The 70,712-nt window shown below is 33.8% G+C and overlaps 8 protein-coding genes and 2 pseudogenes across 23 annotated transcripts in view; 8 read left to right on the top strand and 2 right to left on the bottom strand.

Moving 5' to 3' along the window:
- LOC146931580 (geraniol 8-hydroxylase-like) overlaps positions 1-1,576 on the top strand; it is a 4,609-nt gene extending 3,033 nt beyond the window's left edge. The window contains exon 2 of the mRNA XM_085703084.1: positions 751-1,576. Coding sequence (XP_085559210.1) covers positions 751-1,362 — 612 coding nt within the window. The 3' untranslated portion in view covers positions 1,363-1,576. The remainder of the gene's footprint in view (positions 1-750) is intronic.
- A 24,827-nt stretch (positions 1,577-26,403) lies between these two features.
- Positions 26,404-29,765, top strand: LOC146931579 (geraniol 8-hydroxylase-like). The gene is made up of 2 exons (XM_085703083.1): positions 26,404-27,353; positions 28,750-29,765. Exons 1-2 carry the CDS (start codon positions 26,460-26,462, stop codon positions 29,353-29,355), a joined length of 1,500 nt encoding a protein of 499 aa, XP_085559209.1. The 5' UTR covers positions 26,404-26,459; the 3' UTR covers positions 29,356-29,765.
- A 3,178-nt stretch (positions 29,766-32,943) lies between these two features.
- LOC146931578 (heat stress transcription factor A-1e-like) lies at positions 32,944-36,018 on the top strand. Of its 2 annotated transcripts, XM_085703082.1 has the most exons (4): positions 32,944-33,295; positions 33,442-33,730; positions 33,996-35,298; positions 35,768-36,018. In XM_085703082.1, exons 2-3 carry the CDS (start codon positions 33,674-33,676, stop codon positions 35,262-35,264), a joined length of 1,326 nt encoding a protein of 441 aa, XP_085559208.1. In that variant the 5' UTR covers positions 32,944-33,295; positions 33,442-33,673; the 3' UTR covers positions 35,265-35,298; positions 35,768-36,018. The 2 variants fall into 2 exon arrangements, with proteins under 2 accessions (XP_085559208.1, XP_085559207.1); XM_085703081.1 differs by lacking the exon at positions 33,442-33,730.
- Positions 36,019-37,713: 1,695 nt separating this feature from the next.
- LOC146931577 (soyasaponin III rhamnosyltransferase pseudogene) lies at positions 37,714-39,369 on the bottom strand (annotated as a pseudogene).
- A 1,670-nt stretch (positions 39,370-41,039) lies between these two features.
- LOC146931576 (Mitochondrial import inner membrane translocase subunit Tim17/Tim22/Tim23 family protein) lies at positions 41,040-47,249 on the bottom strand. 3 transcript variants are annotated; one of them, XM_085703078.1, is made up of 6 exons: positions 46,965-47,200; positions 46,389-46,428; positions 45,157-45,376; positions 43,441-43,631; positions 43,282-43,354; positions 41,040-41,479 (listed from the first exon to the last, which is right to left on the bottom strand). In XM_085703078.1, the coding sequence occupies exons 3-6, from the start codon at positions 45,317-45,319 to the stop codon at positions 41,394-41,396; spliced, it is 513 nt and encodes a 170-aa protein (XP_085559204.1). In that variant the 5' UTR covers positions 45,320-45,376; positions 46,389-46,428; positions 46,965-47,200; the 3' UTR covers positions 41,040-41,393. The 3 variants fall into 3 exon arrangements, with proteins under 3 accessions (XP_085559204.1, XP_085559205.1, XP_085559206.1); XM_085703079.1 differs by lacking the exon at positions 46,389-46,428 and having other exon boundaries at positions 46,965-47,249; XM_085703080.1 differs by lacking the exon at positions 46,389-46,428 and having other exon boundaries at positions 46,986-47,132.
- Positions 47,250-48,583: 1,334 nt separating this feature from the next.
- On the top strand, positions 48,584-52,039 carry LOC146931575 (TOM1-like protein 1; annotated as a pseudogene). Its single transcript, XR_015006765.1, has 4 exons — positions 48,584-48,721; positions 49,147-49,718; positions 50,944-51,231; positions 51,478-52,039. The product of XR_015006765.1 is annotated as a TOM1-like protein 1 (transcript).
- Positions 52,040-52,512: 473 nt separating this feature from the next.
- Positions 52,513-58,616, top strand: LOC146931574 (ABC transporter B family member 11-like). Of its 9 annotated transcripts, none has more exons than XM_085703075.1 (14): positions 52,513-52,559; positions 52,682-52,853; positions 52,924-53,033; positions 53,289-53,343; positions 53,438-53,613; positions 53,726-53,947; positions 54,034-54,272; positions 54,418-54,943; positions 55,010-55,283; positions 55,401-56,278; positions 56,532-56,798; positions 57,290-57,553; positions 57,647-57,940; positions 58,080-58,616. In XM_085703075.1, exons 3-14 carry the CDS (start codon positions 52,956-52,958, stop codon positions 58,434-58,436), a joined length of 3,630 nt encoding a protein of 1,209 aa, XP_085559201.1. In that variant the 5' UTR covers positions 52,513-52,559; positions 52,682-52,853; positions 52,924-52,955; the 3' UTR covers positions 58,437-58,616. The 9 variants fall into 9 exon arrangements, with proteins under 9 accessions (XP_085559201.1, XP_085559200.1, XP_085559198.1 ...); XM_085703074.1 differs by having other exon boundaries at positions 52,513-52,582; XM_085703072.1 differs by having other exon boundaries at positions 52,682-53,033.
- Positions 58,617-58,848: 232 nt separating this feature from the next.
- LOC146931573 (Exostosin family protein) lies at positions 58,849-64,411 on the top strand. Its single transcript, XM_085703077.1, has 9 exons — positions 58,849-59,319; positions 59,411-59,584; positions 59,860-60,017; positions 60,113-60,260; positions 60,765-60,880; positions 60,962-61,100; positions 62,020-62,130; positions 62,380-62,448; positions 64,065-64,411. The coding sequence occupies exons 1-9, from the start codon at positions 58,861-58,863 to the stop codon at positions 64,194-64,196; spliced, it is 1,506 nt and encodes a 501-aa protein (XP_085559203.1). The 5' UTR covers positions 58,849-58,860; the 3' UTR covers positions 64,197-64,411.
- A 3,171-nt stretch (positions 64,412-67,582) lies between these two features.
- LOC146931572 (uncharacterized) lies at positions 67,583-68,170 on the top strand. Its single transcript, XM_085707670.1, has one exon. It carries the CDS (start codon positions 67,583-67,585, stop codon positions 68,168-68,170), a length of 588 nt encoding a protein of 195 aa, XP_085563796.1.
- A 593-nt stretch (positions 68,171-68,763) lies between these two features.
- LOC146931571 (cellulose synthase-like protein D3) overlaps positions 68,764-70,712 on the top strand; it is a 5,834-nt gene continuing 3,885 nt past the window's right edge. The window contains exons 1-2 of one of the 4 annotated variants that reach the window (XM_085703066.1): positions 68,764-68,821; positions 70,005-70,712. The exon at positions 70,005-70,712 is cut by the window's right edge and continues 192 nt beyond it. In XM_085703066.1, the coding sequence (XP_085559192.1) occupies positions 70,039-70,712 (674 nt within the window). In that variant the 5' untranslated portion in view covers positions 68,764-68,821; positions 70,005-70,038. Of the gene's footprint in view, positions 68,822-68,891; positions 69,520-70,004 lie in introns of those variants that run through there. The other 3 variants (XM_085703063.1, XM_085703065.1, XM_085703064.1) reach the window with 3 other exon arrangements.

Raw genomic sequence — 70,712 nt, 5'->3', positions numbered from 1 at the left:
CAACAACCAACGTGTCGCTTTTGTCACGTAGGTAGATTTTCTTTTGTTTGTATTTGTAATGGTTCAACTTTGCGGTTGGTGTTTTACTTTTCTTTGTTGGTTTGAAAAATCCCATTTTGATTTCTTGAGAAAAATAAAAATACAAAGGTGTTGTGTTGATATAAGAACGCATGGTCAATGTTAAATAGTTGTATATATATACCTCTAATTTTCTAAAAAAAATATATATATATTGCATTGTTTATATATTTTTTAATTTGCACTTCCTCCGATCACATTTATAATCAAATATTTCGTTTTTAGATTCATTTAATTACTGATGTATATTATAATATAATTCAGATACATTAGTTATTTAATAAATATGAAAAAAGTTGTTTGTAAATGAGACCAAAAGAGTATTCACTAGCTATAAAAATTGTTCACTCGTGCTTGGGGCCATTTGCTAAAGTTATATTCATAAAATGATGTGAAAACACATCATCGAATTTGTTGTATTATTTATGGAAATGATATTTGTTGTGTGACAATTTTTGAACAACTATATCTTTTATACTTATTTTATATTTTTATTCTTTCTCTTTATATTTATCTTTTTTTTGTTTTTGACTAATAAGAAGAGAAAGAAAGAAGATTGTCGCAAAAGTTATCGGTTGTACAAATACCATCACTCTTGTATTTGTATACTTGCAATGCATGTAAATGTCTATTTTGATAATGTAAAATGATTGAATGTTTTTTATTTATCAGACTCTCTTTGTTGCGGGTACCGATACAATTTCATCTACGCTAGAATGGGGAATGGCGGAATTGCTCAAAAATGAAAAGATTATGTCAAAAGCAAAACAAGAGCTGGAACAAATAATTGGCAAAGGAAAAACTTTAGATGAATCAAATATTTCTAAGCTTCCTTATTTACAAGCAATAATAAAAGAGACATTTCGATTGCACCCTCCAGTTCCATTCTTAGTCCCTCGAAAAGCAAATACAAATGTGGAAATTTGTGGATACACAATCCCAAAAGATGCACATGTGTGGGTCAATGTGTGGGCTATTGGTAGAAATTCTAGTGTTTGGGAAAATGCAAATTTGTTTTCACCGGAAAGATTCTTAAGATCGGAAATTGATGTTAAAGGTCACAATTTCGAGCTTACACCATTTGGTGCTGGGAGGCGAATTTGTCCTGGTTTAACGTTAGCAAAGAGGATGTTGCATTTGATGTTGGGTTCATTAATCAATTGTTTTAACTGGAAATTGGAGGATGGAAAGAAAATAGAAGATATGAACATGGAGGACAAATTTGGGATAACATTGGCAAAGGCTCAGCCAATAAGAGTCATTGCAGAAAAAATACACAACTAGGGGTATTTGAAACATGTTTAGATTTATCTCATAACTCAAGTATTTATAGTAGTGTTTGAATATATTTATAGAAATAAATATTTTATATTAATTTCTAAAAAATAATAATGGGTTAATATATGTTTACTTCCTGCCATTTGGGCGAGTTTTGGTTTACACTTATGTAAAATACTCCTATAAAATAAAAAGGTTGAGATCCCCCTTGTCATACCAAGATTCTTTGATTTTGGACTCTAATGGTTTGTGACTATGCAAAATGGATGATGTGGCATGTTGATTGGATAATTTATTTATTTTTATTTTTTTCAATATTACGTAGCTTTTCTTTTAACTAAAAAAAACTAGTTTTAAATCATAAAAAATTATTAAAAATTCAGATTATAAAAATAAAAACATTATTAACTATTTTTAGATAAATTAAATCATAAGTAAAAATGAAAAGAAGCTCAGTTGGTATGGACAATGCATAAAATATGCAAGGTCCGGGGTTCGAACCCCGACCACCACCAAAAAAAAGATAAATTAAATCATAAGTAAAATTCTAAAAATTTTCTTCATCTTCATTCATCATCTTCATCAAAATTTCTCATCCCAAAATTTCTAAAATTCTTTACATCATCATCAAGTAACACAAAATCTCTTAATATTCCTTCACGTTCTCTAAAATTCTTTACATCATCATCAAGTAACACAAAATCTCTTAATATTCCTTCACGTTCAAAATCACTTTCTCCAAAATTGAAGAATCATATCAGTTTCAAAATCCCGTTAACTTTTTTGTTCTTTGATATCAAAATCACATCTAAACTTAAATCCATAATTTTTTTTGAGAAAAATCAAAACTTGCAGATTTGAAAAGTTCATCCTTTTGATATGTTCATTGAGAGAAAGATGAGGATCAAGAACAAAGATAGAGTGACGGTTCACCAGAGAATATGAATATGTTGTTTTTCACTTTTGTAATCAAATCTCATAACATAAATGGTAGTAATCTCAATTAAATATGTTGAATTTCAAACAGAAAGAGAGAAGATTGAAGAAGATGAAGCCATGTAAAAGAAACAAGTTTCTTATTCTCTTTTTAATTTTATTTTTTATTTTCTTATTGGCATTTTGATGAGTCACTTTATTTAATAATGTCATATCCTCATAAAAAAATCAAGTCAGCGTGTCACCTCATTAATTAATGCACAATCAGCGCACGACATAAGTTTAAGATGTCATTAGTGTCTAAAATCAAAGAATTTTTAAACACCAGGGAGAAATTTCAAACTTTTTATTTTACAGGGGTGTAAACCAAAACCCGCCAAAATTGTTGGGGTTAAATATATAGGGTTATGATAGAAGACACCTTTTTATGAAGGTGTCTTTTATCAAGTTACTCTATGAGCATTTGCGAAAAGACACCAACTTACTTTTATAAAGGTGTCTTTTAGCAAAGTTATAACTAAAAAGTGAAAATCACACCTTAAGGTGTGACTTGTTAAAAGACACCACCAAAGGGTGGCTTGTAACAAAACCCAAATATATATTAACCCAAAAATAATTGTTATGTTCATCTTATGTCAATAATTAGGATTCGAAAGGATTTAAAAAAGTTTTGTGGTATTCGATCAATATATTTTGTCACTTAAAAAAAAGTCTTGTCGTATTCAATGAATACTCTTTGTCACTTAAAACAAATATTGTGATATTCAATCAAGACTCTTTGTCACTTAGAAAAAGTCTTGTGGTAATAAATAACATTCTAATTTCGAATGATTGTTTAATAAATTGGTTTTATGGGATTGTTTAGTAAATTTTTAGCATGAAAAAGTCTTTTATAAAAACTTGAGATTTTTTGAAATTGTTATTTATTTTAAGATTTTACTACACGTCTCTTTATCCATCTTTATTATCCCCTCTTTCTTCTCTCCCCAGCCTCTCTCGCTATATCTCTCTCTATTCTTCTCTCTCATCACTCTCCCCCCTCCCCCGTAAAAGAGAAATAAATAAAAAAGTCTATATTATTGTGAAAGAAAATGTGCTGTAATTATTTCTCTTCAATTATTCTTTAAAATTAATAAAATATTTTCAAATCTTATACTTCTCCCGTCTCAAATTATATGTTGCTTTGAAAAAAAAATTGTCCCCAATTATATCCTTAACTATTATTACTTAAAATTGTTATTTTTCCTTAAAACAGGAAAAAAAATGTTACTTTTCCAATTATATCCTTAACCATTATTATTACTTTCTTCTTTCATTTCTTTCATTATTGTTCTCATACCATTTATTAAGGACAATTTTGTAAAAGAACTCATAATATCTTTTTCTCATACAAAATTAATTGCATTTTTTAATACGTGTGAAATGACCAAAATGTCATATAATTTGGGACGGAGAGAGTAAATCTAGTATGTGTTTGTTTCAGCTTTAGAAAAAAATAGATTTTAAGTTAAAAGAATCTAGAGATTTAAAAAAAATCTAAAGCTATTTCTGTTTGTTTGCTATCATAAAAATCATTTTTTTAAAGATTTGAAGCTTTAGGGATGACAATTGTACCCATATCCGATGGGCACCCGTAAATAATACCTGTTATGGGTTGGGTAAAACCCCTCTTTAATGAGTCAGGGCTTGGGTGTGGGTAATTACCCGCAAATGTGAATGGGTATGGGCATTGTACTACCCTGCCCGCAACCCGCATATATGTATTTATATAATATGATAAATAATTTATTTATTTTTGGTGTACAATTAATTAATTTATTTAACTATTTAAGCCTAATCCTAAATCTAAAATAACTTAATACAATAACCCTACCCCTCCTGCTGCGTTGAAACTCTGCTGCTGCCTGTCTTTCATTGCTTTTTGGCTAAATACTATGATTCGTACTATTTTGAGTTGATTTGAAATTTTTTGGATCATAATTTTATTTCAATTGTGATATTTTTTATTGTCTTTTCATAGTTAAAGTGTGGGTAATAGATGTGGATATGGGCACTTAGGTACCCATAGGGTATGGGGAAGAGCACCAAAGTTGTTGCCCAAGAGAGTATGGGCTCGGTTACAAACATTTTTTTTATAAATACGGGTATGGGGATGAGTACTATAGTACGTACCCTGCCCATTGGGTACCCATTGCCTTTTACACTTGAGTTTCCTGTATTTAGAAAAAAAAAAAAATTTTGGAAAAGGGGTCCCTTAGAAAAAAAAATAAATTTTGGAAAAGGGGTCCCTATTAAGTCATCTCAAATCATTTAAAATCTTATGATATAATAATAAATCTTTTGAAATCTTAATTGTAAATTTTGATAATCTTTTCTTTTAAAATCTCTAAACTCATTTAAATCTTGCAAAATCTTTTAAAATCTATACGACTTTTTTTAACAAAAATTATCCTTTAAAATCCTAATTTAATACACCACGTAAATTCTCTAAAATATGAAGGAACGGAGCATATATATATAGTGGCTTACGTAAAAGGAAGAATTAGAAGGGTCTTGACAATTCGAGAAATAAATGGAGAGACTAACGTAAAAGAAAAGCAAAAACGAAAGTACTAAGTTGACCTTGAATTCGTTGTTCCTAACAGATATTGCATTGCCAAATGCCTCTGAAGTGAATTCAACTTAATTAAGCAAGCACAATGAAATTTAGTATTTGATGTTGATGCTAATGTAATTTGTGGGTCACAGGTTGAATGCGTACATTTTTAATTGAAGAAAAGAAACTCATTTACCATTATTCAAACTCATTTACTACCATTTTTAACAAGTTTTCTCTCAGGCTGACGTAAGATTCGTGTTGTTTCGACGGTGGGTAACCAAAACTGTTCCAAAGAAATGAATTGTTATATCATCAGTATTATACTCTCTTATTATTATTTTTTATTTTTTGGTACAATTATACTCTGTTATTTTTTTTGTTACATTATACTCTTTTATTTTAATGATGTAACATTATTTTCCTTTTGAAATGATGTAAACATTATTATTTTTTTTTGACGATAATTGCTTATATTTTATTATTTGTTTCACTTTAACAAATATTTATACCAAAAGTCTATATAAAAAAATATTTATACTAAAAGTTAAAAAAAAAATCATGTTATGTAAATATAAAACTTCTCCACATAATAGATATTGTGACTTAATTTCTTCTTCTTCTTTTCTTACAAAAATTCTAACCTAATTTCTTAATTTTTGTTTATTGTTTAATTAATGATTTTGTTGTCATAATGAGAATGCAATCTATTAATATGTTTATGTGCATATACTCTTTTGTGTTGTCAAAAGAAGACATTATTTTACATAATTACACAATGTTTCTTTAAAAGAAAAAATACACTTGTGGATGATTAGTGATATGGGGAGGACACATATTATTTTTATCCAACGGAGCGAGTAGCGGATGACTACTATATGTGTCAATGGATAATCATTTCCATTTGTTGTAGCCCATTGATATTCTTTTGAGCAAACTTGTATTTTAATTTTTTTTTGAAAAATATTGCATTGAAATTTAGATCATACAACCTTGATCGAACGATCGACCTCGTGGTTGACCATGTGCAATCAATGGATGCATTCTTACCTGTTTCATTTCCATAAACAAGGAGCACACATTTGTGCGTTCATATAGTTTTTTTTAACAAATATAAATGATATTCATTCATTCAAATTGATAGAGTACATCGATACAATACAAATTTAAAATTGCTAAAAACAAAAATGATATATGCGAACAAACTCATAACATCCATGTTAATAGCATCAAACTGCAGAGTACATATGCCTACAAATATGACTATATTCAAGCCACCAAAATACTCATGTTTCCAAATCTACAACGTTAACGACGCAAAAGTCATTGATTGGAGTTGTACTTAATCAAAGCTAATCTTTCAACCTAAATGAAATATTCTCCGCACTAAGACGGAAAATAAAAAACACACGGCACAAAGACGAGAAATCAATATAAACAAAGTCGTGTTAGACAATGAAATCACACAACCAACAAAAGAAAGCTGAAAACATGTGAATAATCACTTATTTAACTAAAGAGAAAGAAAAACGATTCAAAAGGATGATTTCGAGTCAAAATTGACACTAAATCACCTCTCTTTAATAGATCACTTATTTTGTCATTCTTTATCAAACTAAATAAAAAACTATATACTTATATATAAAGGGATACTTATATATACTCGATCAAAAAGAGAAAGAATACCAGTGTATTAGATAATGCACACTTCTTAACAAAATGATTAATTATATTGAAATTAATAGTAAAATAGTGTGTACTATAATTTAAAATACTCTTTTTTTTTACGCTAAAAGACAATTTCATTAATGAAAGTCCGGCAATAAATCAAATGCCAAGACTGCAAAAATACAAGGCGGAGTTTCTTCAATCCATATGCAATCTAAATTTTTAAGAGCATATTTAGCTAAATAATGAGCAGCTTGGTTAGCTTCACGCCTAACATGCAAAAAATTTAAACTACGAAAACTACCCTTAAAACTAATACAATCTCGAATAATATAGCCAACATAGTTGGGAGATTGTTGGTGAGCATTCAACGCTAAAATCACATTAGAAACATCTGATTCTGCTATAAGATTCAGAAAAGACATGTCTTTTGCAAATTCCAAACCCTTCCGCATAGCTAAAGCTTCTGCAACCTCTGAATCTGGTAATGAAAAGACTTGTCAGGAACTAGAACCAACGACAACACCTTCATTATCTCTCACCACAACACCAATACCCCACTTATCACCCTCTATCGGACCTGCTGCATCAACATTAAGCTTATAGAAACCATTAAAAGGAGGTGTCCAATGAACATCAGATATTGGCAAAATTGGACCTCCACTTAGTGTCTCCACCAACACTGTACTAGCACTCTTGAAATTTACAATAGATCTTTGTGCCTTTTGAACAGTGGCAATCACATCAACATCTGTCCCCTCAAAACATTTCTTATTTCTAGCACACCATATCTCATAACACAAGGCCAAAACATGAACTATAATATCCTCATCGACATCAATAATAATTTTCTCCAACCACTTATGAAAAGGAACGTACCTGGAATCATGCGAATTAAATACCACACCCAAAGAGGAAGCAAACCATATTTGCTTTGACCGCTGACATTCCATAAAGAGGTGTGAAATTGTCTCATTATGTTCCCCACAAAGAACACACAATGGATCACTGCTTATTCCTTTTTTAAACAGATCATTTTTTACTGGTAGTTTTTCATGTAGAATCCTCCAAGAAAAGTGGATGTGTCTTGGAATACTTTTTATTTTCCATAATTTTTTCCACACTTGGTGATTATTGTCCTGCATTGAGCTATGTGAGTCATTTGCTTCACGCCTTGCCTTTAACAATTTGTATTAACTCTTCACAGAAAAATTAGCTGACCGTGAAGCACCCCACACAAATTCATCTTGCAATTGAGAGAAAGAAATTGGCAACTGAAGAATTTGTTGAGCCTCAAAAGAGAGAAAAATTTCATTAATTAAAGGAGCATTCCAACATCGAATATCATGGTGAATGAGATCTGAGGCAAACATAATATCACAATTAGGGGGTTTAGGGGACCAAATCTTGTATCCATTTTGATAAGGAAGCCAATTATCCTCCCATACATTAATTAGACGACCGTCTCCTACTCTCCAAATACCAGCTTTCTCAATACTCTTATTAACAAAACATGTGCGCATATAGTGATTGAGTTGTTTGTTGTTAACCAAAAAGAAGAATAAAAATAATAATTTGGTCGATTTAATAAGTTTTCTCTCAAGCTCCCGTCAGATTCGTATTGTCTCATCACCCACACCCTGTATAATCAGTATTTAAATATACTGTTTTTTGTTGTAATGAAGTAATTTGGAGTATTTTTTAGACTTGCTGAATTGGTCTTTAAAGAAAAAAAGACTTGTTGAATTGGTGGCTTATATTTTTCTCATTTCGATGAAATGGTGGCTTGTATTTTATTATTTGTTTCACTAAAAAAATATTTATACTAAAAGTCTTTATATAAAATATTCATACTAAAAGTATAAATAAATATAATGCTAACATTTTGATTATACGGGAGATATATCAATATGAACACGGTTCATCAAACAAAAAAGTATAAACATGAATAATGAATACTTTAAACAAAAAAGTATAAACATGAATAATGAATACTTTAAAATATATGAATATTGAAGCATTAAGAAACATAATGATGATGGAGGTGAATTTTCCAGTTTATAAGACAACCATACTATCCTCGTGAGCTTAGTTCAGTTGATAGAAATATTACATATCTTACTTCTCCACATTTAAAATGTATGAGTTCTAGACAAAAAAAAAAGACAACCATACTTCAACAAAAAAAGACAACCTAAATCAATATTTTTGGGTTGTTTCATGTTTATAAATTAATTGGTGCTTATCAACAAAGTAACCGTAAATTAACAAGGTAAGTTGATGTAAGATTTTTACATGTCATATAACTATTTACACGTGAGTATAATAGGATGGTTTCCGCAGGGACTAGCGTATCTCATAAGTATTTTAACGACATTTATCATTTTAAGTGTTTGGGTTTAAAATGTTTGTTTGTGTAAACCTATGTTAGCCAATATATTTTACTAGCTGTAATAAATGTGGTCAAAGTATAGTTGACCTAGATTTAAAGAAGATTCGAACAGAGTGTTGTATTGAAAGCAAATTTAGGTTCGAAGATGGTAGAAGACTTCGACAGAGCAGTTTTCGAAGGTGGTTATCAACAGTTATTCTTTAAGTCAGTTTGTATTTTAAGTTTGTTTTCAAATAAGCAAAACTGTCGACTTGTGGCAGTTGTAGTTTGAATTTCAAAGAAGTGTAGTTATTTCTAGACTTAGTATAAATAGTAGTTTTTCATAGGAAAAACGGGTCACAATTCCATCATACAAACTTACACTCAAAGTATCCGTATGGAAGCGAGAAACGAGTCACAAGTTGCAATGTATGAATCTGTGTACCAACTTTTGTTTAATCAATACAATTTACCTTTTTTTCTTTAAGTGTTCTTGCACTTTACTTTATTAAGTTCGATTGAGTTCAAGTGGATTGAATTCGATTGTTTTTATCATATTTCTTATATTTTCGACACCAGAGACACAGAATTTCTAACAACAAGAACAAACACAATATGTCCTAAGATTTACTGGTTGATCTTGCAAGTTACCATTTGTAAACCAGCGGTTGTTTACGAAAATCCAACGTAAACAAATTGGCACGCCCAGTGGGACTGTTTGTGCTTTTTGTTTATAGTTTTTGTTAGAGTTTCTTTTAATTCTGGTTTGTTTTGTTGTGTATGCAATTAAGAAACAAGAAATTGCTTTTTAATATGACACGCGCTAACAACCAAAAGAAAACAAATCCAACATCTTCAAATGAAGATGTGGATCAAGTGACGGTTGAAGATGATGTTCCATCCCCAGAGAATGTTAGAACATCACAGGCTGTTCCAACTAGTAATACAGCCACTCAAATATCGTCTCAGGCCATGCCTTCGATGGCCACAGTAATTTCTCAAGCCATGCCTTCGATGGTTACCCAAACTTCCCATGATTATCCAAATAATACTTCTATTCAAGGAGTTTGGGATCATAGATCAATGCCATATGGTATGCCATCATCATTGATGCAAGGCTTACAAACTAGTGGTAATATATTTTCAGAAAATTTAAATGTTTCATTACCACAACTTTTTGGTCCTGGGGTATCTACCACATATAGAAGTCCCCAACAAAATTTAACCAATGCTTCTATGGCTGCCATTAGGCAAACTATGGAAGAAACTAATCATGATATGGTTAATATGATGACCCAACAAATTGGTACTGTCATAAATCCTTTAATTCGAGACACCAGCACTAGTTATCAAAGGTTGTCTGATCAAATGGAAAGAATTGCTAATTTCTTTGGCGCTCCACCAATCCAAAATACCCAATTGCCTCAAAATCGAAATTTGAGGGCAATTGAAATAATTGCTGATGAACCAGTGGTTCGAAATCATGAAAATATTGTCCAACCACAAGTAGTACAACCACAAGTTCAGGCAAAACCTGAAAGACAACCCATTTTGGTTAATAGAAACCAAGATGCCGATCAAGTGGTTTTACAAGCCCGTCGAAACAATTTCGATGGTCAGAATAATATAGCGGGTATTGTCGAGGCTTTGTTAGCCCAAAATGGTTTTAATATGGGTTTACATAGACCAAATTTTGTGTCTCCTTTGTCTGAGTATGTTTTAGACGCTGAATTGCCTAGAAATTGGAAAATTCCAAAGTTTACCAAATTTGCTGGAGAAACTAATGAATCTACTGTCGAACACATTGCTAGGTTTCTCATGGAAGCAGGAAATATTGCAGAAAATGAAAATTTGAGAATGAAATATTTCCCAAGTTCTTTGACAAAAAATGCTTTTACTTGGTTTACAACTTTACCTCCTCATTCAATTTATAGTTGGAACCAATTAGAAAAAGCCTTTCATGAACAATTTTACATGGGTCAATCTAAGATTAGTTTGAAAGAATTGGCCAGTGTTCGACGTAAAAGTCACGAGTCAATCGATGATTATCTCAATAGGTTTCGTCTCCTTAAGGCTAGATGTTTTACTTCTGTTCCAGAATATGAATTGGTCGAAATGGCTGCTGGTGGCCTCGATTATTCTGTTCGAAAGAAATTAGATACCCAGTACTTAAGAGACATGGCCCAATTGGCAGACAGAGTTCGACAAGTTGAAAGACTTAAAGCTGAAAAAACTAGAACTCATAACAAATTTCCTAAAAAGGAAAAAATTGCCTATATAGAAACAGGAGATAGTGAACCCGAATTCGATTGGGGTTTAGATATCGTTGAAGACAATGATATAAACCTAGCAGAATTAAAAGATGGACCTCCATATGCTTGTAAAATGTTGAGGCCATCCAATGGAAAAAATCCTGAAGATCCCAAGAGTGACAAATATCCTTCTAAAACTTATACTTTTGATATTACTAAAAGTGAAGAAATTTTTGATCTTTTAGTTAATGATGGCATAATATTAGTGCCACCTAATATGAAGTTGCCTCCTTTGGAACAAAGGAAGAAAAGAAGATTTTGTAAATTCCATGGTTTTTTAGGTCATAACCTATCTCGATGTACTCGTTTCAGGGATTCTGTACAAAAAGCTCTTGATGAAGGGAGGCTGAAATTTGGAGAGAAATCAAAACAGCAAGTGGATGGAGATCCTATGAAAAAGGCAGAGTCCATGTTTGCTGATGTTTCTGCCAATGTGGCAGAATCCATGTTTGCTGGTATTTCTATCAATATGGTGGAAATTTCAGAGAATATTGATGCAGAAATGGTTACTGAGGACCATCAAATTGAAGAGCCAGTGGTTACTGAAGATCAATTGGCCAAGGAAATGGAGAAAGCATATCCAAAGGCTGAAGAAGATTTGGTTGATTTTTTAAACCGATGTAAAATATCTAACACCAATGCTATGCTTTGTCCTCGATGCAGTGCAGTGTTCGATAAAGAAGCTGCGAAATCAGTTGAAGGATATCAACCTCAAACAAAACGTAAAGGAGGGTGGTTCGAGAACCGTTCTAAATTTGGCTTTAACAAAAGAGGTGTTCCTTACAAGATGAAAACTTCAGAGAAGTATCAAGTGAAGAACCATAAGAAGACGTTCGTTCCTTCATCGAAGTCTCCTATTGATACTTGGGTTTTCTCTAGGGGCAAGAAAACTGGTCATTTTGCGCCTCCAGCACCACCAACAAAATGGGTAAAAAGAGCTGTCAAAGTTCCAGACCAACCAGAGAGTTCTAATCCTAACAAGTATGCTTACAAAAATAACTATAAAGGTAAGAATCCTATGACTAGAACTCAATGGCGCCGTTTTCAACGCCAGAAAAAGGAAGGAGTTTTGAAAGATGTCACTAATGATGACAAAAGTAAGGGAAAACAACCAATAGTTTTCGAAATGGTTAAAAAACCAGCTACTGAAAGAATTTTCCCTCCATTATCTTCTGCTTTAAACATCCCCAAAGGGGATGATGATATTCTAACTTCTACTTTTTCAGATTCTGAACCAAGTCTTGACATTATATGTGTGGTTTCTGTACTACCAATTGAATATGCATATGATGTATCTTCGAAGGCCAATCATGATGATGAATGTGATTTCACTGAGGAAATGGCTCGTCATAGGCCTCTGTGTTATTATGTTATGAACAATGGCTGCATCGAAGATCAACATGCAGTGTTCGAAAAACCTGATGATAGCATGAAGCTTCATTTAAAGCCTTTGTTTATTCAAGCTAAATTAAATGGTGTTGGAATTAACAAAGTGTTAGTAGATGGTGGTGCTACTGTTAATCTCCTACCACAATCTTTTCTAAGGAAACTTGGTATTTATGAATGTGATTTGAAACCACATAATGTAGTGCTCACTAATTATGAGGGATCTACTGGACAATCTCTTGGTGCTATCGAACTAGAATTGGTAGTAGGAAGCATAACCAGAGCAACTGTGTTTTTGGTAGTTCCTTCTAAAGCCAATTTCAATGCATTATTAGGGAGGGAATGGATCCATGCTGTAGGTGCAGTTCCTTCTACAATGCATCAAAGGATTGTGATTTGGAGGAAAGATGGTTTGGTAGAGAATATTGAGGCTGATCAGAGTTATTATTTCAAAGCTGAAGTTGATAATCAAGATATCAACAAAAAGAACTTTGACAAACAGCTTCAATATATTGCACCATTCATGGAAAATGATGCATCAAGTTCTATGACTAAAGAAGAAAAATTCTTTGTAAAACTTGCACCAGAATGGGGTTTTCGTTGGAAAACTGCATTCGACGATGACTTCGTAGTGGTGAACAATGAAGATTGCCATGAGAAGATACCTGTAAAGGAAACAGATTTGCTGAAGACAAGAAGTACTTCGTACAAGAGGGTTACTGATGACCAAGGATATTCAGCAAATGGAATCTCACCAACTGGGTGGGATATCAATAATTGATCAATGGTTGAGCCCAGCATATGGGAAAAGATTACGGCTTATGTAGCCGAGAAAAACTTCGATTTGGCTGAAACAGCCAAAGAAGAAGAGGTCTTCGATGCTTCAGTAGAAAATAATTCTGATGACCTCGTTGATGATCAAAAATTAGACTGTATTTACGATGATGAACCTTTGGGTTTTGAAGAAGATCCAATGGAATCTACAATAAAAATGAAGGCCCAAGATCCTCTTAAAGAAGTGGATATAGGAGATGGTTCTGTAAAAAGACCAACATACATAAGTTCAAAGATTCCTAAGAGCTTCAGAGATCGAATTGTGGCGCTTTTGAAAAATTACAAGGATTGCTTTGCTTGGGATTATCATGAAATGCCTGGTTTGAGTAGAAAGGTTGTAGAGTTGCAATTGCCAATCAGGACAGACAAGAAACCAGTGAAGCAAATTCCAAGAAGGTTTGCACCAGAGATTCTACCAAAAATAAAAGAAGAGATCGAAAGACTCCTCAAATGTGGCTTCATCAGACCTGCAAGGTATGTTGATTGGTTAGCTAATGTAGTTCCTGTTAAAAAGAAAAATGGAAGTATAAGAGTTTGTATTGATTTTAGAGATTTAAATCTCGCCACTCCTAAAGATGAATATCCTATGCCAGTAGCAGAAATGTTGGTAGATTCTGCAGCAGGTTTCGAATATTTGAGTATGCTTGATGGTTATTCAGGTTATAATCAAATATTTATTGCTGAAGAAGATGTTTCTAAAACAGCATTTCGATGCCCAGGGGCATTAGGATGTTATGAGTGGATAGTAATGCCATTTGGTCTTAAAAATGCTGGTGCTACATATCAAAGAGCAATGAATTCAATGTTTCATGATTTAATTGAAGATTTTATGCAAATTTACATTGATGATATTGTTGTGAAATCATCTTCTGAAAACAAACACTTAGAACATTTACGTTTATCATTCGAAAGGATGAGACAATATGGATTAAAAATGAATCCATTAAAATGTGCGTTTGGTGTTTGTGCAGGTGATTTTTTAGGATTTGTTGTCCATAAAAAGGGCATCGAAATCAATCAAAATAAGACTAAAGCTATAATGGAGGCTAAAGCACCCTCTACCAAAAAAGAGTTGCAGTCTTTATTAGGCAAAATAAATTTCCTCAGAAGATTTATATCTAATCTAAGTGGCAGAGCACAAGCATTCTCGTCATTACTTCGATTAAAGAAAGAGGAAATTTTTAGATGGGAGCCTGAACACCAAAAGGCATTTGAAGACATAAAGTCATATTTATCTAATCCTCCTATTCTTTCACCTTTGTTGAAAGACAAAAAGATGAAGTTATATATAGCATCATCTGAAAGAACTATAGGGAGTATGTTAGCACAAGAGGATGAAAATGGTGTAGAAAGAGCCATTTATTATCTTAGTAGAGTTTTAAGTGATGTTGAAACAAGATATCATCCTAGTGAAAAATTATGTCTTTGTTAGTATTTCTCATGTGTGAAACTTAAGCATTATATAAGACCTTTTGATGTTTATGTTTATTCCCATTTCGATATTATTAAGCACATGTTATCTAAACCTATTCTGCATAGTAGAGTTGGTAAATGGGCTTTGGCACTCACAGAATATTCTTTAACTTATCAATCTTTGAAAACTGTGAAAGGCCAAATAGTGGCTGATTTTATTGCTGATCATTCCATTGAAGAACCTGTGACTGGGGGCATCGAAACATTTCCATGGACATTGTATTTCGACGGGTCTAGTCATAAAAATGGTTCTGGAATAGGTATAGTTATTGTTTCACCAACAAATGAAGTAACCAAATATAAATTTCGAATTAGCCAATATTGTTCGAATAATGAGGCAGAATATGAAGCCTTAATAAATGGTTTAGAGATTTTGCTCGAACTGGGGGCAAAATGTTTAATTATTAGAGGTGATTCTGAATTAGTAATAAAGCAAATAACAAAAGAATATAAATGCCTCAAAGAAACTTTGATAATGTATTACACTATAGTTAATGCATTACTTAAACATTTTGTTCAAATTGAAGTTCAACATGTTCCTAGAGCAGAAAATCAAGAAGCTAATGATTTAGCTCAATTAGCTTCTGGATACAAACTTTCGAAGGAACAAGAGCAAGAGGTTATTGAAATTAAAACAAAGCGTAATTCGATAGACATTGTGCCTAACAAATTGTTAAGACCAAAACTTGGGGGCATGGAAGCATCTCAAGGATACCTTCAGAGTGCAAAATTTTCTGAAATTTTGGTCATTAACAATTTGGATGATAATGATTGGCGAAAACCCATAGTCAATTTTTTGGAAAATCCAGATGGCACAACTTGTAGAAAAGTCAAATATAGAGCCTTGAGTTATGTGATAATAGGCAATGAATTATTTAAAAAGACTCCAGAAGGAGTTTTACTTAAATGCCTTAGTGAAGCAGAAGCATATTTGGCTGTATCGAATACTCATAGTGGTGCTTGTGGTACACATCAAGCAGGCCATAAAATAAAATGGCTTTTGTTTCGACAAGGTGTTTATTGGCCAACCATGTTAAAAGATTGCATAAATTTTGCTAAAGGTTGTAAAGAATGTCAAGAACATGCTGGAATTCAAAAAGTACCAGCTAGTGAATTACATTCAATAGTGAAACCTTGGCCATTCAGAGGATGGGCTTTAGATGTAATTGGGGAAATCAAACCTAAGTCATCCAAAGGCTACAAATATATTTTGGTTGGAATAGATTATTTCACTAAATGGATAGAAGCTGTTCCACTAAAAGATGTTACTCAAGATGAAGTTATAAACTTCATTCAAAAATTTATTATTTATAGATTTGGCATACCAGAAACTATTACTACAGATCAAGGATCTGTATTTACTGGTCGAAAGATGGTAAAATTTGCTGAAGAAATAGGATATAAATTGTTGACTTCAACACCATATTATGCTCAGGCAAATGGTCAGGTAGAAGCAGCAAATAAGAATTTGATTACTATAATCAAAAGAAAAGCTAGCCAAAAGAAAAAACCCAAAGAATGGCATGAGTTTCTTTATGAAGCTTTATGGGCAGTTCGAACTTCTCCTAAAGAATCTATAAATACTACTCCTTTTCGATTAACATTTGGCCATGATGCTGTATTGCCAACAGAAATCTTACTTCAATCTACTCGAATTCAAAGACAAATCGAAATTCCAACAAATCAATATTTGGATATGATGTTGGATGAATTAGTAGATATTGATGAAGAAAGATTAATGGCTTTAGAAGTGCTTACAAAGCAAAAAGAAAGAATAGCAAAAGCCTATAACAAAAGAGTTAAATCGAAATTATTCCTGCAAGGGGACTTAGTTTGGAAAGTTATCTTGCCTATGGATAAAAAGGATCGATGTTTAGGAAAATGGTCTCCTAGTTGGGAAGGACCATGGAAAATTCTAAGAGTTTTTTCGAATAATGCGTATGAGATCGAAGAACTACAAGAAGATCAGAGAATTCTACGCATAAACGGTAAATATTTGAAAAAATATAAACCGATGTTACAAGAAATTAAAATTACACAAGAGTAATTTGATTCGAAATAAAAACTTTGCATTAATTTAAAAATGCCAACTGATGGGCAGGTTACATCGAAATGCTTAAAATGGAAAAACCATTACAAAAGAAAACATAAAATACTTAAAGACTAAAAAGCATTTAAAGATGGTTTTCACCATTCAGTTACAATCCCAAAACGATCGAGAAACCAGCGAATTTCCGTATCGAGACGACACCTGAAGCAAGCATTGACCAAGTAGTATTCATGATCTGGCCCAGGTAGAAGTGCATACCAGCCTCCAATTCTCCCATCTCTTGCACAGTTGTGGTAGTTGTTGCAAAAACGACGCCTAGTAAGCCAAATAGGCATGGGCCTATTCCACCAAGGACAGCGAAATCGATAAGTTGAAATCCCTCCCAAAATGTCGCTTCGAAATTCTGCCAATCGATGTGTCCATGCAAGATCTTCGAAGTCTTCGAGGATGTTTTCTGGCATAGGCATGGAGAGTGCATTGATGAGAAGAAGGTAGTACCTTGCACTCAGAGAGCCAGTGGCGTTGATAGCAGTAGTGAGGAGGCGTTTCATTTCTTCAATGTTTGGATTAGCATCCAACATGTGTTGAGTGCTTCGAAGAATACAGAACATGGCGTTGCCATGATTCCAGAGTCTAAGTTTAAAAGCAAACTTAGAATGAGCCACCATAGCATTGTTGTACCATTCATTGGGGTCGTAGAGGAAGTAGAGGACATCATTTCCAAAAGCCCTAGAAACTTCAGAATCCTCACTGACACGCCAATGCCTGCTACTGGTATGGCGAAAGGCGAAAAGATCTTTCCTGCTTTGAGCAGCAATCTTTGCAGCAATCTTGACTAAAAGATCATCACTCAGATTATCAATGGTGGTCATGATGATTTGGGAAAGAAAGCTTTGAGTAAGAAGGATTTTTCAGACGAAGACGAAACAAAGAAAAGAGTGATTTTTATAAAAGGAAAATCATATTTATAGGGGAGGGAAGTTGAAAGAAGTGGTTCAGTCAGACGGTTCTTCTTGCTTTGAAGATGATGACACGTGGGAACAGTTATTCTGATGGCCAATGGTTACTTAACTTTGTAATCTGAGGGAAGTTTTAAAGGTTTTCTTTTAAAAGGATTAATCTGTGTTAAAAGGTTATTTATTTGTTTTATTTCTTTTCAACTTCCTAGACAAGTTTAACTTGTTGGGTTAAACAAAAAAGTTACTTTTTTGTTTCCTCATCATTAAAATGTCTTGGAAATTGTTCCAATCTTATTTGGATTTAAATAAAATTTGAATTCGATATAAGAAAATAAGAAAGGAATTTCGATAATTGAAAAGAAATTGTCATTCGAAACAGAAAATGGTCCATAGAATTGTTATAAAGACATTACAGACCAAGATATTCGATAAGGCTGAAATAAAATAAAAGTCTTAGAGAATAAAATAGAAACAGAACTAAATCTCAAATGATGAGATGAGTTTCTCGATTTGGCTCTTGTATTCAGCCAGTTGAGTATCGAGAACATGGTTGTCACTTGCAAGTTGAGCAATGGTAGACTCTAGTTCCTTGGAGAGCTTGAATTTGTTAACAGCTTCATTGGCTTCTTGATTTCTGGCTTCATCCTTAGCCAAAATTTCAGCTTTCTGAGCTTCCAGCTCTTTAATCTTGGCATCGATGTCAACCACTTGCTGCTTCGCATTGTTTCTTTCTTGCTGAAGAGTTTTAAATTTTTCTTGGAAGAATGACAGTTCGATCACAATTTGATCATGATACGCTTTCTTCTCTTCCATTTGAGCTTGATCAGTTTTCCTCTTCTGGAAGTTTTGATTAGCACTCTCCAACATTGGTTCAAGATAGTTAAACAGGTTTCGAAATTTCCAACCAGTTGGGAGAGCACCAAGCTTTTCAAATAAACTCCTGATTTCAGCAAGAGCTCCAACATCCTTTTCAATCAACTCTAGCAAGTTGGCTTCGATGATCTTCTTTTGAAATTCTGCTAGCAGGTTGTTCTTTGAAGTCTCAGAGGGATTTCCCTTGGATGAATCAGAAGTTTGGCCAATGCTAGTTGAGAAAAGAGTATTACTCTTAGCTATCAAGGCAAAAGCGTTGAAAGGATCATCTTTGGCCAATCGATCGATTTCTTCCAGATCGATCATAGGAGTATCTTGTTGAGCAATCATCTCTGCATCACCAGGAGCATCTTGTCGAGTAGTGATTTTTGTATCTCCAGTAGCAAAGTTTGATACATTATCTCCAAGGGTGGGTGCAGAATAAGATTGATCATTGTTGAGTGATTCATCATTTACCAAGTCATCAGTGGGTGTTTCTGTTTGTTGTTGTTGAGAAAGATTCACTTTAAGACCTTCTGGACTGCTAGCATCATCATGTTCATCTTCTTTGTCTTCAGCAATTGGTGAAGTGGTCTTCGAAGAAGGAAGGTCTTGCCCATGTTGTGATGGATTAGCTTGTTCTTGTTCGATACCCTAAAAAGAATAAGATAAATGCTTAAAACAAGGCACTTAGAAATATTTCGTATAAAATACGGTTTTGATAAAATACCTTCGAACCATTATCACCAACATGTGAATGAGCACTAGAGTGAGAATTCTTTCGAAGACGTTTGAATGGTTTAGATGGTGAGATGGTGGGAGAACCTTCAGAAGCTTCCACTTCGACTTCCTTTTCTTGGACAAGTGATATTTGTTCTTGTTTTCTTTTTCTTCTTCCTTCAGTATTGACTTTGGGAAGTGTTACTTTGGAAGCTTCGATCTGTTCTTTAGTTATCTCCACCTCGTCATCATCATCAGAGAGATCGACAGTTGCTTGTTCTTTTTTGTTCTTCGATCTAGAAGGTCTTTTCGATGAAGTTGTTTTCACTTTGGGTTCCTTTGATTTAGGAGGTTCCTTCAATGCAGCCTCAGATTTCTTCGATTCAACTTCTTTAGTTTGGGAAGCTTTCTTTTTCTTCTTGTCAGACTTGCTTTTTGAGGTGTTCTGGGTGCTGGCATCATCGAGCTTTGTTTCTCCTGGAGTTAAAGGCAAAGCTGAAATATGTGATTATACAGATAAGTACTATTTTTTCTAAAAATAGTATTAATATATTTTAGTAAAGGAAAAAATCATAGCCATGATACTGCGAGTTTCGATTCGAACTTGGGATAATTCATAGCCAAGTTCACCACTATATTGATATAAATTGCATTTAGCATAGGTTACTAAATTATTCTGTGGGATTTTGAAATTATAAAGTAACCATTTTGGGTATGGTGGCCTAAAGGCCAAAGCAAGATTACAAGATGGAAATTTTGCTAGTCTCATTTTCTTTTCTAAAACATAAAGATATTTATTGGGTGTTCCAGGGGGAAAAATTGTTTCTGGAATTTTTTCTCGAATTTTGTCTCTCAAGGTCTGAGCAGCATAATATACTGTCCTCCTTGGATGTAAAGGGTTATATGCTGTTTGATAATATCTTTGAAATTGCTGAATTTCTTTAATGTGCGTACCTCTAGTCTTCTTGTCTTTGTTCTGCAAAGTGTGAAAAGTACTGGTCAGTTGAGGCAGCAATTCATCAGGATTCCCTCGATTGGATTGGCGTATGTAATAATTTCGCCACCATCGAAAGAATGTTTCAGAGCATGCAAATGATGTTGAGAAATATGTAGGCTCGAACACAGTTGTTCTCTTGGCTTGAATTATGGATTTCCACACAGGTTCGATCAGAGGAATTTTCCATTCACTTATACTTTTGAACAAAGAGCTAGGTTTCGATTGAACCATACCAAACTGTCTAGCTACATGGTTAGGTTGGTAACCATATACTCCATAAGGGCTACCAGGTGTAAGTCTGCTAGATAGATAGGTAGGGGTCAAATAAGCTTCCCATATAGCATTGATTTCTGTTTTGTTGGCTGTTTTCGAAGTAGTGGGAAAATCCTCTTTGAACCAGTTAGGTCCATATTTCCTAGTGGTAAATGGTGCCATTATAGGGGTGAAAATGGGACAATCAAGCAAGGTTTTGTAAGCATTCTCAAAAAGTTGTTGCGAAGATTTGTTCCCATCAGGGTGAAACATAGCTAAGCCTATACCTTCAGTGGTCCTTTCTGAGTATGCTGATGTGTAAGAGGAAGGTAGGATCGAAGCAAGTTTTGATCCAAAAATGGCTAAAAGCCATAGTTGGAACAACCATATGGGTCCTGATACAACTAAATTCCCACCAGTTCGGGGATAATCTCTAAGATTATTAGTTGTATGGTTAAGGGTTTCATACAAAGAACCTAGAATCAGTTTGCTTAAACAGATATCTGTTCCTTCATGTAACTGATTAGCTAGACACATGAATTTCTTAGGGACTTGTACTGACCTTGAGCAAAAAACATGCATAGATAACCAGTAGGTCAAGAAAGCTACATGTTCATCTGCAGATACTTCAGCACATTTGGTATCATGGTTGTTAGCTATAAACAAACCATAGGCAGGGCTATCGAAATTTACTGAGTATTGAGAGGTGGTAACATCTGGATTAAAGGTGTATCCAGTTGGTTTTAAGCTAGTAAGGCCGGCCACATCTAAAAGGGTAGGAGTGAGCATTCCACATTTCAAGTGAAGGCTGTTGTTCGATGGGTTCCAAAAATGTAAAGCAGCAAATATCAATTCATTATGGTATTTTGGACCATATCGAGATATTTGGATGAGATCAAAAATCCCTTTCTCCTTCCAGAATTGTCCCTTTTGTTTTTGAACTTTGTCTAACCAAGCAATGTATTCTGGAGAAGGTTTTGGTTCAGTCCTAATTTTGGATTTTACAAAACTTAGGTCAAAAGGACCTTTTGTGAAAATTAAAGGAGGTTGAGTTTCAATACATGGAAAAAGAGAGTTAATTTCTGGAGTTTCAGGTTCTAGAGAAATGGGGCCTAAGAATGCATGTGGAGTATCAGTACAAGGGATGATTACCTGGGTTTTCCAGATAGCTTTTTCAGCTTCATTGATCTCTGGTTCGTTCACAAAAGCAGGAGCAGCATTGGCGATTTCTTCAGTGAAATCAATGGGTTCTTCGCGATTCACATGAGAAGTTCCTGCTGCGTTTGTCATTGTTTCAATGTTTTTGTGAGAAGTTGATGAATAGTGAAGATTTCGTGTTTAAAGATAGGAGTTGCAGAAAATTCGAAGTTTTTTCTTTGAGAGAATTTTGGCGGAGAAGAGGAACAGTGAAAGTGAAAATGAAATGGTGAAAAGTGAGAAGAGTAAAGGTGAGTTTGTTTCTATATGGACCTTTGATCATGACACATGTCAAGATCTTATTTTGACAGTTTTACCATTAAAAATGGCGTCTTTTCCAATATTAGAGAACGTGGCCCACTAACTAAGATTGTGGGGTCAGTATTTAAAGGAAATTTGAATTAGTTTTGAATTAAATACTGACATCATTCATTTCGATGGAGAATGTTAGTTATTTTTTCAAAAACGTCTTTTTCTTCTTCGGTGAAATCGAAAATGGCGTTTCTGGGGGGGCAATTTGTTAGCCAATATATTTTACTAGCTGTAATAAATGTGGTCAAAGTATAGTTGACCTAGATTTAAAGAAGATTCGAACAGAGTGTTGTATTGAAAGCAAATTTAGGTTCGAAGATGGTAGAAGACTTCGACAGAGCAGTTTTCGAAGGTGGTTATCAACAGTTATTCTTTAAGTCAGTTTGTATTTTAAGTTTGTTTTCAAATAAGCAAAACTGTCGACTTGTGGCAGTTGTAGTTTGAATTTCAAAGAAGTGTAGTTATTTCTAGACTTAGTATAAATAGTAGTTTTTCATAGGAAAAACGGGTCACAATTCCATCATACAAACTTACACTCAAAGTATCCGTATGGAAGCGAGAAACGAGTCACAAGTTGCAATGTATGAATCTGTGTACCAACTTTTGTTTAATCAATACAATTTACCTTTTTTTCTTTAAGTGTTCTTGCACTTTACTTTATTAAGTTCGATTGAGTTCAAGTGGATTGAATTCGATTGTTTTTATCATATTTCTTATATTTTCGACACCAGAGACACAGAATTTCTAACAACAAGAACAAACACAATATGTCCTAAGATTTACTGGTTGATCTTGCAAGTTACCATTTGTAAACCAGCGGTTGTTTACGAAAATCCAACGTAAACAACCTATAGTGCCTATTTGACATAAAAGTAAATCGAGACGAGATAGGGTTATTTCGCTTGGGGTTAGAGATAATCAACCAAGCGTAACAACTGCAATCTCTCAACCAAATAACGGATTCTGGCTTTTTAAACGATATTTTCACAATCACTCAACAACATTATTTATGTCTAAATAATGTCATGATTTCAATCGTTATTTATGTCTAAATAACTTCATGAGTTCATTCGGATCGTTTAATCGACGATTTCCCAATCTATTAAACGATCTAAAAGCATTAAGTTCTTGATTACAAAGTGATTATCAAAGATTAAATCCTATGTCTAGAATGAAAACTTAGATAGATTATTATTATAACCCTAGATCCAAAAGTATTTGTCAATAACATTTCAAATCTTAAATAAAGCTTTAAATGCAAGAATAATAACAATATGGAATAAAGAAGCTAGAACCATATATATTAAATGATCAAGAGTTTACATAATAGCTTGTTTGAATACCTCAAAACCCACAAGGGTAGATGTAGCTACATATGTCTATGCAAGCTTGGCAAAAGATGAAAGAAAGATGAAGATTTCATGCTAAGATTCATGATGTCTCAACAAATCTTGGTAAGAATCTACTCCTAACAACCTTGCTTTGTGTTTCTCTCTCTAGAATAACCCTAGTTCTCTCTCTTAAAACCAGAAAATGTAATAAAACAGTGATAGATTTGTGGAAAGAGAAGAGAAAACTATTTATATGGGCGACATTCGAGCTTGCTCGCTTAAGCGAGCTGAGGTCGCTTAAGCGAGAGGACTAAATAATTTTCTGTTGGCCAATGGGAGACTGCCACGTGCGGCCTTATCCACTGAAGTTGATGAACTTCGCTTAAGCGTGCGGGAAGCGAGCAGAAAGCGAGCCATTCTAGTGCCCTCTGGAAGTTGGTCGCTTAAGCGAGCTGGCCTTTTCTTCATGAGCGAACTATAAGCGTGCTTGTAAGCGAACTTTCTTTTGCTCTCGACGTTGCGCACGCTTAAGCGAGCGGAGGTCGCTTAAACGAGCAGCTAATCTTCAACAAGCGTGCAGTAAGCGTCCTGAGGAGTTGCTCTCTGGAACTTGCTCGCTTAAGCGAGCTGATGTTGCTTTAGCGTGCAAACTTTGGTTCATGAGCTTCTTTGTTGGTCCTTGCTTGTCATTTCCTGCATAAATTGGGTAGAATCAGGCATGTAAAGCATAAATGGTATAAATACAACAATTAGTAGCTTTTCCTTAGATAACTTGCAGAACAAGTCACTAAAATGCCTAGATTAACACATAAAATATGTTACTTTTGAGCACTTATCATAAGTGTAAATAATTTAATGAAATTTACAAAATTCACATTTTTAAATAACAAAGGTGAATTGTTTTTTTGTCCACCGAGAAGGATACGCACTTGTTAGTTTATATCTTCATGTATTTATGTGAGTGTAAATTAACAGTTCAACACACACCCACAAAGATAGAGAGAGAGACCATTTTCTGTGTAACTTATTTCTTTTTGTTGTCGAATTAGAGATTTAGTCGAGTCATCGATTGTTATTCCTTAAATATGATTCCTTTTGTTCAAAGCGATTAAATTAACTTGCCCACGTATGAAGAAGTCTCCTGCAAGGATGGCAAAAAAAAAGAGTAATGATATTTTGACATCCATTTGATGACAACTTTGTTGACAACCTTGTTTTTCTCACTTCTTATTGGTCAAAAACAATGGAGAGAGAAAAAGGAAGAGAGAGGATAATAACACCATGTGAGTATGAGAGAGAAAGTTGTCCAAAAGTTATCAAAAAGTGGTTGTCAAAATATCATTTCTCAAAAAAAAATGTACCTATATTTATAACAAAAATTTGACACGGACATGGGGCAATATAGCGTAACGCGGAATCACAAGTAAAATGAACACATATTCCAACCACATGTTAGTTCATGGGATACATAAGTGAGGTAACGATATCCTTACTTGTGTGTATCCATACTCGTTGATAAATTAGTAAAATTATTAGAATATCATATTATTTAAACATAAAACTTCACTACATAAATGAAATTGTGCCCTAATTTCTTCTTTTTTACAAGAATTCTAACCTAATTTATTAATTTATGTTTACTGTTTGATTAATAATTTTGTTGTCAAAGTAAGATTGGAATCTATTAATATGTTTATGTGATGATACTCTTTTGTGTTGTCAAAAAAAGGAAGACATTATTTTATGTAATTACAACAAATTATTATTTTTTTTTAAAAAAGGACATTTGCTGTGGATATTTGCAAATTCCATAAAATGTGTTAAATATGCGTCTAGTGATATGGGGTGGGCCCATGTATTATTTTTATCCAACGAAGCGAACAACGGATAACTACTGTGTGTGACGCTCGATAGCCATTTCCATTTGTTTGTAGTCCATTGATATTTGTTTGATCAAGCTAGTATTTTAATTTTATAAAAAAAATATTGCAATGAAATATCATCCAACCTTGATCGAATGATCGTCAGTGGCGGAGCCCTCACGGGCTGGGGAGCATCACGATCCACTCAGAAGAAAAAAAATTATAGATCCATTTTATGAGATTTTAAACAATTTTGCTATGGTGGGATTTTTCGTCACGCTTATCGTTGATTGGTTAGCCGGGATGTATAAACCTTCCAATATGTGGGGGTTTGAAACCTCTTTTATATTGTCTTGTTAACTAAAAATTTCTCCAACTTAATACTTGTACTATCTCTTTTATATTGTCCTGTTAACTAAAAATTTCTCCAACTTAATAGTTGTACTATAAAAGAAGTATCATAATTTATAACAGTCGTAAAATATGTAATTCATTTTTTGACAATCTAGAGACAACGAAAATATACAAAGTATTAGTACGAAAATTAGTGCGAGCAAAAAATTATTAAAAGAATTAAAATAACTTTGTATAAAGCGTTGTCCATAAAGTTGTTCAAATATGGTTGTCAAAACATGCTTTCTTAACTAAAGTCGGATGGAGTACAATGGTAAGTTATTATTAAGCTTCAAATTCAAATTATTCCAAATCAAAACCACAAAGTAGCGGTTCCCGTGAGATTATCTATGTTGTTAGGAACATTGCACTAAAATCTAAAAATTGCACAATACCAAATACTATTGAATTTTTTTTTTTTTTAGGTCTCTTCTTTTATGAAAATTGCTCAAATAGGATTTTGAATTTTTTATCATAACCAAACTGCATGTGACAACTACAGAAACATAATGTTCTCGAGCATTAGACGAGGGCATACACGCTGGTTATAATAAATAGGCATTAGACGGGCATGTGAAAAACTGCATCTCTAAATTTCAAATATGGAATACTTGCTAAGTTTCATGCTCCTCCTTTCTCTATTGGTATTGACTTTCTATTTTCTGCTTTCAAGAGCAAAACTCACAAACAATTCAAACATCAAGCTCCCACCAGGACCTACTTCTCTTCCTTTCATAGGAAACCTCCTTCAATTAGGAGAAAAGCCTCACAAATCCGTAGCCAAATTAGCTGAAATTTATGGCCCAATCATGAGTCTAAAGCTAGGTCAAATAACCACCATAGTTGTCTCTTCACCTAACATGGCCAAAGAAATACTTCAAACCCATGATCAATTCTTATCAAATAGAGTCATTTCCAATGCTGTGCAGGTTCATGACCACCACAAATATAGCATGACATTCTTACCCGTTTCACCTCGTTGGAGGGACTTGAGAAAAATCTGCAATAACCAACTATTCTCTAACAAGACTCTTGATGAGAGTAAGGGGATTAGGAGTCAGAAACTGCAAGAATTGGTCAATGATATTAATCAAAGTAGTCTTATTAATGAAGCTGTTGATATTGGAAATATGGCTTTTAAGACATCAATTAATTTGTTGTCAAACACTATTTTCTCTTTAGATTTGGTTGACTCTTCTGGTTCAGTTGATGAATTCAAGGAGCTAGTTGTGAATATAATGGAAGAAAGTGGAAAACCAAACATTGCTGATTTTTTTCCTGCACTTAGGATGTTTGACCCACAAGGTATTAAAGGTCGCACCTCTGTTTGTGCTGGCAAAATCCTTGATATCTTCGAACGTTTGGTTGATCAACGGTTGAAGTTGAGGAAAGTAAAAGATTTTGACACAAATAATGACATGCTAAATACCTTTCTAAACATTGATCAAGCCAACACCCAAGTGATGAACAAAAACCAAATCCAACATTTATCTCTGGTACTTTCTTGTCTTTTTCCAGTTAAACTAGTTAAATAGTATATGTATATGCTGTGTTTGTCCTTTGTTATTTTGATTTTTTTTTAGTAAATTACATATCCTCTCATTTCAAAGAATCTTCACTTCCTTATCTCGTATGTTAAAATATACACTTTACACTCAATAATTTTTGTTTTTTCAATTTCTAATAATCTAGAAAAAAATCTAACAGACTTCGAAGAAAAATAATATTGCGGGTCCATTTTAACATAATCAAAATTTGAAAACATATTTTTCTCTTTTTTTATTCATAATTTCATTAACATGTTGTTTTAAACCCAAATATAAAATATGAGACAACCCAAAATAAAATTAAAATATGTGAAAAATTACTAAAGTCGATTAAGTATGGTTATTTAAAAGTGAATTTTATACTCCAGGTTATAAAATTAATAACAAAATGTTTAAATTTAATTATCATTGACATTTAAATTATAAAAAAATTAATTTAGTATTCTTAAATGGTGGAGGGTGTTATAAAAATATATTATAAAAAATATTTATTTATTTATGTTAAAATAGATTAAAGTGTAGTGCATATTTAATTATTATGGGAGGGTGTCCAAAATTTAATTATCATTGACCTTTAACCCAAAATAATTTGAATACATGGTGTTATAAAAATATATTATAAAAATATTTATTTATTTATTTATGTTAAAATAGATTAAAGTGTAGTGCATATTTAATCACGATGGGAGGGTGTCCAAAATTTAATTATCATTGACCTTTAACCCAAAATAATTTGAATACATGGTGTTATAAAAATATATTATAAAAATATTTATTTATGTTAAAATAGATTAAAGTGTAGTGCATATTTAATTACTATGGGAGGGTGTCCAAAATTTAATTATCATTGACCTTTAACCCAAAATAATTTGAATACACATTATAGTAAATATTATAAAAATATTTATTTATGTTAAAATAGATTAAAGTGTAGTGCATATTTAATTATTATGAGAGGGTGTTGTAAATCAATCATCTCATAGATGAGGAGAGTATAAATTTTACTTTTCAAGGGACGGATGTGTATATTTTATCATAAAAGGGGGAAAAAAATGTAATTTAAGCTTCTTTTAAGGGAGAATAGTGCAATTTACTTTTATTTTTTTAACTAATTCATTTAGAAGCGGGTTACTTATTTATTTGATTAAAAAAAAGATCTACATCGTGCACATTCAATGCTTTGGTGCCACTTGCCAACGTTATATTCATTAAATGATATGAAAACATATCATCGATTCAGATGTATATGTAAAATATTTGTATTTTTATACTAACATTACATATAAATGTCGTCGATTTTGATAGCGTATGATGATTGAGTGAATGAGTGTTTTTAATTTATCAGACTTTCTTTGTTGCGGGTACCGATACAATTTCATCTACGCTAGAATGGGCAATGGCAGAATTGCTAAAAAATGAAAAGATTATGTCAAAAGCAAAACAAGAGCTGGAACAAATAATTGGCAAAGGAAAAACTTTAGATGAATCTGATATTGCTAAGCTTCCTTATTTACAAGCAGTAATAAAAGAGACATTCCGATTGCACCCTCCAGTTCCATTCTTAATCCCTCGAAAAGCCAATGCAAATGTGGAGATTTGTGGATACACAATCCCAAAAGATGCACAAGTGTGGGTCAATGTGTGGGCTATTGCTAGAAATTCTAGTGTTTGGGAAAATGCAAATTTGTTTTCACCTGAGAGATTCTTAAGATCGGAAATTGATGTTAAAGGTCACAATTTTGAGCTTACACCATTTGGTGCTGGGAGGCGAATTTGTCCTGGTTTAACGTTAGCGATGAGGATGTTGCATTTGATGTTGGGTTCATTAATCAATTGTTTTAACTGGAAATTGGAAGATGGAATCAAAATAGAAGATATCAACATGGAGGACAAGTTTGGAATAGCATTAGCAAAGGCTCAGCCGGTAAGAGTCATTCCAAAAAAAATATAGGCTTAATAGCAGTTTTCGCCCCCTAACTTTAACGAAGTTGCGATTTTGGCCCCCTAAGAAAAAAAAACTACAAAACAGCGCCCCTAAGTTTTGCAACTGTAGCAGTTTTGGCCCCCCAAGGCCAGGTGCCACGTTAGCATAGACCGAGTCAAAATTGGCCTTGGGGGCCAAAACTGCCACATGTGCAAAACTTAGGGCGCGGTTTTGTAGTTTTTTTTCCTTAGGGGGCCAAAATCACAATTTTGGAAAAGTTAGGGGGCTAAAACTGCTATTAAGCTAAAAATATACAACTAGGGGTATTTGAAATTTATTTTATCCCATGACATAAGTATTTGTAATAGTGTTTGAATATGTTTATAGAAATACTCATTTCATGTTAATTTGTAATAAAAATAATTATGTCATGTTCATCTTATGTCAATAAATTCTCTAAAATATTTAGTGAATGCAACAACTCTTTAGTTGAATGTTAAAAATAGTTTATTATTCTCTAAAATAAAATTTGTTCACGTTGATCTCAATTCTGCTCGTTATAGAATATATAATATACTAGCGGTTGAATGCCTCTTAGCTAAAATATATATATGTATATAGTGGCTGAGAATGTATATAGATAGTCATAGTAATTGACTGACATAAAAGGAAGAATTAGAACGGTCTTGACAATTTGAGAAATAAATGGAGAGACTAACGTAAAAGAAAAGCAACTTAATGGGAACAAAAAAACGAGAGTACTTAGTTGACCAAAAGCTTACAATGTTGGGAGCAAGCAGGTTTGACAGTGGCAGTTTTGTGCAATTGTGAGAGTTGCAAAGATGAATGAACATGGTTTGTATTCTGCGCAAAATGAATGAAAAAACAAGACATTGAGAGAATGATTATACTCCCCTAGGATCGGATAGCACTGTGACATTCTGGTTGGTGATATTGGTGACATTGACCAACCACAGTATCACAAATGTACAAAAAATCGAAGAAAAAAAAACTTATGAAAGAGAAAGAAGAAAGTCACTTATAACATTGTGGTTGACCAATATCACCAATGTCATCAGGAAAGTAGCTCATTTGCTTTTCTAGATATCTATAGTTTTATATAAAGGGTCTTGTTAACAAGTGCCTTAAGAGCATCTCCAATTGGGGGTCCTTATTTAACAAGGACCACTCCCCGTTAAGGACCCTCCATTGGAGGAAGAAAAAATGAGTCCCCGTTAAGGAACGAGCAACTATATAAGGACCCTCTATCTCCTAGGTAACTAACGGGTCCCACGTTTTAAAAAGTAATAAAATGTGTACTACATGGTCCCACTTGCATAAAGGAGTAATAAAATGTGTATTACTTGGTCCCACTTGTAAAAAGGAGTAATAGGTAAATTATTTTTGTTTAATGATGTAAAGATAGTGAGACATATTTAAGTATTTTTCATTGGAGTCCTTATTAGTGTATTGCCATTGGAGTCATTGAGTCCTTAATAGGTACTTTTATTAAAAAATTATAAATAAGTGATGTGTCACGTGAGGTCCATTTAAGGAGTCCTTGTTAAGGAACTACCATTGTGGATGCTCTAAGAGCTTTGTTTAAGGAATCCATAAATATAAATATTCTCTTGAAAATATAAGTCAAACATATGAAAAAGTAACAATCACACATGTTTCTATGCAAAAGTTACTACTATTAATGACTTAAACAATGCCCCAAGGACACTTGTTAACATTTCTCTTATATAAAAATACGAAATTATGGTGTAAATTTGTTTTTTTTAGGTAAAGTAAATTATTTTTCTTATAATTGTATCCTTCGCTTAAACATATTTTAAATATTTTATCATTAGTTTTCAATCAAATAACTTAATTTTATAAATAAAAATGAAAACAAAGACACATTAATAATTGAACTTTACCATGTGTATATTTTTTCTTTGTTTTGGTAAAAGCCGTGTGTATATATAACTTCTATACAAAGTATACATAATACATGTTTTAAGGTGATTTTTTTCTTATATTTTTACCCTTCATTTAAACTATTTATTTATTATTATTTTTTAATATTATTTGAATAAGTACTTAAAAAAATTAATAGTTAAATTTCATGTAAATAGGAATTATCCACTATAAAAAGAACTTATTAAAATATATTTTTTTAAAAAAACTTATTACTTTATTCGTTTATTTATAAGTGTCGTTTGAATCCGAATTTAACGTTCATATTTTACTGTTATTTTGATAATTTTAAATTTACAATTTGTCATTTATACTCTATCAATTACTCGTACTCTTGTTTAATAAGACAATTGAACACCTTTTTTTTTTCTTCTGGTGGTCAAGGCTTGAACCTCGAACCTTGCGAATATTATGCATTGTCCCTACCAACCGAGTTAAGCTCACGAGGACCAACAATTGAACACCTAAAAACACATTTAATGATGTTAAAAATAGAAATTTTGTTTAAATAAAAAAAATTTACACATAAAAAAAATTAAATACACGTCTTTTAAGACAAAATTATTAGTATATCAAATTCCATAAAATATACCATACTTTTTTTTTTTGAAAAGTAAAATATACCGTACTAAATTGAGGATTTATTTGTCCTCGTGAACTTAGCTCAGTTGGTATGGACAATGCATAAAAATATGCAAGGTCCGGGGTTCAAACCCCGGCCACCACAAAAAAAAATTGAGGATTTATTTGCTTTTTATTTATTATTCTACCAAAAAAGGAAAAAAAAAATTCTTCTCGGTTCCCCTATTCTTAGGGTTGCAAGGGCTTCGGAAAAAACCGATGAAACCGAAAATTAAAACTGAACCAAACCGAAAAAATATCCGACTTTGTTTGGTTCGGTTCAAAATCGAACTGAACCAACTTAAACCGATCTAGTTTGGTTCGGTTCTCGATTTTTAATTGAGATCCAATGACCCGAACTGATGTTAACCTTACTCCCCATTTTAGTAATATTATCCCTCCTCACACACACATACACTTATGATTAAGCTCAAAATTAAAGGTCCTCGTGAGCTTAGCTCAGTTGGTAGGGACAATACATAATATATGCAATGTCGGGGGTTCGAACCCCGGCCACCACAAAAAAAAACAAACTCAAAATTAAAGTCAAACATAAATACTCCTTAATTCATTCACTTTCTCCCATCATCATCTTATTTCATCACTCACACTCTATTTCGTTTCTAGTAAAATATAACATTAGCCGCTAGTCACACGTAACCCATCGTCCCTCATCGCCACTGGGATCGTCCATCCCTTGTTAGCTTTTTCATGTTAGTTATACAAAGTAGTTTGAAAAATAGAGAACATGGAAAACAAAACTCTGTGAAATATTTGAGTACGCTTTATGCATGAAATACAAACCGAACCAAACCGACTTGTTTGGTTCGGTTTCTTTTTTAAAAAACAATAAAAACTAAACCAAACCGAACTGATGAATATTTCATTGGTTCGGACATTTTTTTTTACCAAAAATCGATCCAAACCGAACCATTACACCCCAACCTATTCTTGAATTATTGAAGGCATGGGAGTACACCGAATCGAAATCCCTAAACAGTAAAACCCAGTCTTCAAATTAAACACTTTATTGAAGTCATTGGTGTCTATCTATATATCCTTCACTTCACCATCACTGTTCTTTCCCTCAAACTTTCTTTCTTACCTTCCCTCTTCTTCATCTTCATCATCAATTCAGCAATCATCAGAGAGTAAAGGATCGCGAATTATGACAGCTGGGATCGCGAATTATGTATTACCACCGTTCCTAAGCAAAACCTACGATATGGTTGATGACTCTTCAACCGAATCGATCGTTTCATGGGGTAAAAACGACAACACCTTCGTCGTTTTCAATTCCACCGATTTCTCCAAACACATCTTGCCTAAATATTTCAAACACAACAACTTCTCCAGCTTCGTCAGACAATTGAACACCTACGTATGTTCTTACTTTACCTTTTCAGATTTTCTTAATTAGGGTTTTACAGTAATTCATTTTTGTTCAGATCATATTAACTTATGGACGAAGATTTTATTAGGTTTTGTAATTGATAGAATTTATCTATTTATTCATAAATTGCTCAGTGATTATAATTGTGAACGCGCTTAATTGTAATTTGGTGATTGGAGAGGGAGCTGTGGTTGTAATTAGAGAAGTTACATTCGGGATGCATTTCGGATTGTAAATGCAAAGATACAGTTAGCTACCTGCTAGTGTTACTGTTACTGTGGTGCTGCCATGCTTCCGCTCGGTGTACCGATGAATATTTTCTAAGAATTGGATGTAGGTAACATTTCCAAGAGTTTCGTGGAAGGAATGTTTCAAACCAGCCACTTTTTGCAGTTTGCAAATGTTAGAACTGAATTCTACACGGTAAGTAGAATAGTGACTGCAATTAAGTAGTAATAGGATTTTAGGTTATGGTTAAGATAGGTACCCTATTGGGGATTCATTAGTTAGTTAGTTAGTTATCAAAGTCAAGATACTTGTCCTGGTGCTCTGGTGCTGAATTTACCTCTCCTTCTTGCTTTTTTAATAACATACATTTAATAATGCTGGACTATTTGTATATTGTATACTTTTAATCATGCTGGAGTATTTACTCATCATATCAACTATCTTTTTTATTCACAAGCAGGGTTTTAGAAAGGTTGACCCCGACCGCTGGGAATTCGCTCATGAAGGATTTTTAAGGGGTCAAAAACATTTGTTAAAGAATATCAATAGGCGGAAATCTACTCATGCAAATGGTAATAATCAGCAGCTATCTAAGCCGCAGAACCCACCTGTTGGGTCATGTGTGGAAGTGGGTAAGTTTGGGCTTGATGAAGAGGTTGAAAGACTGAAAAGGGACAAGAATGTTCTTATGCAAGAACTTGTTAAGTTAAGACAGCAACAACAATCGACTGATAACCAATTGGTAAATGTTGGGCAACGTGTGCAAGTGATGGAGCAGCGTCAGCAACAGATGATGTCGTTCCTAGCAAAGGCCATGAATAGTCCGGGCTTCATGGCTCAATTTTCACAGCAGCAGAATGAAAGTAATAGACATGTTACCGCTGGTAAAAAGAGGCGGCTCCAGGGGCAGGATGAAGATAGTTTAGCCACCAAGAATCCACATAATCCTCTTGATGGACGTGTTGTTAAGTACCAGCCTTCTATTAATGAGGCTGCAAAAACATTATTTAACCAGATGTTGCAAATGAACAGTTCTGCAAGGGTGGATTCCTCCATCAAGAACCTTGATGCATTCCTTATTGATGATGTTCCTTCAGCCATTCCATTAGATAGCAGTAGTTCATCCACCCAAGTTTCTGGTGTAACACTTTCTGAGGTTCCACCTATTTCTGGGCAGTCATGTATGGCAGTAGAATCTCAATTTCCTGTAAGTTGTATGACCAATAGCATGTCTGAGGTACAATCTTCACCTGCTGTGTTGACTGATTGTGTCAAAACCGCTGAATTTCCAGAATTTACAACAGCACACCAAGACAATATTTTGGATTTTGGTGAAGTTCAAGGACTGGCTACAGAAAGCAGCTTCATGAATCCTGATCAAAATTTTGTGGGGTCTGTCGGTGAGAATGATGATGAATTGGATGTGATATCAGCTGTTTTGGATGGGACACGGTCTTTGGAAGCTGATGCTTTTTCTTCTGATGCGAATGAAAATTCCAAGCTTCCAGGAATCAACGATGAATTCTGGGAACAATTTTTTAGGCCAAGCCCACTTACTGGAGACACAGACGAAGTTAAAGGTAGTTCTCTAGGATATGGTTTGACTAAAGACCAGGAATTGTCATTAGCAAAGAAGATTCAACAAGAAAAGATGGATAAGATACAGCACATGGACCATCTTACTCAACAGATGGAACTTCTTGCATCGGATTCAACATTGTGCATATAATATACTTATATATATATGTTTTTTGCAACTGAAGGTAAATATACAATTTTCATGCATGCCGTGCTGGTAACTAGAGTAATATTATTTGTCATTAGCATGCTCCGTTATTGTCTTGCCTTCTTCAATATGATGCCTAACTGCTGTAAAAATAGGGAAAAAGATATAGCTTACATGACTGTATATTTTTTTTTTTTTTTTTGATGAGTACATGAATGTCTATATAAAAAAATAACATGTGATCTTGTTCCTAATCCTAGATGTATATTATTAATACTGATGTATTTTTCAATATTCCTTTAAGGTATGTATTATAAATGTACAAAAAAAAAAAAAAAGATTATATGCTTTCTTCACCATTTCTCAAGATTCCTTACATGCTTTGTATACATATTGGTGAGGTTTGGAATCCCTTGAAAAGGGTTCTTTGGGAAGAAGAGGATTGGAAGTCGGCTTGAGTATTTTGTATATAATTTTCCAATATTATTTGTTCATGATTCCTGCAGAGGTTGATGTCCTTTGCTAATGGAACGACAAAGCCGTGCTTCCTACTTCTACAAAAACACCTGATAGATATCACACCAAAGAAATTGTCCCCCACCCCGTTTCATGTTGTACTCTATTTGGGGGCCAAAAGATCGAATGCAGTTTTATTTCAATTTCATATTTCCTTATATTTTGAATTTTGACAACTCTGTGTGCTCTTCCTGACCATGGTTATGATCATAATGATGAACTTTGTAAATTCTTTCCTTTACTCTTCTCCTCCTACAGTCTATCTCCTCTGTGTGGTATTATCAGCAGAGTGTTCTCTATAATTGCATTTTTTTTGCGTTGTTTCATTCAGCATTATTTACCTATGAAACACTAACAGACGCTTGACACAAACCGGACATGTCGACAGTGGTAGTGATTTAAGAAAATGAAATAATTGAATGTTTACATGCGTTGTGTCGGTTGATACACTTTTGATACATGGGTTCTGCGTTTCTTTGGTGGAGATTCTTCTACCTTTATTGGTTTCGATAGAATTTTCACCAGCTTAACTTGGAAAGTGTTGCGTATTTCCAAAATCGGTTGGTGAATTTGTAGCATGGCAAAATGGATCCCTGCAGTGATGCACACGGTATGATGTCCATCAGATATCATGCTTGGGGAATATGGCAATTTCCTCAGTTCTTAGATACTCAACTCTATAATAGTCTGTCTTCTAGCATTCCAATTGACATTTTCTGTAGAAGATATGTGACTTGTCCGCACTGACCTTTTGACTAGAACTCGCACATAAAAAATCTTGTTTAAATTATGAGATTTTCTTTTTCCACCATCCAAGTTTCTCGCGTGCCCTCCGAATTTTCAATTTTGTCCATCCAAACTTTGCTAACACAGAAACTGAAACAAAATTGTGACAACACAATACTTTTGGCTAATTGATATTGAATTGCTTTCAACATGTTTCAAAAGAACTATAAGCAAATAAACACAAGTGTCCTAATAAGATGTTTTAAAAAGAAATTTTATCTTTCTTCAAAAAAAAAAAATTATCTTGGAAATTGTATATTCAACACATTGTAATTTTATTATTTCAACAAACAGATTTTTTTCTACAAAAAACTTAACAATTATTTTTTCTTTTAATCCTTAACAAATGTCCTAACATAAATTACAAATATAAACATAATGAATACAAGTATTACAAAGTGAAACTCAAACATAATATCCAAATTTAACAACACATAGACACAATTGTTGGGTAGCATGGCCACCCCTAGTACTACCCCCTCCTCCGACTAATAATTTTTAAAAAAACATTCATTGAAAAATATAGTTGTTACTAAGTTGTTGGGCAGTGGCCGGATCCACCCATCTTCTTCCCTCCTTGCTCCATTTCTTCTCACAAAAGAAGTTTGTAACAATTATTCCCCAAAATTCACTAAGTATAAACATGTAAAAAGCATAGCATGGTCACAGAGATGTCTGGGTCGGATGGATTTCCATTGTTTCAAGGTTATTTTCTTGTTTTTGTCCTTTCATGCCCTTTGCACAAATCTTTTACTAAAATCGACTATAATAGATTTAAAATAGCTACTTTAACTTTGAAATAACTCTAAATGGACTAAAAACTCTATATGGTTTACTGTCATAAGTAATTTCATAAGTACTTCTTTTATCCTTAATTGTAAGAAAAAAACAATCGACCGAAAATGATGTATTTGGTCCAAAATTTATTTGAAACCAAATACATCAGTTTTCTTTAACAAACTAATGCTTATAAATAAGGACAGATGAGTATGACTTTAGAATTACAAAATTAAGACACAGTAATTAACCTTTTTTTTACGCAAAATGGAAAAAACAGGAAGCCAGTAAACCACTATCTTTTTCGAACTAACAATGTAAAGATTTTAGTATCTATCTCTTATACTTTTAAAAATAATAACGGGAAAAGAAATTTTTAACAAGAGTCTATTTGAACTCTGTCCTAAGAAGTTAGAAAGTCAAACTCTTTCTAATGAATTGACAACATCTCATGGACTATTGTTTCAACAAGGAAAGACATAAAACAACACATGAAATATGCTTAATTGACATAACGAACTCTATACTTTTGAAGAGCAGCAATGACAGCTTTAATATATTCATTGTGAAGATCTTTTGAACTGAAAACCTTTCCCATATCTTTGGCATTATTCCGATACATACTTCCTTCCTCATCCACTATTGTCAACCTCAATGTTTGGGCTACCGAGTCCCTAGTAAAGGACCCATCTTGCTCACTCCTTGGTACCTCAATCGCCACCTTCTTTTCTTCTAGTGACCTTGAAAACAAACATTGATCAGGTAAATAAGGCAATGTCACAAGGACATGCCCAAAATGAAGCTTCTCAATGACTGAACCCAAACCACAATGACTCATACATCCACCAATTGATCCATGAGCTAAGATCTTAAGTTGAGGTGCCCATGTTTTCCAAACGATTCCACATTCTTTTGTTCTTTCCTCAAATCCTTTAGGTAATTCAAGTGTACCCTCTTTAAGATTTTTCAAAGCCCAAAAGAAAGGCAACCTAGAAAGCTCAATTCCATGAGCTAACTCGGTTAGATCTTGTTGGCTTAACTTCAACTCGCTCCCGAATCCAATGTAAACAACAGAAGACGATTCTTTTGAATCCAACCATGCTTTGATTTTCACCCGGTCAGGGTTGCTTTCTTCCTCTTCGTCGTCTCTTATCTGCATGGATGGTGGAAGCATTCCAACTGGAACCACCGGAACTTTGTATTGGTAAGAAATATAATCTAACCATTCACCTTCAAGTTCTCTAAAGGTTTCTGATAAGAAAAAGGTCACAACTTGAGTATACTTTATCCAATTGAATAGGTGGTGTTCTTCTTTCAGAATTATTATTAAAAAGTGACTTCATTCTCATCATCTCATAAGGTATGTAATGAATGGATGTTTGGAAAGGAACCCACTTTGGTGGGCTACACCTATCTATGTTGATTTGATCCTTTGGTGGATTTGATAAACATATTTTCCAAGTTGGGACAACGTTGTAATGAGCACAAGGAATGTTGAGGCTTTTGGCTATTGACGGTAACCAATCCGCTGCATAATCATATAGAACCCAATCAGGCTTTGAAGTTTTGAGTATCTCAGTAATGTCGTCTTGGAGACCGTCATAAGCCAACTTAAGATAACCAAGCATGTTAAATGGAACATTTTGAGTGCTCTCTCCACCTTGTAGTTGTTCCATGTGTGGCAAAGGTGATTTTACCAAATTGATGAATGGTTGAATTGTTTTGGGTGGTTTCGGAATTTGATCGATGATTCCGGGAGAGCTTATAAATGTGACAGTGTGATCATTTTGAGCAAGAATCTTGGCCAACTCGAAATAAGGGTACATGTGTCCCATAGCTAGCCAAGGGAGCATTACAACATGAAGAGGCTTGCAATTCTCATTCTTAACAATTGAATCCATGGAAACGGTTTAAAGAAAGAGCTATGGATGGATGTAGTGGCAAGGCTGTGATTGGGATATATAAGCAGGAAGACAAAGTTTTAGTATGGAAGAAAAGACATGTCTCGTGGATCTCGTGTATTACTCTACCATCCCATATACATTGTCTTCAATTTCATGACCCAAATAGCACTAATTTAAACTTGCACTCTCATTGAAAATTATTAATGGTCTCCCATAAAAGACCTGTCTCCATTGCCTCGTGGGTCTCATAATGATATATAACTACTAAAAGATAGTAGTTGTGATGAATTTTGATGGAGAGTGAATTCTGAATGTAGTAAGGATAACTGGATAAGCTCATATACCTATATAAATGTGCCAAATAAGCTTCTAGATAATAATCACAACAAATAATTGCATGGCATTATGGTTAATAGCAGCAATGAGAAAATCTATAACATTAGTGAACTTCTCAATTTTAACCATAACATGGATTAGTTGTACTTTGGTTAGGCTAAACTAAACAGTTTAAAGGTATTTTCAAGTCAATCCTTACCTCTATTTATTTCAAATCTAAAGATGCGTAGACTGGAATTAAAACTTAAAGATGCATAAACTGAAATATTCAAAAGGATTTAGTAAAAAAATGGAATATGGGGGATAACACTCACTGAGCAAGATTACCAATTTTGATGTGCTATGCAAAGGAAGGATGAACATGGTCCATGAGAAGGGAGGAAATAAAACTTTGGAATTTGAAGAAAAAAAGTCCGTAAAAGGTTTTGGAGTATAGAAAAAAGGAATGTATTATTGAAAGATATGAATGAGTTGGAGAAACAATTTGACATTTGGATTCAAAAGATCAGTGGAAACACAAAAGGTTTACATGGACTTGACTAAAAATTGGTTGGAAAACAAAATTAATTGAGTGTATTAATTACTCTCATCTTTGGGAGATTCTTAAAAGAGATAAAATAAGTACTCCCTCCGTCCCTCAATAGATGACCTAGTTGACTTCGACGCACGTACCAATGCATATGTTTTATCTTTGATATCTTCAATTCTCTACTAAAAAAAATTATGAAAATTTAATAGAAAAATATGGTCAAAGTATGTCAAGTCAATAATGTATATTGTCAACTAGGTCATCTATTGAGGGACGGAGGGAGTAACAATATACCCATAAAATAAGTTTTGACTTTTGTTTAACAAATGTCCGAGACACCGTTTAACATTCTCCATAATGAAATCCGTTAGTATTTTGATTTTTATTATCGGTTGTACACATTTCGTCTGTGAAAGAACAAACATCCCACTTAGGAGAAAAAAGAGTTTTTGACAAATTTTTTGCAAACTAACTATATCAGTGCTGAGTCATAGTTTAATTCACTTGCAAGCTTATGTATAGGTTACGAAAATTTTCTATCAGTGGCACACTCTCATTATTGACCGTTATTTGCAAACTAACTATATCAGTGGTGAGTTAAAGTTTAATCACAAATTCTGAAAACAATTCTTATTTTTTCATGTAGCAGGAATATTAATTGAAACTGCTAAGAGTATCCTCATCCATCTCAGAAAAGGATTTTTTTTCAAACAAATCAACCATAATATTTACTTTGGACTAGGAAGAGGTTGATTTGCTTGAAAAAAAATCCTTAATATTTACTTTGAATCCAAATCCAAAGTAAATATTAAGCGAAAAAAGTTCCATGCTCTAGTTAAAACAGATTACAGAAGCACAATTAGATGAGGGAACTGAGAGTATATATTTGTCAGCATATCATATCTCTTTGAAAAGGAAAACAAGGGTGGATTTTAAGAAGCCTAGAAATACTCCATAAATCTTCCAAAAATAAGAATGAATTACAAGGAAAAATCTATTTAAATTAACTATTACTACTGAACACTTGAAAGAGTTCATCACAATTATTGCTCCTATGGTTTTTGTAATACTTGTCATTTCCAATATTAAACCATGTCATCACAGAGCTTTCCTAAGTTCGGAAGATGCATCCGCCAATGACATCGTATACAAATAAATTACTTATGTGAAATAATATTGCAGTTTGCCTTACACCCTATCACGTCCCTCTATCGTATGGGCAAAATATTTTGATCAAGAACTCAAACTATGATTAGAATACACAATTGATCCAAGTCAATTCACCTATTGATGCCTCTCCAGAAACTTCTCTATGACGACAGAGAATGCGGCAAAGCCAGCACATCCCATACATGCAGCTTGTGGACCACCTACAACCACACAAACATTGGAAACAGTAACAAATGTCATTGTGAAACACATGTAGAGAACATATTTATAAAACAAACAACAATGAGTGTTTAAATTCTTCGTTTTCCAGTTCATTATCTGGCCTGATTACTGTTTCTTTTCTCCTCTTTTACATCAATTTGCGTTTCATCTAAACAGCCTACAAAGCACAACTTTCTTCTGCAATGAGGGAAAAGATGAATAAAAAAGAACAAGAAAACTAAAACTAGAATTGCAGATCTTATATTGAGCACTAAATCCATATTGGGCCACTGTCAGAACCCCATGATTTGAGAACTTGCGGTTACAATTGTGTATTCTGATTTTTGGTTTACATCAACATCACTAAGTTATATTTAAATAGAAAACAACTTTGAAAAGGGATAAACAAAATAATTCTAACAATAACTTCTGTTTTGGGTGAAGTATATCAAGATGTTGCTAAGCCACCAAAAAGACAGAAACCTTCTAGAAGTGCCCTGGATGAACATCACTTTGTGCTCTCCATTCACACCAGACCCCCTTTGTACCACACTCAATAGAGAATTAGAGAAATAGTCCATTCTCCAAAACTAAGGCACTAACATTTCAATGGATTTATTGCCTCTCAATACTAGGATACTACATCAAGGTTTTCAGTAACACCTTAGTAAGGAGTCCCTGTTGTGAATGCAGTTCAACCTTGACTCTTTAAAAGTCACGAGTAGCATTCTCTCTTCCAGTCTTCCAGGGGCATACAAGCGAGCCCGGCTCATGATTACCAATGCTTGTGTGCATGCACTCCATCACCATTACTTACTATCTCCTTGAGTATGCACTACAAAGACAATGATGTCGAAATGCATCCTTTGTTGCCATGCATTTTATGCCCAACAAAGATGTCTCCTAAAAGAGAAAATCAAGCTTTGCACCCGCCTAAGATAATCCTATAAATATTATTCAGTCTAAATTTCTAACCATCCCAAAAACCATATGAAGAAACCCCCACACCATGACAAACACTTTAATTTTGAGAAAGACTGCGATTATAATTATATGTTACAATTATTTGGCAAGGTAGTCAAACTCGCGATCTTACTCATAAGTAAGATCCTTGACGACTTGGATTATCCCAATAACAGACAGAACCGCAATCTGGTAGGATTGTGTGGGATCAACAATCTTAATTGCAAGATTGGGAGGATTGGCAAATATTTTGGTGGGATCAGTGATTTTAACTCGAAAGATTTACTAGATTTGATATATAGAATTTGACTACTTCAAACCTTGTTAAAAACTTGGCATTTTGTATCTGAAAAATTGGAGTTACCTTTTGCATATGTGTGAACACGGATTTAAATGCGTGCACGTTCACACATGATCCATGTTATGAACCGATGATTAACAATCTTGACTCTCATTCTCATTTATAAGAAAAATCTGGATTAGACTAGAGTGAAAGACAGAGCAGAGCACATACTCATCTTTCTTTAAGTTTATCATTTTGCCAAACAAAATTACAGCATAGAGTATAAGCTCACAACAACCAGAAGTATACTCTATCATTTAGCTAAAAATTTAGTTTCAATGGCAATCAATTACAAAACTCCTAACTACCCAAGAAAAAGCAAACCTTAGGCTAGTCACTTCTGGTCATTCAGCACTGGTTTTTTACAGGGAAAATTATGCTCCTACACCTCATGGGAGGTGTGTCAGGCCATGTCTGGCCATCATTACTTAAATACAGGTTTATTAGAGACAAAAACACAATAAATGACAGAAAACAAATGAAAAAGAGGGTTACCTTTTGCTGATATAGCAGCTCCAGTAGTACATCCAGCAACAAACGTATTTGTGATGTCATGTTTTGCTCGTGCCTGAAAAGAAAAGAAAAAAGGATCAGAAGAAATAAACTCACATGCTTGATGTAAAATATATATTTTCATTCCCAAATCCATTAAACCTTCTCAACAACACACTCAGCAGCTGAGAATACGAAACCCATAACAGCAAATGCTTTGGCTGAACTCCAACTCCTTCGCCCCATCTGCTTTGCTTGAAATATAAACTGCTGTTTGCCAGTCATTTGATCTTGCATCATAGGGTTGTCCAGTGCTCCAAGAAACAATCCCATGGCGATGCCAAGACCACCTCCTGAAATTCATCACATGAATCCGAACAAACAATCATTTTACAATAAACACCTCAACAACTTGCAATGTCTCTAAAGCTGAAATTATTCTCCAACGACATTTGATATTTCCCAGTAATTCAGCTATGTTGACATTTGTACAAAAAGAAATTTTCAAATCCATTCGATTTATTTCGTAAAATGTGTTCATGAGATACTTATATAACTTTTGGGGAGCAAGGATTTTTGCTAGTATCGTTGTATAGCGTTGTTCCAACTGAGGTTACAACCACTACCAAGTGAAATGATATTTGTACAACCATTTTGTGACAACTTTTGACAACTCTCTCTCATACTCACATGATGTTCTTATCCTCTTTCTTCCTTTTTCTCTATCTATTGTTTTTGACCAATAAGAAGAGAGAAAAAGAAAGTTGTCACAAAAGTTGTCATCAAATGGTACAACCATTTTGTGACAACTTTTGACAACTCTCTCTCATACTCACATGATGTTCTTATCCTCTTTCTTCCTTTTTCTCTATCTATTGTTTTTGACCAATAAGAAGAGAGAAAAAGAAAGTTGTCACAAAAGTTGTCATCAAATGGTTATACAAATAACATTACTCATTTCCTAAAGTCTCATTCATAGACACTTGATTGTTCAATTCATTTTTTTTTTTGAAACAGCCAATTTATTCATAATCCGCCTGCGCAAGACACGCAAAAGCTAGAAAAGATACAAAAAAACAGTATACCAAAACGAGCACCGTATTTAGGTGGAGGACTCAACCTAAAAACCAGCCACAGACCGGCCACACAAGGACTGCACCGAACATCACCCAACCAGACCTAAAACCAGAACAGCAGACCCATATAAATTAGAGGGAGCTGCTGTCCAGGCCACCCCACAACACGCCAAGACCCGTAAACAACCATGGCAGCAAACCCGAAAACCCCATTGACAAAAACTACCTACTCACACAATCGCCGGGGTCCCAACACCATTCATAATACAAGCAAGGCGGACACTTTAATCTAGTCAAACTCCATCTCCACGACAGGACCTTAATCTCCTCCACAATTTCATCAATCGCATTTGAAATGCTTTTGAAAATCCTATCATTTATCCATTTCCAAATTACCCAAATTGTCGCATGCCAAATTAGCCAAACCCCTTTCGTAATTTTGTATCCGCGACTTCTCCGCTCCAATAATCTAAATGCACAGACAAATTTGGAGTAATATATCCAACCCAAAATTTTACTCCAAACCGAGGACGAAAAAGGGCAATGTAAAAACAAATAAGTAGAAGTTTCATCGTAAACATCGCAAAGCGCACAATTTGTTCAATTCATATTATGTAAAGCTAGTTTCAGATTATTTCTAAATCATTTGAAATTCTTAAAAAGAACTACCAAAATTATACAAATATTTGGAGCAGGTTAGTTTAAACTTTTTAAATACAATTTATTAAGTGGTTAAATAAGATGCTAACAGATATTTGGAAATCCGGAATAAAGAAAGAGAGGGTTGAATAAATGAGCATACCCATGACTCCACTAACAACACTGCGCACAGCGCAATTGTTCCAAATGTCTTGGCCGCGAATTTCCTCAACAGTGGGCAAACTTATGGGCTGAATTTGAGGCTTCTCGACTTCTTTTGAGTTCACAGAATCATTTGAAGCAGCTTTTTGCGACTCATCAGCCATTGTTGAAGCACAAACCTAAGATACGCAAGGCTGGTTGAATTGAAATCACCACAAAATCTGTGCAATGAACAATGGATGAATATTATTATTAACACTTCATTAGGAAGCAAAAAATACTTCAAAATGTATATCATACATGAGTCAAATCAAATTTTCCGGGCACGTGATTGGATACATACTTTGTAACATCTAGTGATAGATAAGGTCACGTTATGCAAGTGATTTCAAAAACATAACATTGCAAACTGAAATTTCATTTATACTAACATATTAGAAAAATGAAAACCTTGTGTATTGCGCTACTTTGGTATAAATGGGACAGTACAGAAACAATTTAATCAACAGTAGCAAATAAATGTTGTAAGGAAAAGAAAAGACATATATATTCAAATTTGATCCTACCTAACACGTTTGAGTGATATACAATGTTGAGAGTAAAGCATAATATATCAAATTTGATCCTACTTCATACCTAACATGAAGGTCTTTCCCTCAGCTCGGTTAGTGATTAGTGAATGGCTTTGAAGATTGGGATAGAAGACAAGTCTCGTGTCTGTGTTTCGTTAAGAAAAAAAAAAGGCAATAATCTGGTGTGTGTGGCTACGGCCACACAGCCATACGGTGAGTTCCTACTGACATAAGTTTTCTAAACTATAACCATTTACTATACTATCATATGTTAGGTATACTATAAAACCACTAGCTTATTGTCCGTGTTTAACAAACCGGACTTCTAGGTTCTGGTCACTAGGTCATATTTTGTCACTTATTGTACTACATGATTGAATCAGATGCCTCGGTCGAAAAAATAACATCTGGGAAGCTCTGTATAACCCAATTTGAAAAGCTGTACTAAACGAAACAACAGAAAACATAACCTAATTTCACAAACAAAATAATAAAAATTCACAAGTTCTTTTGTTTATTTTCATCTATCTAAAGCTAACAGGTAACAAATGATATAAAATGACAACACCTTATGGGATATGAAACTTTTTGAACAATGAAAAAAGCTTGAAAAATCAAAGTTGAGTAAAAATAGAGAAAATGGGAGATGAACACAAATTACCTTGTATGATGAAGATGAACAGGGGCGGAGGAGAAGGCGGCTGCGGTGAGGAGGATTAGGACATAGTGAAGGAAAATGAAGTTTGTTAGTGAGGGACAGGAACACTAATGAAGCCCGTTTCAAAAAAAATATTTACTTAAAATAAACTATCAGTTTAATCCCTAATTAATCTGTCAAAAAAAAAAATCCCTAAATTAAGTCCCTAAAGTATGAATATCAACTAAAATGTCCCTAACATAAACGTTAAAAACAATTTCATTTCGAGTACTATTTCAAACATTCACTTTTTTATTGAATGAAACTCATGTTGATCTCACCACTTTATGTCAGACTCATTCTAGAGTGTATTACCCACATAAATTTCATCAAATAAAAAAGTGAATGTTATAAAACATTTTAGCAAACATTTCAACAAACAGCTGATATGCATGAAAATAAGTATAAAACAACAATACTTAATTACATTTTCATGTCATAGGTTTTAGGTATTGGACATTGTGGATTATTATCGTATAACAAAAGAGTAGTGAATCAAAGGAAAAGAGATTTGAACGAAGTTTTAGAGTTACTACTAACCAGAGGGGAGTCACCACTCACCACCGGAGAGGAGGACGGTGGAGAGAAGCGTAGTGATTCTTCTCAATTTGAAGTGAAGTTGCAGACAGAAGAATGAATAACAACAACAAATATAACAGGAATCGCACAACCCTTTCTTGTGCTTGGGGTTTAGATGGATTTTGAAAGGGGAAAGAAAAAAATAATTCAAAACTAAAAAGGAACGAGTTTTAGAAGGAAAAAAAAAAAATGAAAGTTTTGGAAGTTTATTATTTTATTTTTTTATAGGATGAGAGTTTTTTTTTTTAATACAATTTTTTTTTTGTGGAACTACAAAATTATATTGGAAGAGTGTTTATAGGAATTCTTCAAAATTAATCTATGTTGTTATAATATTTTTAAAATAAAAAAATATACTGATTTATTGAAGGATTAAAAATATATTAATTTTTTTAAGGATTAAAATTAAAAAATTAACCATAAGGATTAATTTATCATTCTTAAAAATATACTCATTCAAAAAATATTTTTCCCTGTATTTCTCGCGTTAAACATGAACTATGGAAATGCTTCAGACAAGAAGCTAGAGAAGAGATACGGTCTCTTCTAGAAAATGGGGGATGAAAGCATTATTGGAAGACTTTGATATACTTACAAGGAATGATATTTCTACCCCAACCAATTTTAAACAACTTTTGTAACAACTTTTTTTAATCTCTTTTGATTGGACAATGTGAGAGAGAGAGAGAGAATAAAAGTACAATGAGAGTATGAGAAATAATTGTCTCAAAATTGTCAAAAACAATTGTTCAAATATCATTTATACGGACTTTCGCATCTATTTGATTGACTTCTAAATTTAACTCGTCATCAATTTCTCTCTAATTCAAAACTCAAATCGACAATTCTTTTTTTTTCAAGGGTCAAATCGACATTTCTATTTAATTGGTCTAATTTTTTTAAAAAAACTTTACTACCCTCTTCTTCATTTCAAATCACTAAAATATTTTCTTCAAAACCTGATAAATATTAAAAGATTTGAGATGAATACTCAAACTATTTCGACATACATCTTCGAAAATCATCTTTAAATCTAAAATATTAGAATACTTTATCTTCGAATCTCGAAATTCAATCCGTGTCGTCTTTGGAATTCACTATCTTTACCTTAACCAATGAGTTTTCTTTAGTATCCTTCTTGACTTGTTCCATTGAGTCACTTGTAATTTGCAGCATTTCAAGTCTCTTATACTTAAAGTTGTTAACTCAAAACCCAAACTCCAATCTAGAAATTCTTTCATCATTTTTGCCTGCTTAAATATTACCACATTGCAGCCTTTGTTGTCTCATTAGTTAACACTTTGACATACACTATTTTTCAAATAGTTGACATATGTGCTGGTCCTTTCCACGACCACACTTCCTTGAGCAAACTGAAACTATGTTGCACTTATTGTTCCATCTAGTTGCACCTCATAAGCTGTTTTGCACCCTTTTTAGGAGCCTAGGTTTTGCTAGTGGTTAATAATTTGTCTTCTTCCTAAAAAATAAATAATTGCTTTGCTATTAAGACATAATAGTATTTGACAAGAAGTTTGTTTTAATATAGCTTTCATTCACATGCGCCGTAACGTACTAGGAATTGAAATTGAAAAGGAACATATAGAAGAGAATCAAGTATCACACACAAGGCAAGGATAGATGGAAAAAGACAAGGGAGGAGACTGAGACTCCAATGAACCATCAACACTTTTTTACTGTCCTCTCAAAAACAAGTGGTAAGTGGAAACTTTTCTTTCTCAAAAACACTCTTCATCTAAATAAACCTATGTTTCTTTTTGTTTGAATTTGTGGAAATTATATGAGATGTATTTTACATTGGAGAAATCTCATGCTAAACTTTTTAGTCATGATTCAAAAATAATCTTTGTGACTTTGTCCAATGTACACAAGTAAAATTAGTATTGCAATATGTACAATCTTATTTTCCACTATTAGATCATTAAATCCCATTATTTTTTATTTCATTTAATAGTGAGATTTATAGATCCAATAATAGAAAACAAATTCTAATTCTAAATATTTAAATATAAAAACAAATTTTAGGGTTATTTTAAATCTAACCCTAAATATAATAACAAACTCCTAAACATATTTAGTCGCATAATTCTCAACAGTTTTTCTTCTCTCTCTGGCCTGCAAGGCGATTCATATTCAAGCAGTGAAAGTGAAGCTCAAAGCAAGGAAAAAAACATGAGTGACAGTTTGAAGGAAAAAGTGAACGCCATAGGAGAGCGTCTCAAAATCAATGGAGCCGAGATGGGTCGAAAAATGAGTGCTGGAATAGGTACTATGAGTTTCAAGATGAAGGAGTTTTTCCAAGAACCAAACCAAGCCGATAAACTCGTTAACGACGCTACATCTGAGTCTCTTGATGAGCCTAACTGGGATATCATTCTTAATATATGTGACATGGTTAATGCCGAAAAACTTTATACCTGTGATGTGGTACGTGCCATCAAGAAAAGGATCGTGATGAAAAGTGTTAGAGGGCAGTATTTGGCTTTGGTTTTGCTTGAAGCGTTGGTGGAGAATTGTGACAAGGGTTTCTTTGAGGTTGCAACTGAGAGAGTTCTTGATGAAATGGTTAAGATTGTTGATGATCCTGATCAGAGTTTTGTTGCTAGTAAGGAGAAGGCTTTGATGATGATTCAGGGTTGGGGAGAGTCAAATTCTGAGCTTAGATATCTACCTGTTTATGAAGAAACTTACAAGGTATGTTCATAGTTTTCATGCTTTTTATAATAAAAATAAGATATACAAATTATGGTAATCCCTAGTTCTCAATTGTAGATCAAGAAAATCAAATAGATGAATGTATCAGTTATGATAATCCCTAATTTTACATATTATGATGACAAATTCAAATCTAAATAAATCATACAATGAAACACACACAAAGACACAAGTTATTGATCATAGATTCATAAAGTTCGGCCAATTATGCATATATCTTTGACTAAAAGAGTGACAGATGTGTGATATTCGATTATTCGACTTAGAGATTAAATAATACGGTCTAGTCTTTTTTTTTTTTTTTAGGCAAAATGTATCGATAGGCTCAAAATTATGCACAAGAAATGCAAAACTGAGCTATAAAGTACAGAGTTTGCAACATACACAGAGACCTCAATACATACTAGAATTATGAAAGGACATTGAGGTTCCTTTACTGTCACAACATTCCACTACCAAACCAATGAGTTACACCATCCAACCCTTAAACCACTGACTAAGACTAATTTTCCAACAGGATATCCTTTCAACTTGAGCAAAAATATCTTACTGCAACCACACACACGGCTACGCCGCCGATAAAGACCAAACAACCACTTAACAGCCACACCAATAAGAAGACTTGAATCCATTTCTAAATACACTAAATAATGTGAGAATCAAAGCATTCCAAGATGCAATAAAGCCAAGATTTGCACACCAAAACAATGGATTTGATCCCCAAAGAATGATCGAATAAATGAAATCCGGTGACTTTCAACTAAGTCAACTCCAAGAGCCTCTAGTATATAAGTTCATGTATAATTAGTATTTATTGAGACACTTAATTATGCTCTTTCCTAAAATTCCCCCAAAGTTTTATTTTGAGAAGGGAAATTTTAATTATCAGAGTGATCACTCTAATGATCATTTTACAAACGCTACAAAAGTTATAATCATCCGTAATACGTTGAAATATTTTCATAAATTTCTGGTTAATATACTGTTCATCTGAATGGAATTCATGAATTTGATAACAGTTGTAGCAGTGTGATATTTTTGTTTCTGAAATTCTTTCACATTTTGTTATGAACTAATGTCTGAAGTTAAGCTATAAGATGTGGATAAAGACGGGGAAGCAACATTAATCGTGTTTCATAGAAACTTTGATTTTCATGAACCAACTCCAGAGTATGAATGGTTTTATAAACATTTTCTGTTGCAGAGTTTGAAATCAAGGGGCATTCGGTTCCCTGGTCGTAACAATGAAAGCTCGGCTCCTATTTTAACTCCTTATCACGCTCCCTCTGCACCAGAGATTGATCACAGTCTTGCACATCTTATTCAGAACGATACTCAGCCTGATCGCAGTCTTGCACATCTTATTCAGCGTGAAAATCCTGTGCCGAGTCTCAAGCCTGAACAAACAAAGGAAGCTTTTGATGTTGCAAGAAATAGCACTGAACTTCTCTCTTCTGTGTTATCTTCTTCACCGCAGCAAGATGTTCTTAAGGTATTTTATTTTGCTTTTCTTGTGCTGCACTACTAACTAGTACTGGCATTTTTATGTTCCTTTCAATATATGCTCTCATATTCAGTTTAACATTAATGTACTTTGGACTAAAACCTTCTATATATACATAGAATTTAAGTTGTTCTAGCCGTGTTAATAACAACTAGTACTACTGCATATCAATTCTTGCTTTATGTTCACACAATGTATCCTTTTCCTGACCAACTTATTTTCTTCAATATGCAGCAAGATTTGACCATTACATTAGTTCAACAATGCCATCAGTCCCAATCTACCGTCCATAGAATCATTGAGACTGTTGGCGAAAATGAAGCATTGCTTTGTGAGGCCTTGAATGTAAATGATGAGATTCATAAGGTTCTCTCCAAATATGAAGAGTTGAAGAAGAAGCCTAAAGCTTCTCCACTTGAACCAGAACAGAATATGATGATACCGGTTACGATTGAGCCAGATGAGTCACCTCATTTTAGAGAAGAGGCCTTCATTAGAAAACCAGCTTGTTCAAGAAATGGAGTTCAGGGATTGAGCCATGATGACATGATGGATGATCTTGATGAAATGATTTTTGGCAAAAAGGGTGGGGATGCATCTGAATGGAGACAAGATCCTAAGAGAACCAACAATCATCAAAATATGAATCCATCTTCTTATAAGTTATAACTATAAGTTGTTGTTTCAATACATACCTCAAGACCTTGTATTTGACTTCATGACACATTCAGGGTCTGTTTGAATGAGTCTTAGATTTTAGTTTTTAAAATATATTTTCTAAATCAATTTTAGCAAACCGTTATTAATCTTTTCTCTTATCTACAACGCTCGTTAAAATTGGATTATTATTTTCTGTCCAAAACTACTTACAACGTCTCATTTTAATAAAAAAAAAAATTATTCTGATTAATTTCTTTTCCCTTGGAGCACTCGTTAGCGGAACCCTATATATATTGGTACATTTACTAGGCAAAAATTGGTCCCACCCGTAAATTGCTTCAGACACGCTATTGGCTTGCCCCTTCACATTAATCAACAACACAAATCATTAAATCTATTATATTCAATATTCGAACTTTCAAACACAAGATTAATTTATTAATTTGGAATAGACATCTAAATAGAAAAAACAAAAGACAATCTGGATGATACTATAGTAAACTTGCAGTTCAAGAAATGTGTAAATGTCATTTTCAATTAATCTATTTAAAATAATTTTACCAATACAACATGATTTGAATATATATTATTATGAACTAGAAATTTTGCATACATCAACCTATTACACTACCACTTTTTTAAAACGAGGAGAAGCTGTAATCTTCTTTACAAACTAAAGGCATAAACAACAAGACAAACCATGAAAAAATAATATTAAACTTTGAAGAACACTATCTTGTTCTCTTACTAACTTGAAATTGGAATTATTTTTCTGCAGCTGTTTTGAATTTACAGTCACTGGCAGAGGTGGCTTTAAGCAAAACAAGTCTTCCTTCAAGAAAATGGCGACGGGTTTGGAAGGAGATATATTGAGTCTTCAACCAGTTGAAGATCAAGACAGCAAGCAAGATTCAGAGAAGAGCAAGGACAAAGATGAAGCCGCCAACACAGTACCCTTATACAAGCTTTTCTCATTTGCTGATCCTTTGGATTGTTTATTGATGCTTATGGGGACTGTAGGTGCTATTGGGAATGGAATTTCTTTACCGTTGATGGTTTTAATATTTGGAACTATGATCAATGCATTCGGAGAATCCACAACGTCAAAAGTTGTTGATGAAGTCTCCAAGGTAATTTTCTAACTAATCTCATGTATTTGGTGAAGCTTGTTTCATCTGGTATACCCTACATGATTTTTTTTTTCTTTTGCTATTGGCTTAGTGGCCAACACATACTCAAAAAAACACACGCGGGAAGGGGGAATGTGGCGACCTGGGTTCGAACCCGAAATTCCACATAAAATTTCCTCACAACCAAACCACTAGGTTGTAACAACTTTAAATCAAACATTTAAAAATTTACTAACGATGACTTATTGTGGTCAGGTGTCTCTGAAATTTGTATACTTGGCGGCAGGTAGCTTTGTTGCGTCATTTTTGCGTAAGTACATTAGTTTAACAGTTAATTTGTACAATCCATCTTTATTACTCTGCTGCATTATGATCCCAAATAGACCATGTTTGCTATGTACCAGAGGTAACTTGCTGGATGATCACTGGGGAGAGACAGAGTGCAAGAATTAGAGGCTTATACCTTAAAACAATTTTGAGGCAAGATGTGAGCTTTTTTGATAAAGAAACTAACACTGGAGAGGTTGTTGGAAGGATGTCAGGTGATACTGTTCTTATTAAAGATGCCATGGGGGAGAAGGTATCATCAATGAACCATTCCATCATAAATCTGAAATCACTGCCTTTTTGTTTTTCTCGACTACCTAAAAAAGAGTTTAAGTTCTTTATTGTCCCCCCTTCTTTCATTTCAGGTGGGACAATTTATACAGTTTGTGGCAACTTTCATAGGAGGTTTTGTCATAGCATTCACTAAAGGATGGCTTCTAACTGTTGTCATGCTATCTAGTATACCACTTCTTGTATTGTCTGCTGCTATGACGAGTATGGTTATTGCAAAAGCATCATCAACTGGACAAGCAGCTTATTCTGAATCAGCAAGTGTAGTAGAGCAGACAATTGGTTCCATCCGAACTGTATGCATATTGGCAAAAAATAAGATCGACATTTTTATTTTAATTTGTTACTATTTAAATAAATAACTTCAATTTTTCAAAAACAGGTTGCATCATTCACTGGGGAGAAAGAAGCTATAACAAAATATAATCATTCCTTAATCAAGGTTTACAATACTACAGTGCAAGAGGCACTAGCATCTGGTGTGGGGTTTGCTACAATCTTTTTTGTTTTTATCTCCAGTTACGGTTTGGCTGTATGGTTTGGTGGGAAATTGATAATAGAGAAAGGATATACAGGAGGGGATGTTATGACTGTACTATTTGCAATATTGACTGGTTCAATGTAAGACTTCAGATTTGTGTCGCTTTCTGTTCTTTAATATGATACTAGACTTTCTAAAATTAATTTCTTCCTCCTATCAAGAACTCGTAAGATATGAACATATTTCCTTTTTCTCCTAACTATATATTTCTGTTTCCAACCCCAGGTGTCTTGGGCAAACATCTCCAAGCCTAAGTGCTTTTGCTGCAGGACAAGCTGCAGCCTTTAAGATGTTTGAAACAATAAAAAGGAAGCCAGAAATTGATGCTTATGAAACTACTGGGAGAAAGCTTGATGATATTCGTGGAGACATAGAGCTTATGGAGGTGTGCTTTAGTTATCCTACAAGACCAGATGAACAGATATTCAATGGATTTTCTCTTTCATTACAGAGCGGCACTACTGCAGCTTTGGTAGGGCATAGTGGGAGTGGGAAATCTACAGTCATCAGTTTGATAGAGAGATTCTATGATCCAACGAATGGTGAAGTTCTCATTGACGGTATCAACCTCAAAGAATTTAATCTGAAATGGATCAGACAGAAAATAGGCCTAGTCAGCCAGGAACCCGTTCTCTTTACTTGTAGCATTAAGAAGAATATTTCCTATGGCAAGGATGGGGCAACTGCTGAAGAAATAAGAGCTGCAGCGGAACTTGCTAATGCTGCCAAATTTATAGACAAACTCCCTCAGGTGAATTCTCAAATCTTCATTTCAAAAGAAACAATAATTTTGTAAAATTATGGATTATGATCTCAGGGACTAAACACAATGGTTGGTGAGCATGGAATACAACTCTCTGGAGGACAAAAGCAAAGAGTTGCAATTGCAAGAGCAATTTTGAAAGACCCAAGAATCCTACTTCTTGATGAAGCTACAAGTGCCCTTGATGCAGAATCTGAGAGAACTGTACAAGAGGCATTGGACAGAATAATGATAAACCGGACGACAATCGTTGTAGCTCACCGCTTAAGTACAATAAGAAATGTTGATACCATTGCTGTCATTCGTCAAGGAAAAATAGTTGAAAGAGGTAGAAACATTATTTTGTGACAATAATCCTGTTTCTCCATGACTCAAAATTAATAGAAATCTTGAAGCCCAAATGTTTATGTACTTAATAGCATTCTTATATTTTTCAATTGGTTAGGTTCACATGTCGAGCTCACCAAAGATCCTAATGGAGCCTACAGCCAGCTTATTAGACTGCAAGAAATGAAGGGTTCAGAACAAAATGTTGCTAGTGACTCAAACAAGTCAGACAGTATAATGCCATCTGGAAAACGATCAAGTGAAATATCTTTATCCTCAAGATCTAAAAGGCAAATGTCATCTGGAAACAGTGGTCGTCACTCTTTCTCAGAATCATGTGGTGCACCCACAACAGATGGCTTCTTAGAGACTGCAGATGGTGGACCTCAAGCTTCTCTTTCAACAGTTTCTTCACCACCAGAAGTGCCACTTTATCGCCTGGCATATTTTAACAAGCCTGAGATTTCAGTCTTATTGATGGGTACTGTAGCTGCAGTGCTGAATGGAGCAATAATGCCCACTTTTGGGCTCTTGCTTTCTAAAATGATAAGTATTTTCTACAAACCAGCTGATGAACTTCGTCATGATTCAAAAGTTTGGGCAATGGTGTTTGTAGCGGTTGGTGTGGGATCATTACTCATTATTCCATGTAGATTCTACTTTTTTGGCATTGCTGGAGGTAAGTTGATTCAAAGAATACGAAAAATGTGTTTCGAGAAAGTAGTTCACATGGAAGTAAATTGGTTTGATGAGGTTGAGCATTCAAGCGGAGCACTTGGAGCAAGGCTCTCCACAGATGCAGCTTCGGTTAGAGCTCTGGTTGGGGATGCACTTGGTCTATTGGCTGAAAATATTGCTACATCAATAACTGGCTTGGTAATTGCTTTTGAAGCAAGCTGGCAGCTTGCTTTTATAGTCCTTGCTTTAGCGCCTCTATTAGGACTAGATGGATATGTTCAAGTAAAGTTCTTGAAAGGATTCAGCGCAGATGCAAAGGTTTGTTAGCAACTTCTATCAACCCAACAACTAATATTGTAAACGAATATGAAAATAAGTCTTTTCTTTTAACTTTAGGGGAAGTGTTATGACAAATCAAGATAAAAGTAATAAGATCAATATCTTTCTACATTTTTTAGCATCATACTTTATGAGCATGAATCAAAAGTGTTACAAGCATGTGCTCTTAGTGCATTTTTCACTCAGTTTAATGTTATTATGTCAATATCCTGATACTCTTTTTGCCTAACAGAAATTGTACGAGGAAGCAAGTCAAGTGGCAAATGATGCGATAGGGAGTATAAGAACAGTTGCTTCTTTCTGTGCTGAAGAGAAGGTGATGGAATTATATGAGGAAAAATGTGAGGGACCAAATAAGAAAGGCATAAGGCGAGGGATAATAAGTGGATTAGGTTTTGGTTTCTCATTCTTCGTGTTGTATGCAGTTTATGCCTGCTGTTTCTATGCTGGAGCTCGACTCGTAGAGGATGGCAAATCTACATTCTCAGATGTTTTCCTTGTAAGTTACTCCTCTAACTTGTTCGCAACTACGTACATTCTATCACTTTCACAATTATTTACTATTAATTAGCATTGGCAAAGGAAATAAGAATACATGCAAATTAGCGTATCTTACTTGAAAGAACTTGTAAGGAGCGAAATATGTAGCTACAAAAAGTAGACAAAAAACTAATAAATAGCTAGAGAGTGATAACAAATTTTTGAAACATAAAACTCCTTCGGTGTAAGAAGTAAAAAATACAGACTCAATACAAAAAATTGCAGTATGAAGTATAATTTCTCAGTATAAACAACGATCTCTAACCAATAAGGATGCCGCAAACAACTTTTTCTTACCATCGCATAAAAATGAAAATCACCTTATACATTCAGCATTAACAACAACAACACAAAAAGGGTATAAGAATGAAAAGCTAAAAAAGATGAAGAAACGAAAATTTGACCTTGCACATTTTTCTAGCATTGATGGTTTTGATTCCTGATTTGTAGGTAATTTTTGCTCTCGGCATGGCAGCTTCGGGAATCTCTCAATCAGGGACCTTGGTCCCAGATTTAATTAATGCAAAAAGTGCTACTGCTTCAATATTTGCAATTCTTGATCAGAAGTCACAAATAGATTCTAGTGATGAATCTGGGATGACACTGGAAGAAGTCAAGGGAGAAATTGAGTTTAACCATGTTAGTTTCAAGTATCCTACTAGATCTGATGTTCAAATATTCAAAGATCTTTGCTTGAACATTCATAGTGGCAAGGTAGTTTCTAATTTCACATCTTATCACGACTACGCTAAATTGTTCTCCTTATTCCTTAACTAAAAAATTCAATCATATTGATATGAAAAACAGACGGTTGCCTTGGTTGGAGAAAGTGGAAGTGGAAAATCAACAGTGATTTCCTTATTACAAAGATTTTATGACCCTAACTTGGGACACATAACTCTCGATGGAATAGAAATTCAAAGGCTTCAACTGAAATGGTTGAGACAACAAATGGGGCTAGTAAGCCAAGAGCCTGTTCTTTTCAATGACACAGTCCGAGCCAATATTGCATACGGAAAAGGAGGAGATGCAACAGAAGCAGAAATTGTATCCGCGGCAGAACTAGCAAATGCTCACCAGTTCATTAGTAGTTTGCAAAAGGTAAATATTCCTTTCAGTTCAATCTCTCTTAAATGCTATGCAATAATTCAACTAATATGCATCTTAAAAATTGAAATATACATGCATACATACGTACATACATAGGTCTGAAATGTTGAACATGATGCAATATATGCAGGGCTATGACACAGTAGTAGGCGAGAGAGGAATTCAATTATCCGGGGGACAGAAGCAGCGGGTGGCAATTGCAAGAGCTTTGGTGAAGAATCCAAAAATACTATTACTAGATGAAGCAACTAGTGCACTTGATGCTGAGTCTGAAAAAGTGGTACAAGATGCACTTGACTGTGTTATGGTGGAGCGAACAACAATAATAGTAGCTCATAGGTTATCAACTATAAAGGGTGCAGATTTAATTGCAGTAGTTAAGAATGGTGTGATAACAGAGAAAGGAAAACATGAGGCATTGCTACATAAGGGTGGTGACTATGCTTCTTTAGCAGCATTACACACATGTGCTGCTTCTACATCTTAGATCCTTTTGGCCTCAACGGTTGTTGTAAAATAAGATGGTTGGGCATTTCAATTGCACCAATTTAGTAACTAACTCGTAATTAGTTACTAACCACCAACAGATATGATATATTGTAGTGTTGTTTATGAATTATGATATCAATAATTTGTTAAAAAAAGTAATAATCATTTTAGATCTGAATGTGTAATGAGTAATACAATAGTCTTTGACTGTGCAGTGTGCACTCTGTTAATTAAAATAGATCATCGCGTTAAAATGTTTCAAAATACATCAATCATTTTTTTTTTTATGAAGTATTAATTTAGTGGCCGGAGCTTGCACATATTAAGTGTGGAGAAGTGAAACATCGGGGTTAGAATCCCGACCCACCGTATCAATCTTTATAAATACACACAGACACAACACAGCAATTGATCTTTCAAAAATGGCAGGAAAGCAGATCTCAAGATCAAAATCCCGAATCATCCTCTTATCCCTCTCTCTCCTCGGTTTCTCTCTCCTCATCTTCCTCTCTTCTCTCTCTCCTCTCCGCACTACCTCCCCTTCCTCCACTCACTTCCACCTCCCCACTTCCCACACCTCCTTCGTCACCTCCCTCGAACACTTCCTCAAAACTCACCCCTCCCCATCTCCCCCCGACGACACTCCCCATGAACCAATCACCGATCAACACGTCATCAACCTCGACGACGCCGTTTTCCATTCCGAATCAAATCGACTTAATTCCGATCCTTTTTACCCTATTTCTCTTCCTCTTAAGGTTTACGTCTATAACATGCCGAAGAAATTCACCTACGATTTGCTTTTACTCTTTCGAAACACGTATAGAGACACTTCCAATCTCACCTCTAATGGTAGCCCCGTTCACCGTCTCATCGAACAGGTTCTCATTCAATTTCATTCAAATGTCCTTTTTTTTGTGATTATTATTTTTTGTTTGATGATTGATTTTTGAATTGTTTTTGTGAATGTAGCATTCGATTGATTACTGGCTTTGGGCTGATCTTATTGCTCCTGAATCCGAAAGATTGTTGAAAAGCGTTGTTAGGGTTTATCGACAAGAAGAAGCTGATTTGTTTTACATACCTTTCTTCACCACTATAAGCTTTTTCCTCTTGGAAAAACAACAATGCAAGGCCCTTTATAGGGTGTGAGTGCTCTTCTAACACTAAGTTTCTTAATTTGCAAATACTATACATTTTCATTTATAAATTATTCACTATAGTTTTTAGTTGTGTTTAATGAAGTTAAATTAGAGAGATTATTATGAAAATCAGATGCAGAGTTAATTTGAACTTAAAAAGAAAATGTATTTTTTTGAAAAAACTATGAGTTATGACTGCATAAGTGGTTTAGGCAAGTTTATTTAAACTAACTCTATTTGTCAGACTTTGTAAAGTAATAATAGTTGTTGTGGATGTAGGAAGCATTGAAGTGGATCACGGATCAACCTGCTTGGCAGCGCTCTGGTGGAAGGGATCATATACTACCTGTGCATCATCCGTGGTCTTTTAAAACTGTTAGGAGATATGTGAAAAAAGCAATATGGTTGTTGCCGGATATGGATTCCACGGGGAACTGGTATTTTCCTAATTTGCTGACGAGTGTGTGAATATGAGATGATATTGTTTCATTTAGAGTGGCATTTGGTGACCTTTTTTGAATTTGTCTTTCAGGTACAAACCAGGGCAGGTTTATCTTGAGAAAGACCTGATTCTTCCCTATGTTGCCAATGTTGATTTCTGTGATGCCAGCTGTTTGTCTGAAATAAATCCCAAGAGAAACACACTTCTTTTCTTTCGGGGCCGGCTCAAAAGAAATGCGGTAAGCATATCGTGAGGTTGCTAATTGATTGATTGATTGATTGAAAGCTGAAACTTTGAAAACTCTACATCTGTGTTTCTACTTGAAGTTCTAACATGTTCTTTTTGTTAACATCCCTGTTCAATCTCATGTTTGAGTTATATTTATTGGCAATTCTAGAGAAAACTTATTGACTTATATTTTTTACGATTATGTAATATTTGGATATTTCCATGAACTCAGATAGCTATATAAAAAACCTTGTGCTGTCTCGATTGTGATCATGACTGGCTAATGTCTAATGTTTGGGCTGTCTATTCTTATAATGTTCTTATAGTATCTTGTTCGGGAAGTCTCTTATCATGTTTTTCTCTACTTATATCCGTGACAGTCTTAATTTCTGGAACTTTCTTATATCATGTTTTGCTCTACTTGTGGTATTCTCTCAATTTCGTCGCCTCCATATTTACATGTAAGTATGTACTACGTGGTTTAGTTGTTTTGTTTGTGTCTTTCCTATTTCAGGGAGGAAAAATACGTTCTAAACTTGTAGATCAATTAAGAGGAGCTGATGGTGTAGTTATAGAGGAGGGAACTTCCGGAGAAGGGGGGAAAGAAGCAGCTCAAAATGGCATGCGCAAGTAATACAAGTTCAACTCTTGAATATGTTTACTCTGGTTACTTATTGAGTAGCACTTATTTGCTTGACTTCCTCATTGCAGGTCTTTATTTTGCCTAAACCCTGCTGGTGACACTCCATCCTCTGCTAGATTATTTGATGCCATTGTTAGTGGCTGCATTCCCGTTATAGTAAGCGACGAATTGGAGCTTCCTTTCGAAGGGATACTTGATTACAGGAAGGTGTGTATGCATTTATATCAAGTAAATGATCAAATAAAAAAAATATTATTAAGAGACGATGGTAAATTGCTATAAAATATTTGTGAAACTAGCTAACTAGCTTTGCTAGGTTGCAAGTCAAATTTGGTGTGGACAGTTTGGCAAGTTGCTGAGTGATCATCTCTTATTGAAGAATATGTTCATAGGAGTGTATAATGGCCTAATAGTTTTAAACGCCATAATCATTATTTTAGATAATTAGTATTGAACACTTGCATATTTAGATTTTTTTAGAGAGAACGAGGCTTTACAATATTCAGATACAAATAGCATCCTGGACCCCATGGCTATTTTATGATTTCTTCATTTGGTATATTAAGAGGAACAAATTAAGTGTGGAGCAGGACATGCTTAGGTCATTAACTATTATTTTCATAATGACCCATTGTTTGAAGATGGAGCAAATTTTTAATGAAGATTTTTCTTTTTTTTCGTTTGGAGATAAGAACGGTGTACTCAAGCCGAGAAACAGGTATCCTCATATGCATTAAAGTGCACAAGGACTGTAGTAAACTAGAAATTCAGCATGGTTATCTAGTCTCTCTGATTTTGTGTATTGAAAATGATAATAGCCATGGGAAAAGCACCAAATAGAAACTAAAACATATTCATATCCCCATTAATGGTGCAAACATCCTTTCTCAATCAAATGTGGCAAAGAAAAGCATAGACAGCACTGTCACATTTATTTGGCCTCCCTATTATTACCAGAGCTTAAAAACAGCAATAAAGATTGCTTTAATATAGCACACACCCAGTGACCTAAAACTGCATTATCCAGTATGCTCTATATGGTTAACTTATAAGTCAGAGCTTTTTCATTTGTTATTTTTCATTTTCAGAGAGAAGTTGCTAATTTAACATTTTGCCATACATGCAGATAGCTTTATTTGTTTCGTCCAACGATGCTCTGAAACCCAGTTGGCTCTTGAAATATTTGAAAGACATTCGACCTGCTCATATAAAAGAAATGCAACAAAATCTTGCCAAGGTTTGTAATCAGGGTTGTACAGAATTTTACTTCACCCCCCCTCCCTATTTAGTGCTGTCATATGATTATTTTATCGTCAATTGTGCAACATCGTACTACTATTTACCAATGTCTAGCTGATGATATTTTGTGTCCTGTCCAAATGTTGGTAGCAATTATTTCCTTAGATATTCTTCATTTGCATAAATTGATATTATGTGCATTGTCTTGCCTACCCGTTTGGTGTTTAATTTTTTCTTCCCTTTTCAGTACTCGAGGCATTTCCTGTATTCTAGTCCAGCTCAACCGTTGGGTCCTGAAGACTTGGTTTGGAAAATGGTTTGTTACTGCTTTTTTTTATTTATGTTTCTGTTTATAATGCTCTTTTTAACAGCAAGTTCTCATAAGGAGCATAATCTCAGGCTTGCTCGTTGAGTGTTTTCTTCCGTTTTAGTTTTCTGTAGTTTTGGGAAATGAAAGGGAGTTATCTTGTAAATGCAATGCACTTCTGATATGTCATTCCGTCCATGTGTTTATATTAAGTTTATTTTCAGAGACCATAGGATTAGTGGGTAAGTTTGGATTGATGGCATGTAATGTGATAGAATCGATCAGGGATGGATCCAAAAATTTCAATTAGTGGGGGAAAGATTATATGCTATAAATGTATATATAAAACATATATCGATATATACATGATAAAATAATGACATTATTATCATTAAGTGCCCAATGTAGACAACTTAATTGATGAGCTGAGAGACGCTGAAGGAGTTCTTACCAAGAGATTAGACTCTAGAAACTAACATAACCCAATAATTTATACTATCATTTACCCAAAATTTGAATTTATCTCAACATATATGATCATACACTCATTCAACAGCTCATCTTTTATATTATTTCAACTTTTGCAGTATATGTCTAAAGCTAACTTCAGGAATAAATTCATCTATTATCTAACTTGAATAAATACACAATTGCATATGCAATATACTTTCAAGTTTTTACCAATATTCCTACCAAATCACTATAACTAGAGCTTTGCTATTTCTAGATGTTATTAGGTAAGAATTAAGATTATGAATTTGAGTCAACACGGCTAGCAGGCCAATGAGGTGTGTTATAAGGTACAAAAGGTTGAAGTGTCATATGGCTAGAACATGGGCTTTAACCATATGCTGTTGTTTACTTTGGCACAATAGATGGGTTCATTGTCAGCTCAAGAATAAGGTTTTAGCGTGTAACTTGTGCTTAAGCATATGGTAATAGTTACTTGCACGGCTAACCATGCTTTCATTGGTTTATTACTCTGTTTTTAATCATAGATTGGACAGGATTTTCTCTGTAACTCCTTAGGTCATACTGATTTGGTAATACCTAGCAGTTAGTTGTTCCGGTTTTGGTTTTCTTTGATTACTCAGTTTTTTGTCATAGATTGGACAGCATTTTCTCTGTAACTCCTTAGGTGTTACTGATTTTATTCTTTACTGAAGAACATACTATTATATGTAGATTAAATGTGAGTTGAAAACAACCTGAAATATTGGTTGGGAATTATAGATATTTACATTCTAATTCTATCATATGGCTCGTGGTTTTCTTAAAATTTTAATTGTTTTAAGATGGTATGCGAGTTTGTTTCACATTGTTTGTGATATTTCCTAGCACTTTGTCTTTTGGGCTGGGAGGTGTTAATTCTGTAGTTTGTTTAGAAGAAGTGGTGACTTTTTGTTTAGGAAAATGCTAACAAGTACCCTTGGGGCATTGTTTAAGCATCCAAAAGTAGTATATTTTACATTGAAAGTTGTATAGTTATGACTTTTATATGTGTTTGACCTGTATTTCCAAGGCAAAGTTTCTTTTTGTGGATTCCTTAAACAATGCCCTTAGGGCACTTGTTAGCAAGACTCGTTTGTTTAATTGTGTTTTTCCCCTACATTTCTGTCCTTCAGATGGCTGGCAAGGTGGTGAACATCAAGCTTCATTCCCGAAGATCTCAACGTGTAGTGGAAGGATCTCGAAATGTGTGCACATGTGAATGCAGACCTGGCAACATTACTAATACTGTCTCAACAATCTCTTGAATCTTGTATCACATTGTTTTCTTTATAGATGTACTAAAATCTGTAGTTTTTCTATTATTTATCATCCAAGTGTCTTACGCAAATTCTTTATTCTTTAGTGGGCTATTTTGTTGTATTACTTGGTACCTGACACGAGAAAGTATTTATATGTTATCTTTAGTATATCAGCTTTAAATGAAAGAAAATGTAAAACAAAGATCATAGTTGCTTATTGTCAGCCAACTTCTTTCTGGAGAAAACCATTTTGATGAGACAAATTATAATGAAGAAAAACCAGATTTTATTTTGTTGAGGTTAGTAAATTAGTTATGCAGATGTTTCGGCTAGAATGCTTCTTTTAGCTTGATGAACCTTTTGCCTGCTGATTTCATGGATATTTATCTTGTTAGGCCACGTTGGCTCATCACTATAACGTGAATTTTGTCCCTCTTTTCAATTTCCTTTCGGTCCAGAAACAGCTGAATCGATGGAAATGAGAAATAGGTGATGTTGATTGGGAATGATAATATTTGGATATAAATGATTACCGAGAATGATGTAATGTCTTAGTCATAAAAGTGGGATAAGGGGCAACGGGCAAAAGGAATCATGAGAAAATTAACGTTAGTAGTGGGACCAGAGGCTGCATATTCCACCCTTGATTAGTTATTAGTATTCACCTTTCCTTTGAGTGGATCAAGCAAAAGTGCTAAGCATTTCATATGAACAAAACAAAGAAGGAAAAGAAAAACTATGATGTTTTGCTGGTGTAGTGTGTTAATCCGAAATCTTATATAGAACATACGATTTATTATAAAAAGGAGTACAATTGCCAAAAAAAAAAAAAAAAAAAAGTAGAATGCAGAAACAGGAGATTATGATTACACGTGAAGAGTTTTATATAATTTTTCCGACAGAATATAAAACTTATCTTAAAAAAACTGATTTACCCAACACGACAAACATTTAGAACATGATATGGCATGCATGAAGACTTTTTAACCTTAAAGGGCATTTTCCGTGTATAAATAACAGATGTACAGGACAATATATATAATCAATATTTCGAATATTATTCAAATATATAAGCAATTTCACGAAGTACATGTACAACGTAGTAGTGATAATCATGTCTATATTTTTCTTGAAATAAAGAAACTATTATTTAATATTATCTATACAAGGTAGATGTACAAGGAGTATTATTTAATATTATCTATACAATTTTTCTTCTTTTATTTTTTTCTTGAAATAAAGAATCAATTGATCATTAAATTGTAATTGTTAAAAAAATTATCAAATTTCACAATTGGTAAAATAGCATTTTGATTTAAATAAATACCTTCATAATTTGGAATGACACGTAGTGAATGATAAATTAATCAAAAACTATTTTTATAGTTTTTTGGAACTATTTAATCAAATACTCCTATATTATAAAATTTGTCAAAAAATAGTTATAATCAGCACTGAAGAAAATATGTCATAATTTGTCTTCAAATACAGATGTAATAATATAAATTGGCGTGTTAAATCGACTCTCTTTTTCCTGAAAGCGTGTTACGTCTAGCCTTAAGCAGTTAACCAAATGCATGACTTTAATATAAAATTACAATATGATGATAATAAGTTGATAACTCAGTCAATTTTTTTTAAGAGCTCTCAGTCGAAAAAGTTGGTAGCAATAAATAAAGAAAATTAACCGCTTTTATTTCCGGTAAGAAAAACAGTTGATATGGCATGGCTTTGGATTTCAACCTATCCTTTTTTTTTATGAAAAGAAAGACACTATTTTAGTTTGAACGAAGTTTCCACTTTCCATAACAAAATAAATAATATATAGCACGTTAAATTAAAATAAATTATACGATACTATGAATATGAAAAAGAGAGATGGCATCTACATGATCAATCATGACAGCCGATAATGGTTTAACGTGTCAACAACATGCATCCCATTTTCTACAACTAAATATATGCATACAAAATAGCTTTCAATTTTATTTTTTAGAGTTCTATGATTATCTACTGATAATATAAAATATTTTTATATAGTGACCTAATGTAAATGTTACCATATCATATTATAAACTATATTGCTTCCTTATAAATTCGAACAAACATTTAGGTAACAAGATCTTATCAGATATATGTGATTTTACACCATAGGAATAAGAGAGTTGAGATGATAATATAATAGGCAATATATCCATTACTGTAGTTTTGTAGTAAGCATGACATGATAAACGGGGAATTAAAACTTATTGTGTATCAACTATAGAACCATCTCTAAGAATAAGAAAAGAACTATAGAACCAACCTCAAAAAACAATTTGTCCGCATAAAAAAAAAAAAACTTAATTTACCCACTTTAGTTCACCTTGTTAAAAATACTCTTATAAATCAAATCAGTCTATAATCGAGTTAACTCATGAATCAAACAAGTCGAATCATGTATAACTCAAATTCAGTTCATTTGATTATAAAATTTAATTTTTAGCTTAACATCATTTGATTCAGTACCAAGTTCAACATGTTGATTGTCAAATTGAATTTCGAATTATATTTAAGTTGGCTCAGTTCACTTATGAACCCTCTTATTCTGAGTAGAGATCCTCTCAATTTTCTAAAATAAATGGTGACGTCCATTTTCTATGACTGTCATTATCTATAAGAAATTTAGATAGTATAATACCAGAACTTAATTCTACAATTGTAACTATCCGTTGATTGTGGTGAAAACTATTTTGGTATCAAAATTTGTTTTCCATAAAAACAAGATCCTTTCTTTATTGTTTAAAAATCATTTAAAGTTAGTATTTCGGCGGTTGAACCATTTTACTTGACTGATCATTTTTTGTAGTTTGGGCAGTTATGAGGTAGTTCCAGAAGTTTGCGGTCTTCTCTTACCTTAATTTGGCTTGTGTGTAGTTGGGTGATATGGAAAGAACGCAATAACCTAATTTTTAATAATAAGGCATCTTCTCTTTCTGAAATGGTTGACAACGTTAAGCTACTTTCCTTTTGATGGTTGAAGGCAAGACATGGAATTTTGCTTATAGTTATCATTGTCGGTGGCTTAACCCTTTGGTTTATCTAGGCATTGGCATGTAGTTGTTAATGTTTTCTTGTTTTGCCTTTCTTTTATGTTTTGTTGTAAACTCTTTTGCTTTCTATTCTAGCACTACTTGTGCTAGTTAGAAAGTGTGTTTTGGTAATTTAAGTTCCATTTTAACATCTTAAGTAAGTAAATCTCTCTGGATAAATAAAAAAAGAGCACTGCTGGTATTATTTTCCAGCTGCTGCACCTGTTAAATGGCGATGATGCAGCACTGTTCTGCTGTATTATTTGGAGTATTTGGAAGCAACGGAATAACAAGATATGGAATGATGTGGCTGATGCGCAAATGTTTGTCATGGAACGTGCAAAAACTCTGTTACAAGATTGGAGAGCAGCTAAATCATACCAGCAACAACCTTTAAGAATGCCAAACATTATTGATAACTCAAAGTGGAAGAAGCCAGCTGAAGGTAGATATAAATGCAATATTGACGCTTCCTTTTCCAGGCATTTGAACAAGGTAGGAATAGGTATATGTTTAAGAGATGACTCAGGAGCTTTTGTCTTAGTTAAAACTGATTGGATTAGTCCGTTATGTGAAGTTCATATAGGAGAAGCACTCGGTTTACTTTCGGCTTTAGAATGGGTTCATGAACTTAATCTTGGTCCAATAGATTTTGAGTTGGATGCGAAGAAGGTTGTTGATAATTTCTTATCGACAAAACATGATGGGACTGAATTCGGAGATATCATTCAAAATTGTCGATCTCTTTTTAGGAATTTTTATGAAAACTCTAAGGTGGAGTTTGTACGGAGACAAGCAAATGAGGCAGCCCACGCTTTAGCTAAGGAGGTCACATTATCAGCTAGTTCCCAAGTTTTGTATGAAATATCATATTGTATTGAACACATTTTGATTAATGATATGCTTTAAGCTTTATTTCCCTCAAAAAAAAAAAAAAAAAAGAGCACTGCTATAGTGCACGACCTTTTCTGCCACACGACATTGTACGAGATGTACGTGGCAACCCTGAATTTCTTTAAATCAAATTTTAATTAAATAAATTTTTAAAACTGAAATAGCGTATAATGGAATACACAGGTCGTGTGTATTTGACGACATCAAGTGTCGTGTCATTAAGCATTATGCATAAAAAAATCATTAAATTTTAACCCCAAAAGATCATTAATTTTAAGGAATGAATCAAATCACGATAGTTTTAAATTAATTGTACGATTTTTTTTTGAAAGGAAATTAATTGTATGATAAATGTTCGTATATTTATACCGTGTATAGAATATTTTCTACCTCCAAAATAAATACTAGTATACTGCGTCGACATATAATTATTTTTCATATTAGTCCCATAAATATATATTTTTTTTGTTACAATTAGTCCCATAATTTAACTAAAAAAATGAATATTTAGTCTTAAAAAAAAATTGAAACAATTTTAATGAAAGAATAAATAAATTTAGGGAAAGAAGTGTGAGGCATAAATCTTGGCTGGCCGGTAGTGCTTGTAGTTTTGGTGACGCCGAAGATTACTCGTTCTCTGTCTGTCTTTCAGCGTGTCTTGCAAAGGTGACAGTTGGAACTTGTATATGAGACCAGACCACTTCTTATATAACACTCTTTTCTACTTCAACATTTCATTTTCAATACTCTTTCTTTTTGAACTAGTCATGTTTTTTTCTTATATTACTTCAATTATCCCTTTTCACACATAGATCTCAAACTCACTCTCATTCACCTTTCATAAATCATTAACACAAGTAAGCTTCTTCACCAACTCATTTTTCAGCTTAATTTTGCTTAACCCCTTTTTCTTAATCATGCTTTATTTTAGTGGGGTGTTTTCAAAATTTCGTTTTTCATTCTGATTTAGCTTAGTTATGAACTTTTTGTGATAGTGGTTCATTACTTCCTTGCACATGATTGGTTGATTGAATAGTTGCCGATAATCACGGTGAGAAAAAAAAAGTTTTTTTTTTGTGGGGTTTTAGATTTTGAAGCAATGTAGTGAAGTCAAAAGGGGTTTCACTTTTTCAACTTAAGCACAAATTAAGTGTTTTTTTTTTCTTCATTCTGTTTTCTTCTTGGTTGTGACCAAGAGTCATCTATGAAGGATTGAATTTTTTTTGCTTGAATAAGATCCTACTTTGAGTTTTTCTAGTTGATTTGTTAGCTCAGAAATTTTGAGAATGAGAATCGAAATAAGCTGTTTTGGATCTTGTGTTGTTCATTAGTTGATTGTCTGAATCTGTGTTGTTCAAATTGAGGTGAATCAATCTTTTGTCTTTTATTGTTTAGAAGATTTGTCTCTTCTTTTCCTATAGTTTCATTGTTTTTTCTCTGTTATATCAACCAAGCTGATGCAATTTTTTTTGTAAATTCTTCAAAACTTTACTTAGATCAAGTAGTGCTTTGTTTCTTCTGTGCATCTGTGTTAAAAAGATGTTGAGGAATCTCCAAATCACTAACTGGTTATATTCTTATTTTGAATAATGAAATTTTTGACCGAATTTCAGAAGCTTACAATTGATTGAGACTTGAATGATGTGTGTTTGTATGTTTTGGAATAATTCCTTTAAATATTTCTCTCTCTTATTATAATACTTTTGAGGTATTGATTTTCAACTTTAGATTCACTTTTGAACTTTGGTTGTAGTCTTTTAACTTTATGTAAGTGTTTGTTCCTGAGGTGGGGCATAAAGTTAATTGCAATGTTGATGAAGATCTGATGTGTTAAATTTTTGAATTGCAGGATATTAATTTAGGATCAATCTTTGACCTCGGATATGAAGCCGAAATCATTACAAATGAGCAGATCATCTTTGTCAACATCTTCTGATGTATCTGAAGCACAGAAGCCTCCCTTACATCCAACCGTAACATTTGGCCGAAGAACTTCATCCGGTCGATACATCAGTTACTCCAGAGATGATCTTGATAGCGAGCTAGGAAGTAATGACTTCATGAACTATACAGTGCACTTACCACCCACTCCGGATAACCAACCTATGGATACCTCAATCTCGCAGAAAGTTGAGGAGCAGTATGTTTCAAGTTCTCTATTCACTGGAGGATTTAACAGTATTACCCGTGCACATCTAATGGATAAAGTTACAGAATCTGAAGTAAATCATCCACAGATGGCTGGTGCAAAAGGGTCGAAATGTGCTATTCCTGGCTGTGATTCTAAGGTGATGAGTGATGAACGTGGTGACGACATTCTTCCCTGTGAGTGTGATTATAAGATATGTAGAGATTGCTATATAGATGCAGTGAAAATAGGAGATGGGATGTGCCCAGGATGCAAAGAGCCATATAAGAACACAGAACTTGATGAAGTGGCTGTGAATAATGGAGGGCCACTTCCACTTCCTCCACCAAATGGGGGGTCTAAAATGGAGAGGAGATTGTCCTTGATGAAATCGACAAAGTCTGCGCTGATGAGAAGTCAAACTGGAGA

This window comes from Medicago sativa, chromosome 4 (genome assembly GCF_051527215.1).
Source record: "Medicago sativa cultivar Bolivia chromosome 4, Bolivia_mono, whole genome shotgun sequence".
Lineage (NCBI taxonomy): Eukaryota > Viridiplantae > Streptophyta > Magnoliopsida > Fabales > Fabaceae > Medicago > Medicago sativa.
Note: the sequence above shows the minus strand (reverse complement) of the source record. Positions and strands in the feature narration are given on the sequence as shown.

Coding starts and splice junctions, on each gene's coding strand:
- LOC146931579 (XM_085703083.1), top strand. CDS start 26,460: ATGGAATACTTGCTAAGTTTCATGCTCCTCCTTTCTCTATTGGTATTG. Junction 27,354..28,749: donor AAATCCAACATTTATCTCTG/GTACTTTCTTGT, acceptor TTAATTTATCAG/ACTTTCTTTGTTGCGGGTAC.
- LOC146931578 (XM_085703081.1), top strand. CDS start 33,083: ATGACAGCTGGGATCGCGAATTATGTATTACCACCGTTCCTAAGCAAA. Junction 33,296..33,995: donor TCAGACAATTGAACACCTAC/GTATGTTCTTAC, acceptor ATTCACAAGCAG/GGTTTTAGAAAGGTTGACCC.
- LOC146931576 (XM_085703079.1), bottom strand. CDS start 45,319: ATGGCTGATGAGTCGCAAAAAGCTGCTTCAAATGATTCTGTGAACTCA. Junction 43,632..45,156: donor TGTTGTTAGTGGAGTCATGG/GTATGCTCATTT, acceptor GATGAATTTCAG/GAGGTGGTCTTGGCATCGCC. Junction 43,355..43,440: donor CTGAGTGTGTTGTTGAGAAG/GTTTAATGGATT, acceptor TTTTCTTTTCAG/GCACGAGCAAAACATGACAT.
- LOC146931574 (XM_085703069.1), top strand. CDS start 52,746: ATGGCGACGGGTTTGGAAGGAGATATATTGAGTCTTCAACCAGTTGAA. Junction 56,279..56,531: donor GATTCAGCGCAGATGCAAAG/GTTTGTTAGCAA, acceptor TTTGCCTAACAG/AAATTGTACGAGGAAGCAAG. Junction 56,799..57,289: donor CATTCTCAGATGTTTTCCTT/GTAAGTTACTCC, acceptor CCTGATTTGTAG/GTAATTTTTGCTCTCGGCAT.
- LOC146931573 (XM_085703077.1), top strand. CDS start 58,861: ATGGCAGGAAAGCAGATCTCAAGATCAAAATCCCGAATCATCCTCTTA. Junction 60,881..60,961: donor GCTCAAAATGGCATGCGCAA/GTAATACAAGTT, acceptor TCCTCATTGCAG/GTCTTTATTTTGCCTAAACC. Junction 61,101..62,019: donor GGATACTTGATTACAGGAAG/GTGTGTATGCAT, acceptor CCATACATGCAG/ATAGCTTTATTTGTTTCGTC.
- LOC146931572 (XM_085707670.1), top strand. CDS start 67,583: ATGTTTGTCATGGAACGTGCAAAAACTCTGTTACAAGATTGGAGAGCA.